Below are 71,282 nucleotides of genomic sequence, written 5' to 3' on the forward strand. Positions count from 1 at the left end.
TAATTCTTTGTATCTTATACACCAGTTGATGTAATTACATGGTATTTGAGTGTCTGTTTCTTCTTGAATGGTGTTCAAAAAAAATTATAATTTTTTTTTATTAATTGCATAAAAAATTTGATAACTAAATAGTTTTAAAAATAATGAAAAAATCAGCTAGGATTGTTTAAATTAAATTAGATAATTTTTTGTTAAATCTAACTAGTGTAAAGTTTATATACATCTTTCTTTTCATCTTTACTGTTGTCATTAAGTATCTTTACCATTTTCATCAATTTTTTAATATAAAAAATTTAAATAATAAATTTTTTATTTAACCAATTCATGAATATGATTTTAGCCATCCCTTTTTAACACAATAATTTAAATTTTTAGAATGAACCTTAATTAACTATGTTTAATAATTTAAATTTTTAGAATGAACCTTAATTAACTATGTTTAACTTTTAAAAGGTTTAAAAAAATGAAATAAAAAATCTACATATATACTATGAATTAAAATTCCTATCTTAGAACTCTCAATTACAAATTTTCCACACTCTCGTCTCTCCTTCACATACATCTCACGGCAATAATCGAAAAGCTCCTTCGATCATCTCAATTTAAATTTCTCATAAATTAAAATTAATTAAATGCATTAATATTTTAGAAAATACTAATTTAACATCTCTATAAATTGAAGCACTTAGCGTTCGTTAAAGAATAATTTGATTTATTTTACCTTCTTAAGTCATTTTAATTTCTTCTTTTAAAAGTTAATTCAAATTCACTATTTTTTTATCATCGTTTCAAATCCAAAGCCTGCTATTTACAATCTTCTGATCATCTAAGATCCTAAAATCATTGTATAAGTTCTCTCGCTCACGAGGTCTTGCCTATGAATAAAAAAAACAGAGCACTTTCTGCAATCAAAATAAAGTATCATAGCAAGCAAACCATCTGGAACTTAAACTTGTTAACATATTTCCTTTCTCCTGAAGTGAAGATATAGTTGAATGAAGCAGTATCTAAACTGTTCTGGTGTTAGTGGCACCATCAAGTAAGCATATGCCAAGATCATCCAAGTTGGGGCAACTTTGGATGCTCAACCCCTTCTCATTAGCCAAATGTAATAGGCATATAAAACACAGATGTGGAGATATGTCACTAATAGTTGCAGCAGCATTGCATTTACTTGGAAAGTTTGTCAATATATGCCTGAAAGATACCATTTCTTTCTGACCCTTTAACAAACCAATGGAGGAATTAAAACTTATCAGTCAACTTAAAAGAACAGGTAAAAAAAGCATTTAATCATCTATGCACATAGAACAGTAAAGCAAAACCATTCAGCATTAACAATGTAAGACTAGCGGAGAAGAAATTTGTCACAACAATGCATGAAGAAAACATACGTATCAAGCATTTTATTTAGTGAGGTAATGATATTGAAAGTTTATAACTAGAATAGGGACATGCAGTTTCAAGCAGATCCTTTTAACAAACGATGAAACCTTAGCATACCTGAAACGGAAGTTGAATAGATTCTTGAATATGGTCCCAGAGTGTTATTTTCAGAGCCTGCACATTGACTTGTTTGGATGTTTTGTCATACTGGACTTCAATTTTATTGATCTGTCATTTGGAAATAAATAATCATACGAATGCTCTAAGGTGGAATAATTTTTGAAAAATCGTTTGTTGAAATTAGAATCAATGAACAAGAATACAAGATCTCATGAAAGATATGATCCTTTCATCTGCATATATGAATTATGATACAATCATATATCCAGAGCAACGATGTAAATTATTCAATAAAAACTGTGAACCCACTTGACGAGGCCGAGAAATAAGTGTGCTAGAGTCACCCATGTCATTATATACATCAGTAACATCATCACAAACACTTCCATCATCCCAGGAAGGGAATGATTCGTTATTATAGCATTGTTCTTCTGAGACATCTGCAAATACATTTGAGTTTTAAACGCAATCAATCACAAATGAAAATGCTCTAAAATGTCTTTTGTATTGACAGCAAAGATATATAGAGAATTATTGATATCACAATAGTATATTTTACCTGGTACCATTCTCGCTCTCCTCCCAATACACTGCAGAAAAAATAGCAAGCATTGGAGAAACAATAATCATTTCTATGGACAGAGATATTTAAAACTATTTTTATATACGTTAATAAAACACCTTTACATAAGGCAAAAGAAATAACTTGACAAGATCCTCTGGTTCGTAGTGCCAGTCCTCTGGAAGTTTTGAAACGCAAGGTGATATATTTTCTGGGAGCAGTAATGATTTGGGATTCTTGGGAGGAGAAAAAATATCAGGTATTATTTTATCCAGAAAACTTGTGAATTCTAAATCAACTTTGACCTGTCTCTTTGTCCTTGGCTGCCTGGTTTTCTGGATCATCAACTCATCCTCGGAAGTACAATAAGTAGAATGAACCTTTGACTTTGAGCCTAGAAATGGATCAGAATTTATTAACACACTGAGCTTCCAAATATAGATACAACTAGCCATTACAATCTCTAGCTGCTTCCTATATCCCACCTTGAATTTTTTTATATTTCCAATGATCAGGACCTGCCCATGATTTTTTCTTTGACCTAAAACCCAGACTCAAAAATAAACATCCATCGACATTGTCAAATATGTCATCCATATCAGGGTCTTGGGAATTAAAAGGTTCTTTTTCCTACAATGAGATATGAGGCCCATCAAACACTTGCTATAACAACACAAATTAATCTTTTAAAATATCTGCCAAGATAAGCATTGGTGTTATTGCTGAAGCATTACAAAACCTCATGGTAACTTGGAAAACTAGGGTCTGCGTCACTAAAGCCCCCTTCAGCAGCAAATGTTTGGGTATCGTGTCCATAACTCCAAGAGGAGCAGTTCTCATATTCTTCTTTTCCATTGACAACTTTACAATCAATAGCTGCATCAAACTCTTCAGCTGATTTCTCGCCAGAAGATTGAAAATCAAAAGGCCTTCTATTATTTTCATCAAATTGATTTACTATCATCCGGAGAGTTGGAGAGATTACATCTTTCGTATGCATATTCAGTATCATCTGTTCAACACAGTCTATACAAGAGTAAAGATAACTAAGTCCCTGGTCCATATTGAATGTTTGCATTTGTTATGTTACACCAGTTTTGCTACTCCATTTAAAAGATCAATATACCTCTGGCGAAAGAAAGATCAATTGTATCTGAAATATCATGATCATTTTGACTGATTATGCACTTCGCGGGCACTTCAAGTGAGTCAAAGAGCACCCTACATTTACCATATACGCCAAGATTATTCATCAAAAGGCCTTTGGCTCCACCTTCATCAAATTTTGCTGATGTCTGGTGATAGAGTGGATCCACTGCAAATGCAACTGAAAAACAAATATATTGTCAGCACAACCTCTATCCCACATGACAAACAAGTGACAAATAGAAAGAGATTTGAGATCACCGTCAAACTTCTTTACATTAAGAACCTCAAAAGATGATTCCAATGTTGACAAAAAAGACAACTGCATGGACAAACACCGCTTAGAACTTAGCAAAATGTATGATTTCAATCCAAAGATCTAGATTATTAACCTTTTTGTCAACTTCCTTCCTGCTTGCCTGTCCATTTCCAGCATTAACACTCCCTAAAGTAGCGTCTGAAGACTATGACACTGTGCATTAGAAACTATTAAAGAATAAAAAGGTTAAAATATACCGCGGTCATTCATAGTTCATACATTCTTAAGATACCAAATTTTCAAGTAGAATTAGATAACTCGTGATACAATTAAGGAGAAAAAACAATCCCCATTTCCCCCATTTGCAAAGCAAAGGACAACCTATATCGTCATAAAAGGGCAAAAAATGTTCATTGATAAGAGGGTACTTATAGTAACCTTCCTCGGTATCTTGGCCTGCTCTATTCATTCCAGCAAGGACTTTATATGCATTGGAATGCACCGAATCCACCCTTAAGGAATATATTCTGACTCCAGCTTCAAGAGTACAGCTTGCCTGCCCAAAAAAAAAAAAAAGAGGAACGTAACAGTGATGTATATACAAGCATCTGCTTTTAGTGTCACAGATGTCTCATTGATGGATTTACACTTGCAAACGTGCATGTTCAAAACATACAAATCAAGTAGCAAGCAGAACATACTATTTGAAAATTAGTCTCCACTGGATTCCCTTCTTCAACCCTAATAATATCGGTGAGGTGATCGATCAAATCCAACTCCCACGTGTTTTTCTGATTGATTTTCTGCACAAAACAAAATAAACTTCATCTCAGAACAAAGCCAATAAATAATAAGGAAAACCAAACAACAGAAAGAGTAGTATGCGATGACGATTTTGATGATTACATTTTCGGAAGCGAGCTTTATGCAGTTGTGGAACAACTCGAGAATCTGGTGCTTGTTGAGACAGGGAATAGACTTGGGAGGGTGCGAGTGGAAGTTGACGGCAAGGGACTTGTGGTGGCGGATGGCGGCGGCGCGGGCTGCACGAGCCTGGGCTCGTTCGAGCTGGTCGTCGTTGGAGCCCACGAAGAAGGCACTCGTGGGAGACTGCATACGAGCGGACATGGGAACCCTCGTTTTGTGGACCATCGTTGGACTTGAGATTAAGGCTTCCGCCATTGAAATGTAGGATTCGTGCAACTGTTTCGTAACAGAAAATAAACTGTCTATTTTCCCTCCATTTACTGCACTTCGAATTCTTAGGGAAATCAAACACTTGCTCACAAAGGAAACCGGTAATCAAAATAGTTTTTCACTATTAAAATCATTATTAGTTAGTGTTTCTGAAGGTAATTTTTTAATTAAATTTATTTATTTGAATTGTTTTCTTTTTTTTCTATTACTAATGTCAAGTGCAATCCCTTTTTATTTTATTTTTATTTGTTATTTTGAAAGATAATGATTGGGTTATTTTTCTATTTAGGAAAATTCTTTCTTCACAGTTTTTTTACACGGTTTGAACTGAATTCATGAAAGTATAGTTTCTCGAGTTACTACAGCCATAATAACTAGCATGAAGAACTTCTATTATTGTGATTATTGTGAAGGTAAGTTTAATTTTTTTTCTCATTGAATCTTCCTCACACTATTTCTAGACCCTGCTTCTTCTTTTATCGTGTGTTGCATTGATATTAGATTATACAATTCAATTTTCTTTTTATTTTAACATTCTGATTGGACAATTCATTATATAAAATCGGATAAAGATATACATTCTATAAATACGGACGCAATGTATATTAGATTATACAATCCAATTTGTAATATAAATTAAATATACATACAGGATATAACAATCCAGAAGTTAAAACTAAATCTATGATTACCTACCAATTGTAGAATTAAATATATAAATTAAATTCATAAATGATATTGTACAATTCATTTTAGCTTCGAATTGTTTAATTTAGTATGTATATTTTTAAATTGGAGAAATTTAGGATTCTTTAATCCAGTACACAAATGAGTACATTTAAAATTTTGAAATTATATAAAATGCTAAAAAACCAATGGAGGTGCAGCGAGAATTTACCTTGAATTTACATAGTTAAAATTCGATCATCTAAGTCTACTACATTACATCTTCTATAAATAATCTATAAATAATGACCAATTTAATTAAGCTAACTTATTAGTGAATTTTAAAAAAAATGGTATAGAGGTGATTAAATGAGTCATTTCACTTAATTTGGTTTTTTAATTTTTTTTTACTTCAACTTATTTTTTCTAATTAAATGAGTGGCTCGCTTAATTTGATTTTGTAAATTTTTTTACTTCAACCTATTTTTTATTTTTTCCAATATAAAAACTGAAACCAAATGTCAAATGGCCGAAATAAATGTGAGAAAAAAATATCATCATATTATTGTGAATATTAATAACCACATGACATATTAATATCCAAAAAGAATCAATACCTATAAATGATAATTATAAATCACGTTAACGTACCTACCAAACACAAATACTAAATCATAATTATAAATAAAATCTAAATAATATAAAAAAAGGAATCCAACATATTCAATTTAAAACTTAAACACTAAATAACTAAATACAATTCAAAATTATCTTAAACTCAAAATATAATCCAAACTTATAAAAATATAAATTACTATCCAACATTCATTAGTGTTTCCTGCCCTTGTCTAACATTAGAGTTAGAGTATTGAACAAAGAAGTTCAAAACGTATTTTTCTCTTAAATCGCTGTATAAGATAAAAAAAAATGTTAACTAATAATAATATAATATTAAGTAATAAATTGTATAAAAAAATAAAAAATAAAATAAAATTAATGGAGATAAGTAAGCGTCCCTTATACTAATTTGTTTGTATACTTAAAATACAATGTATTAAAAACTTATAAAAGAGTATATATAAGATAGGGAAGTCATTCACGAAATAAAAATACTTGACAATGACTATTTTTAACAAGAAAAAAAATATTTTCACATTTAAACAATCACTTCATAATCTGCTTTTTAAAAATAATATAATAATTAAATAACACTATTTTATAATTATAAAGAAATACAGAAAAATGGTAAAATAAATAGTTGTATAAATTTATTGTGGTATAAAATCTCATAGCTCTTTTTACAAGGATTTATTAAGTAAATGAAGATTGTTCAACATCATTGATGTCTTGAAGTTGATATTTAAATAGTTAAAATTAGGTTTAATACCATTTTTTTTAATATAACTAGTAAAAAATCAATTCAGTTTTTAATTTTTATTTTCTTTGTCTTAATTTTTTTAAAATTTTAATTTGTTCTTTTCTATTTTATTGTTCTTGATGTTGTTAAGTATGTGTTGATTGAGTAGATAGAGTTGAATAGATTAGTGGTATGAGAATTACTTTTTTTTATGTACCTAATGAAGTCATTTTTTTTCTCTTTAGATTATTTTTCTTTTCTCTTTTGGTTCATCAATGTTTTAATACTACTCGTAGTTGTAATGGATGAGGATTGTAAAATCAGTGTAATTATTCTTATGGTTGTGGGAGTAGAAGTTCTTACGTTGCAACCAATTGTTATTGTGGAGAGCTTTTAGTATTGAAAAGAGTTATAACTCTTAAGAATGTTGAGAAACAACTTTGGAATTGTCCTTCCCAACTACAAGATTATAGTTATGGATTTTTTTTATTAAACCTATATTTATTTTGTACAACTACTTGATTTGTTTAGTTTTATGGTTTTGTTCAAAAATATAGTGACGATAGAGATGTGTTAGGGTGTAAAGATACATCCAAATTTTGTTAGAAATACGTCTAGATAATACATACATGTTAATTACAATTGTACTTCAAAATAAATTTAGATGTTAATTACAATTGTACTTCAAAATGCATTAAGATAATTAGTTCCTATGAATAACATACTTGTAGTTCAAAATACATCGAGATAATTAATTCCTCTAACTAACATAGATATACTTCAAAATACATGTTAAAACCACAAAAAATACTACGCAATCATAACTTCCAAATAGCACCCTTCCTATTCTATAATTTTAGCCTGGTGTTAGGTCTGACATATGTTGATAGGTGACCTTAGTCCCTTAATTATGTGTCAAAATTTTCAGTCTAAACAGATGTTAATATACATTCACACAACAATCTAATGTATATTTTTACTTGTATGAGAGGAATACTTTTCCAATATTCCAATTGATTTAAATATTTAAGTCTATTAGATATTTTTAATTGAAAAACTTGTTTTTTTACTTTCAAATTACAAATGATAGAACAAGTATAATACAACTAAACCCTAAACCCTAAACCCTAAACCCTAAACCTACGCAATCATAACTTCCAAATAGCACCCTTCCTATTCTATAATTTTAGCCTGGTGTTAGGTCTGACATATGTTGATAGGTGACCTTAGTCCCTTAATTATGTGTCAAAATTTTCAGTCTAAACAGATGTTAATATACATTCACACAACAATCTAATGTATATTTTTACTTGTATGAGAGGAATACTTTTCCAATATTCCAATTGATTTAAATATTTAAGTCTATTAGATATTTTTAATTGAAAAACTTGTTTTTTTACTTTCAAATTACAAATGATAGAACAAGTATAATACAACTACATAAAGCTTTTCAAGTTAAATCCCATTGCCCATATGTTTAGAGAAATAAAGCTTAAGTTTTCAAAGAATATCTATTAAGTGAAAATTAGAAGCTATCCATATATGGATATGATTTTTAGTTTAAATGTGATTTTGAAACGAATATAACATATATCCAAAAACTAGACATACCCTAAATTCTAGTTATTAAAATTATAATAGTAATTTGAACTCAAAAAGTTAGATTTTGATAAAATTATAATTAAAATCTTTATATTAGAATTCTTTTTTTTTTTTGTAAATGTGAGAAGAGACAGTATTCCAATAATCTTATTGATATATGAGATCAACCAATGACATAAGCACACTGGTATAAATAAAATTGAAAATCCAAATAATCATTTAATAAGTTCTACCGCGTCAAGTTGATTTAACACATGTTCCCCCATCCAAATAATAACTAATAAAATACACTCTACCTAATGTTAGAGTATACTTATCAATTAATGTCATATCTTTTATTGTCTTCATTAATAGTAGGATTACTTTTCACATAAGATTCCAAAAATACATTTAACTATTACAATACAAATCCTACATGTTTATATATAAGTTTAGAATTTTTCAAAACATTCCTAATATATGATTATGAATAAAAATATAAATATTAACAATATAAAATCCAAAACAACATTCTAAAGTCTTCTAGAACCTCGTGTACAAGTACAATCATCGCAATTTACAATACAACAAGAAAAGAAAGGGTAAGCTAGTGAAAATAAAGTTTTATAATATACACAATTAAATCAAAAGAGAAAACCAAATTACATGATCAATTATTCAATCTTTTTCAAATCCCAACATAAAACAATCACATAGATCACACATGAATCTACATATCCAGGAAATTCAATTAACAGAATAACAACTGACGCCTTCCAGAAGACTCGTATTAAGTAAGTCCTACCATATATTAACACCTGATCCAAAGATTATTAGCGAAACCAAGAGAAAGGATCAGGGTAAGTTCAATACAACCCAAGTCGTGCATCTCATACGTCACGATGTGCATGAACTCTCTCATTAGCTTCTCATTACCTAATATCTTAGTCTGTGTGACTTAGATAATTAATGAAGCTCAAAGATCTTTGTTACCACATAGGCACTAATACTTAATACACAAACAAATATCAGTTCATACATTATCTATTAATTCAATTTCATATCATTTTCATCATACAATATCATTCAAAACACAATCCACAACATTTAAAATCTTATTTAACATAAACAAATAACACTTAAATACTAAACCATCAAAATCTAATATTTTTATAAGTTTAAACAATATATATATATAAACAAACAATACAATATATAAACAAACAACATCTCTGCAAGAGAAATTGAATATCCCCTCCACATTTAGATCTTTTAACCTAGGGTACTATTGAAAGTTAAAGTTAGTTTCCCTTACCTGTAATTTCTTATTCCGAGGAAATTCCTGTTCAGGTAGGAGAACCATTATAAAATCTAAGGACCTAAAACAAGTTACTCAAACATTATCAAATTTTAGTATGTGGTAAAACAAGTTGAGAGGAACATTTTTTCCAATTGTTCCCATCAAGATTGATGACTAAATCATAGAAAAAAACAAAGAATAAGAGATCTTTAGAGTAAAAATGAACTTACTCTGTTTGAAGATCTGATCGGGTAGAAATATAATCTGACTCATCAGCTACTGCAGGATGTGATCAAATTTTGAAATAGATGAGAGAAAAAAAAAACAAAATAACTTTACGGGTGGTTACACTTTATATACAAATAGTCTCAATAACTTATCAACACATTGCATGTCCATGAATACATCTAATGAGCCTGAAAGTTATTTTGCCTCCACTTACACAATATCAATAATGTTGAGGATTTTCTTTGAACATGCCTCTATGACAGGAATATCTTGTGGGGGTAAAGACATGCTCCAATTTCATCAATTTATCCATCAAGTTCGTGATACAATTACAACAATTCTCCATTAAATTTACAAAACTGCAATTGTCAATTGGTTTTTCCAACTTAAGCAAGCTAATGATGAAGTGAATGAGTACTTTTATAACTAAAAGTGTATTAGATACCACCTTAACTCTTTCGGCCTTTATCTCTTCAGGTGTCAAGTCATTCCCTAAATTATTTTCACTTGAATTACCATCATGGACTTTGCTATTTCTGGACAACTCTCACAAAAAGTGTTGTCAACTTGGTATCAGATGAAGCAAGTTTCAATTATTTCATCTCCTGAAAACATCCTTCACTGAGACAACAATATGCGTCACTCCGCGCGCTCGCCTAATTGTTGTAATATTTGTGAAAGAAATCCTTTTAAGGACAAAACATGCTTCTCATATAGTATCAACCAATTTTGGTACTGATAGTTTTAGTTATTTACAGGCCCTCGGTATTATAAAACCAAAAGTATCTTTAATTTATGCATATTAAACTATAAGTATTCTGAGATTTTATTAAATCAAATTTTAATCTTAAACTAGATTGATTACATAATAAATTAAGAAACTGAAATACATTCTCTAACACCATGCCTGTGAAGAAAGAAAACTCCAAATCATAATAAATAAATGTAACTCTCTCCAAAAAAATAAATATAACTCTCTCAAATATGGATATATGAATATGCACATCCAATAAAAACGTATTTTGAAAAAGAAAAAGTGACTCACATACATAAAAAAAATTGTACATGGTTGGACCATAAACCTTAATGAACTAAAAAAAAATGCAATGAAATTAATAAACTAAACAACTAAAACTTCATATATCATTTTAATCCCATAAAACCCTAAACTAAACATTAAGAACCATAATTAAAGATTCACAAGCATCAACTCACCTAAGTCAATAGAAAAACATCCCAATCTAGGAACCAACAACAATGACAAAAGTGCCACCTATGACATAATCAAATTAACAATAAAACGTTACTAACACTACTACTACTACACCATAAACACGGCCAACCAATCAAAATTACACAGTATAATTCAGAAGCTTAACACTCGAAAAACAAAGTTGTCATAATCATGGAGAAACATAAATATCAATCTACTTAAGGATGAAAACTAAAATGCAACCTCGGGTGCCTTTGCAACAGTAGGTAGATTTTAACAAGCCAAAGAATAGCCATTGTGATCTCAAATTGTGTCAAACGATCAATTAAGACAGGACTAACAAATTGATTAATTAATGTGTACAACAGAAATCTGAATGTCCAAAAGTCTGGACGCAGGATCTCCCAGATGAACCATCGACGCACTTTACACACTTGCATACTTGCATCAACAGCCTTTTATATCATTTCCATGATGCTCTCGTTTTTTCATGCACCGACAATTTGACATTGAGGATTAGTATCAGTCACATTACAAGGATCTTAATTTGATTTTCTAATCAAAAATGCAATAATGCATCCCAATATGCCACCAGCAACAACCTGTACCAAAGAAAACAGTAGTCTCTGATTATTTGAAAAATGTAAAAGCACAATCAGCAAAATAGGACCCTCAAAGCTTTCCACAAGTAATGGCTTGTACAATTAGGTATTAGTGGACCAATAATGTTTAGCACCTATCAAACATAAATATGATGGCGATTGGACTATGAAAGGTAAGCTGGCTATATGGGGTTCGGCCAGATATGGCGTATGGTATTGTATAATATCTGCTCATGGACATAAATACTCCAACAACAACAGATATTACTTGCTAATGAACATTGAAGGAAATTGCGGGCCAGGAAACAGAAGAGTAAAGTTGACATCTATCATAACAAGGAAGCACTGGAACAACCTTAAGCATGGGAAAAAGTTCAACGCACCTGAAGTGGAGTATGACCAAGTGAATCACGCAGCGGTCTGACATTAGACAATGGATGTTCAGGAGGTAGTTCGCATACAATTTGATTAAGCAACTGCAGTACGTCACAGAAGCAGCATATAAAATTTACATTATAGATAAACTAATGGCAAAATGTAGAGCAAGACAATAACACTAGCATCATGTAAAAACCTTACTTCTGCTTGCCGACCAGCATGAAGTCTAACTCCTGACGCATCATACATTACCTACAAAAGTTACCCAAAACTTAATCATCCCACTTGACCGTAGTAAAGACCAAGACCCGCAAAGACACTTATATTTCCAAGCTCAGATAAAAATCATCTCTAACAATTTATAATAACAAAAATAAGGAAGCACGGCAAAATGCTCATACGACTCCCTATCTATTTATTTTAGAGAAAGAATTGTGATGGAAATAACAATCAGCATATTATACAAGAACATGTTACTAACATAAGAACTAATAACATCCTGAGATTAAATCCATCGCATAGTAAATTCCAAACACATACGATGCATTCTTTAATGCTCCACCAATGGAAGCATAACAACAATGAAAGTGGTAAGTAAATCTGCAAGTGGAGTTCTTTTTCAGAACATGTGGAATAATTTGTATTTGGGGCAACACAAGACTCAAAAGGCCGATATTCATACCAAATAAAATCTTTACATGAATGCAATTGTATGTGTTTCTCTTCTACATCCCAATTTCTGTAGGACACAATAAATTTTGTTCCAAATACTGCAACGTATTATGGCTTCTTAAAACATTAAATCATAGTTATTGATTAATTAATAAAACTGAGACTAAACACAAGAAAGCAAAGTACAATATAATAATGTTTAACACAAGAAAGCAAAGTACAATATATATTTCCAGACATGTCAAAACCAAAAAATGAAAAATAATGTTTAACACAAACAAGACAATACAGCATACATACAATACATGCCAAGACCACGGCAACAGCAAAAGCAGATGACCCTGCCCCTTCTTGGAGACCTATAGCAACAACCAGAGCCGACACCGTTGCAGAATGTGACGAAGGCATTCCACCCGAATCAAGCAACCTTTTAGAATCCCATCGCTTTTCCTTATACCTGAGTATCTAACAGAAAAGTTTTGCAAAAATTTGAGCTCATATTTCCAATCTCGTACAGTTCAGCCCAAAGAAAAAATTCAGTTCTAAAGACAAAAAACAACACAGTATAATGCAGCCAAACGTCCAAAAATTTACGAGAGATGGCAGCAAACACGTGCACACAACTTTAACTAGATATGATTCTCATTTCATTTCACGCTAGAAAAACTACCAGCTTAAACACTATTTTCAACTCATGTTCATATGTTTTTTTGTAAGATAAAACTAAATAAACTTCTATCATAAAATAAAATGGATTTATGCATAAATTAAACTCTGTTTTTCCGAAAAGGTTATCTCCCTCAGCTTCTCCAAAAAAACTGATTGAAACTTGTTCATTAAGCTAATTCTAGTACTCGAGAGAGCTTATTACATCTTCTCTAATAAGTACTTACAGAAAAAAAATTCATCCAAACAGTGGTTCAGAATCCAATCCCAACAATACAAAATAAAATATTCGATTTCTCAGAGAAGAAAAAAAATGCCAAGAAAAGCATATATATATGCACACAGAATTAGATTTCTCCACAGATTGATTCATCCCCAAGATTCCAGTATCCAGAGCACAGAGCAAAAGTACGGACCGTACATTAATTCCAAACCCTAAAACTCAAATCTCAACAAATCCTTAAACAAATACATAACACGAAACACGAATTATCGACGAAAACACAAATATTAGCAACACAGGCGTCCAAAGAGCCAGTAACACGCCGGATCCTAAAAACACACACAGCCAAGCGCGCTTTTCTTATCGTATCGCTCTGATCTAACGGACGAGGAAAAGAACAGCGATGAAGCAGATAATTGAGTTTGAACTAACGGCGCGAGAGATAAAGAGAGAAAAAACGTTACGCGGTGGTGGAAGTGTAAGAAACGGAGGGACGCACCAGGTGGTGAAGATCTTGAGGAACTGTGCGAGGGCGAAGGAGAGGAAGGCGGATATGAGAGGAAGATTGGAAGGGAGGGAGGAAGAGGCGGAGGAGGTGGTTGATGCTTGCGTGTTGGCCGCGACATCCGCCATGGTCATCACTTCGTCCATGTACCAAACTCAACAACACCTTCACTTAACTAACGTAACGTTTACCCTCACCCGCACTCCACCTCCCCCTCGCGCGTCTCTGCTGTTTCCTCCCTCACTCAATACAGACAACAAGCCTTTTGAAATTATTATTCTACCTTTTTATATGTCCCACTGCAACTCATTCTATGTCACATTAACAAAATAATTAAATCAAATTGCACATTTTTTATATTCTATGAAAACATTTTTAATTTAATTAGCTTTCCAAGAAAATTTATATGATTTCAAGAGTAATGTGTTACATTCACATACGAAAATTATTATTGTTAAAACTGTAATGTTTAGCGTGACCCTTGATTCTCACTTTTTACTTCCAAAGTCAAAATTCTCACATGCTGAATTTTTAATGAAAAATTATCATTTCATATCCACTTTTGTTTTCTTACATCTACTTTACAATTTTTTTAATAATAAAATATTATATTTAATTAATATTAAAAAACAATTTAAAATAAAATAATAATATTTATTGTTATCAAATGATAGTATAAAATATAATAGGCGTAGTATCATGGTTCATTTTTAATATATATTCTCTTTCTTACTTCAGCTTACACGAAAATATTTTATTTCCAAAGTCTCCAACTAATATTGAATATAAAATATTGAATAATTACTTCACTTGCTTCATTAATCAAGACCATTTCAACCATAATATTGAATACATTTTTTTTATATCCTTAACAAGATATCCAAAACTAAATTAAACAAGTATATCCGTAGTATTTGTTTGCATGTTCTTGAAGTTCATATGCTAATAGTTCCTTTTACACATGTAATGTATAACTCGATATAAAACTAGGTATATCTCTTTTTTTACTTTTATACCTTTCTTAACCTCTGTAAAACATTACCCATTTTTTTTATGCAAACACTTTTGCATAAAATGAAAATAATTCTTTGCAATTTTGGTTTCTTCATTTAATATATGCTTAGAACTTTATTTCGTAAAATTCTAGTGACTCATAAATTTTATACGTTTCTAGTTAGCTAAATTTTGGATTAAGATCACATGAAATATAAAATGTTGAATTAAATATTATACATGAATGTAGTTGAAGTTAATTGAGAACGGCAAAAACGGCTTAAGCAATCAAGTTAAATCAAATGACCTGTTGAGTATGATTTAAATGTAACAAAAATATATACATATATATTAAACACACAATTTTGAAACATTCTTTTTTGGAACAGGTAGTGGCTTTTAAAGAAGTAAAACAGTGGTTTTGAATTCTCCATTTTCTGATTCAGTCTTTTGACAAGTGAAGGATGAACTAATACAAATTAGATTCAAGGAAAATAAGGTCCTTCTCTAGCAATAGAAAAAAAAGCATCGTTTCAAGAATTCTGCATGGCTTGAAGTTATCATAGCTTTCTTCAAGCCTCACCATGATACATTAGATCGGCAATATGAGGAAAACAAAATTGACAGAACCTACACCTATAAGTTAAACTAAGAAAAATTCGGGTATAAAACCCATTGAAGAGTTGCTTTTTGTTCATTCTCAAGCTTCCTGTAGCATTAAATCCAGCCAGCAAAAAGACCAAGCATGCAGGTACTGTAACAGGATTTCATACTTCTCAGTGTCCATATTGTTGGTATAGCAAGGTTTACCATTTTTGGTTTGACTGCATCAAATTCTTGGTGCTGCATTGAGAATCACAAGTATGTCAGTTTGAGTGCCAGATATATATATATATATATATATATATATATATATATAATCAGTACAGTATTGCTAATTGCCCATAGAATTAATAATTCGTTTCCATTCTACCTAAATGATGAATTGATGACATTTCATCATCAACAATTAAAAGTTACATTTATTTGAGAGGGTCAACGAAATGAACTAAATTACGGTGCAAAAGGCAAAAAATGTATGCTTTACTATAAATTTAACTTTAATCTCAGCTGAAACTTAGCTTTAGTACATATGTGAGAAAAATAAGCTCTGGAAATTTCTTCTATGATTATAGTGGATCAAAAGTACCAGGGTAATTGACAATACAAAATACCACTGTTATTATCTATTTGTACGTGAATAAAAGTTGTATCTCCATGCAGGTGGCAATTTCGTGCTCATGAATAAACATCATAAATATAGAACAGCTTGGGAATTGATGAACCAAAGTCAATGAAGTTTAATTTATCTAGTTTATCAATAAAGTTGGGTATCTAAGTTCAAATTCGTCCTTAAACATTATAAATTTCAGCAAAGAGTATTTACCGCCACCCATTGTTGCTTCTGGCAACCGCTCAATTGAGTATCTGTGTTTGGTGATGTACATTATTGGAACACCAGGAATCTGTAATACGAAAATTCAGTTCATGGGTGATCACCAGAATCTAATATAAAACAACGAAGATGAAAACTGAATAATGACTTTACCTTCCGAATTCTCCTCTTCAAATCCCGATCACATGTTGCAACAATGTAGCACTTGTGCTGTTTCCAAGAAAATAGTTTGCATAAATAAAGGGGAACACGGAAATAAGCAGCAAATGTGGGTGTTATCATTACTTTTCTTTGAAATCCTTTTAATAAAATGATTCACTTAAAATGAATATTATATGAATATATGTTGCAAAACCAAAGAATTTGGAGATGAATTCCATTAACATAAAGAATGAAGAGATTAATCCTCAGTGATACCTATTTCTTGGCTATGAATTCAAAATTGACATAAAAACTTGCTACAATTTTTTATAGTTCCAAATTACAACATGGGAGGGGACATTTGTATTCAAAAGTTCTATTCAATTAACATCTCAAGAGTAGCAGTAGTCATTTGTTTACTGATGTAGATGTCCACAAACTGTTAAGAGATTTAAAAATCACAGTCCCACATAATAGGATATCAGTAACACAACAACTTTACAAGGGTTCAGAAATCAACCAAATTTACCATCCTCTTATGAAGGCTCTTGCCTTCATTAGAGTCTTCATTATAGAACAAAAGATGAATGAAAATTTGTACACGGGTTTAGAAATCAACCAAATTTACCATCCTCTTGTGTTGGGCCTTGTCTTCATTATAGAAGAAGAGATGAATGAAAATTTGTTTTCCCATTCCTCAGGATCATAATACAGGAAAAAATAACAGTAAATAGACTATTTCTCATCCAGCTTGGAAAATCATTAATCTTAATAATCAAATTGCTACCAGATGCTTCTGATAGTTTAGCTCATAAAAGTATATCACACCTGAGTAACTCTCTCAACAAGGCAGTCGTCAGCATATGTCCCTTTATGAGTACATAGTATTCTCTGAAAACGAGGATCCTTGGCAATCCTGTTATGCATTAAAGGGATAAATAAATACAATCAGAAGTTAAAACAGGAATAATATAATTCCTTTTCTTTACTAGATTGAGTGACAACTTATATGAGAAATATGACAGAGGCTTGACCTTTCTTAAATTTGTTTGAAAATAAATGTTTTTCCCTTTGTGATTTAAACAATTTGTACTCGAGCTTGAAGAGAATGTGATAATGGATGAAAATTATAAGTGGGATATTTGAATGTTATACAAACAATTTGATTTTTATGCAACCTAAAACTTAATTAACAAAAGCATGTAGTGAAAAAGAAAACTTACAGAAAGCATGGACAAGCTTAGCAAGTAAATATAAATTTGACTTTATATAGGTACCTCACTCAAAGGAGGAGCCAACCCATGCATTGGGTTGGCCCTCGTACAAGTACATATCAAATGTAAGAATATAAATCTATAATAATCAAGACATAACATCCACCTTAGAGCTACGCGATATTTTTGGCCTAGCTTCTCAAGTTCTGCCATGACGCAGTCAGTGATACAAGGAGTACCTGAAAATCCAAAATACCAATAGAACAAAGGTAATAATCATAAATATGGGATGTTTGATTCACATATACAATGCAACATTATAAAGATGAGCTTCTGGCAAAGAATATTACAACAAAATATGTAAAATTCATAGTAACCTAGGCAGTCAGCTAAACTAAAAATTAAATAGATAAATTAAGACAAAGTTATCATCTCCTTCAAACTCACATTTAGCATATAAGCAGTCCATCATCCCTTTCTCCAGATCCAACTACATAAAGAAAGCCAAAAAATTGTATGAGAAAGAGACAAAAACTACAAAAATCCATCACAACTGAAATACTTTTATAATGTAATGGTGTTAACGTTAGATACTGAGCATCATATTCAATAACGCATGTCATCTACATATAGTTGCAAACATATCACATACTACAAATTTGAACTGAGTCTTCCATGGAAAGTTGACTATGTATAACCAGAATTGTCATTTTTTTATTTGAAAGACATAAACAAAAAGATATAAAATTAAGCAAAACAAAGCACACTCACTTTATTCTGTATTGAGAAATTGATGAAGTTGGTATCCACTAAAACCCGGTAAGGAGGTCCCAGGGCAGTATTGTATTGAAAGAAAAGTGCCGAAGAATGACTTGGACTAGATAATACAAATTCAAACCACAAATTAAACCAACAGAGAAAGGGATAGAGCAATAAATTCAGGACCAATTAAAAGGGGGCAAAGAGTGAGAATAGAAGCTTACATGTTTCTGGGTAACTTTTCCTTCACAAGATCCTTCTTTTCTGGATTCAAAACCTCTTCTTTGTAGCTGAATTTGACAGGATTTCAAGCAATAAAAATAGTGCAACAACAAGCACGATAAGGAAGAGAAAGAAAAACCTCACCTTTTTATTGCTTTGGAAGTGACAACCTTCTTCCTAACAGCAAACTTTGGCCCCTTCTTAGCTTTACCCATTATGAGTGCAGAGAAAGGGCTAGATTATGCAAAACCCTGGGCAGAACCATAAATCAATATCAGATATGTACGTTAAACCCACAAATATCAAACCCCCAATTATTCCTTTTTTATTAAATTCTACTAAAACTGAATTTAAATATCAATATCGAGTCTATCGCAAATACAGGGAAAACAATAAGGCAGAGTTAGTTTCAAGGTATTCCAACGAAATTGAATGAATCCACTTCAGAAAGCGGTATTCACAATAAGGATTTTGATGAATCCATGTGCAGTACTGAAATCGAAATCGAAAGAATCTAACTACAAGCAAGAATGACCTAGTTCGGTAAGAAGGAGATGTTTCTAGTTAATGGGTAGGCATCCAATAGAGCAGAGAGGAGAGTACCTGCAGACGTGAGAAAGAAGCGGCGGCGCGTGAGAGACTGAGAGCGCACAGGTTAGCCGTCGAGGGTTCGAATAGAATGGCGGCACAAGGGTCTTGTGGAAGAAGGAAAATTGTTCAGGAAAATAATATGAATAGATTAATAGATTAATGAAAAGGTTTATTACATCAATGAAAATAAATATTAATATTTTTATATTTTTTTATTGAAATATATACCAGTTTTAGCTTTATTTTATAAAAACATTGTGGTGGAACAACAATTGTTTTTTTTTTATGATTGTATAACATAAAATTATCATTTTCAGTCACACGTGATTTTTTTTACAAAATACACATCTGTTGCTTAAATGAATAAAAAAATATTTGAATGAAAGTAAAGTTAATATTAATACAAGATATTGATTTTTCATAAAATAATACAATATAATAACTTACTATACTTAATCATTATTATTTAAAATATATTAATATCCAGATCAGATAATAATATATATGTATCATAAAAAATCATCTAAATCATTCAAGTCATTCAATCAAACCAAACAATTATTAAAGGCAAAAAGATTCATTTATGACTCAATGAATCTTTATCAATATCCAGATTAGCATATATGGGTAAAAGCTAAATTTTATTGGCCTATTTATCTTTGATATTGTTACTCAAATAACAATGAAATTAAAAAATAATTTCATACATAGGATATGTTTCAATGATTTGATGAAAAAATAATGTTTTTATCATTTCCAAACTACATGATGATTCTCAATATATTAACAAGAATTCATCACTTAAGAATCTCATGCAAATCCACAATTATTTTAAATAAACAGTATAAAAAATATTTTAAATGAGTAGTATAATATATTTGAGACATGAATAATAACATATTCTATATAAGGGTTGACAAGACGAAAAAAAAACATTTCATTATCAATGGATAATATTGAGTAAACAAAATTTCACATAAATTTAACACTATTTACTTTTATCATGAGTTTGCATACCTTTTTCAACAAATATTCTTCAAAATCTCAACAAATTTCCAAATTTATAAAACATTGATAATACTATTAATTATATTGAGAAAATATGTTGATAATTATATACAAAAAAATCTAATAAAATTTTCAAATTATTTATTGTATAGAACTTTTAGACTTAATTGAAAATCTATAATATAGATATATGAGAATTTTTTTGTAGAATTTAGTTTTCTAAACCAAATTTAAATTATCTTTTACCTTAACAACTTATTATCCAAATAAATATAAAAATTATCAGTTTTTACTTTTATATTTAAAATATTATCTTTTCATAGAAATAGTTGTACAATCTAAAAGCACACCAATATTATTTTCAAAGTCATCATTAAAATTTCTAAATTTTCTTTTAAATGTTTTATCAGATAATTGGTCCAAGTATTTTTTTTAAATATATACCTCCCGAATTGGAACTTAAAAGTTCATAGGTGATATCCGAGATGATCATTTGTAGCTTTTGAATGTATAGAAATCACAATAAGACGAGGGGAATTCTAATTATTGACAATATCTCGACGATCAAGTCATTTAGTAATATATATTGTATGAAATAATATTTGTCTTACTCACTTTAGGGTTTAGAGTTTAGGCTCATTTTTCTCCTTGAGTAATCATATAACAACTAAAATCAAAATTACTCATTTACCAAAGATAAAAACTATTAAAATTTTCCACAACATCACATTTCTAGTATACTTGCCAAAAAATATTTTATATAACGAAAAAAAAAAAAATCTCTACAATATTAACTTTAATTATAGAAAAAAAATCAAATAATACGAATTCAATTTTTCATCGAAAAAATGTTGAGTCAACTTTCGCTAGATCAGTTATACAATTCAACAATTATATAATAAGACTTCTAACCGATAACATTTATATAGTATAATATACATTCAAAAATTTATAAACAAAAACATTTATTCATCTTAATAAAACTTTCAAAAAATAAGATAAACGTTATGTGAAATCTTTTGTATGAAATTTATATTATAAAAAATCGTTTATCAATTTATAAAATATAAATTATAAATTAATCATTCATTGGTCAATTGGAAACTACTTTTGTATCTGATTGAAAAAACAAATTGTAATTAATATCATTACATTTACATTATCATAAATATAACCATGTTTAAATCTATAAAATTTACTATTTGACAAGTATCCATTTTGATCTTTGTCTTTAATATACGTCAACATAATGTTGACATGATTAAAGAGATGTTAGACCTAAATTAAATATCCATACAAATAATAGACAAATTCAAGTAATATAAATGTGTGTATGTCTTAAGGTAAATGATAATGATCGATTGAAACTTATTAAATTAATTGTTTTTTTATTAACTTGAGCGTTGAGATTAACAGTTAAAGATAAGATCAATAGTAAAATAGACTAGTACAAGTGAGATACTAAATTTATGATGATCACAAAAACCAAGATTGATACTAAAATAGATTAGTACAAGGGAGATACTAAATTCATGATGATCACGGAAGTTAAGAACATAGTCAATGCAAAATCATAAAAAATTATTTATATTTTAAATTTCTCTTGAATTTTTTTATCCAAAATAAATTAAATAAAGCATACATATGAATGTTACTTAAAAAATAATTAAAAACACCAACAAACGTGAACATATAACAACTAAATGCATCTATAAAATTTAATAGTATGCGTGTTTGCTTATGTGGATATACTTTTCACAAGATATGAGATGATATAAGTTATTTGAATCAAAAGTTTTGCAGGAAAGAGAAAGAGAAGATATAAGTATGAATAGTCAATATACTCTCCTCTTAAAATGAAGAGAAACAAAGGAAAAATCATGTTAACATAAAGTTATTATCGAATTTACTCTTATTAAATAAATTTAACTAACAAAAAAATATTTTAATAAAATAAAATAACAATAATTAATAATAAAATAAAATTTTAATCCAAAAATATATACTTATTTATAATAAACAAATTATATAATAATAATTATTATAAATATATTAATACTATTTACATTTAATACAAAAGAATTTTCTAGTTACTATTTTTAAATTTATGAATATTTAAATTATTTATTTCTAGATAACAACTTACAATTTGTACATATATTCAAGTAACTCATATTTTTTCAGAAATTAATTATTGAACTATATCGGACTATGATACTAATAATTTTGATTTATCTAAATTTACATTAAAATACTTAATATTTGATTATTCTATTTTTTAAAGACAAGACTAAATGTGTAATCTTTCATTTTATATATTTTTTTAAAAAAAATACACTTATCACAAATATCATATCACTCACTAAAATTATCACATCACTCATAAACTTCAATAAACTTTCTTTAAATATTCACATACTCCAATCCAAATACCCACCGTTCTTACAATCTTCTTCTCAAATTCCCACATATACACCTCTCAAATTCTCATATTTTAACTCCTCAATCCAAACACACCCTAAACTCTTTAAAATGCATAAAAATAACATATATTTATAACTAGTCACTCAAACAAACAAGTTTATTAACATAAAAGATTAAAAATATACAATTTTTCTCTACCTATAAGTGTTTCTACTTTTAAAAACAAAAAAGTAATTTAATAGGAAGAGTGAACTGTGAATTAATTTGTTATTTATTAGAAATTAAAGTGAACTAAACAGTGAAGAAAGAAATAAAATAATTGAAGAAAGAGGATCTCTTGGCTCCTTCTTCGAAAATTTAAAACGCGGATCTCAAACGGTCTCATAGTTTGAATTTAAACAAATATCCACCGTTAGATCACCAAATCTTTTTCTTTCGCCTTCGCTTCTTCTAACTTTTCTTTTTCTCTCCTTCCCCATTTCCTCATTCTTCAACTTCATCCTCTTTCTCCCTTCTCTCTCCGTCTTTCTCACAAACACAACTCCTCCATTTCTCCAAATCCTCCGCCGAGATCGATCACTTCACGATGCCGTTCCTATCTGAGGCTGCCAGCGCGATTAAGAGCAGGTTCGGTTTCCACGACCACCCTTCCGCTTCGCTTTCGCTGGTTCAGAACACTCCGGATCTTCTGAAATCCGCTGCCAAGGACTCGCTCGCGCAAAGCTCCATAGTTCGAAACCTAAGCGATTGGGACGACGAAAGTGTAGTCGGACAGAGTAGCGCCGCCGTTTCTTCATCTCAGAGCTTTGAATTCTGCGAGGATCCTTCCTTCTGGAAAGATCACAATGTTCAGGTACAACAGCAGTACATTGCTCTATGCAAGTTTAGTAGGTCCAATTCAAAGCTTCCTAGTGTTTCAAGGGTACTGCTGATGAAACGAAATTTTGTGTTTGTTAATTTCAAGATTTATGGCTATAATTGTTTTGTCTCCTCTGTAAGTAATGAAATTGTATAATTACAGTTGTTTGGGGGAGTATTTGTAATTATTAATATTTGAAAATGGTTTTTAATTAGGTTCACGTTTCTCTGTTTTTTATAGTTTGATTTAAGGGAATTGAGTTTGATATGATTTACTTTTGCGAGCTAGGTTATAATTAGAATGCGTCCTCTTAGCAACTCTGAAATATCGGTGCAAGGGCATGGAAAGTGTGTTAGGCAAGAGAGTTGTCAAACAATTACATGGAGTGGACCTCCCGAGTCGCGGTTTACTTTTGATGCGGTTGCTGATGAGAATGTTAGCCAGGTAAACTTTGTTGGATAATTTCTTTCATATTGCGGTTTTTTGTAATTCTTATTGTAATTCTTGTACAAACTTTGCTGTTTGTTTTTATTTTTTTTGGAATTTGGAAGCTTTGGTTTCACACTTCACATGCTTGATATGACAGGAGAATCTCTTTAAAGTAGCTGGTTTGCCAATGGTAGAAAATTGCATGGGAGGCTACAACAGCTGCATGTTTGCTTATGGTCAGGTGAGTCATTGATCAGCTCCTGTTCTTGTTGATCTACCTCATCTTATTTTGAGTCTACTCCAGCATAGTAACGATTGTAAGGATGCATTTGTGTCACATTTGTTACGTGATTTTGTAAAAATATCTAGGTATGTTTTATTCCCAGGCTCATCTGCACATTTTTTATTCCCTTCTCCATTCTTTTATTATTTTACTTTAGTTAATTTAGAATTTAAATAGTATTCCCGGGAACATGAAAAATTAACTAAACGTATTTTTAGACATGCCTAGGAATAATTTTTCAATCATAACATTTCCGTGAATCACATTACCCAGGAATATAAATCATGATTTTAATTTTAACATGAAACAAATGGCCCATAAGGCTTTTGTATCATAAATTGCATGTTTTACCTGGACTTGTTCTTTTTTCTGGAATATGATAATGAAACTCTCGTGTGGTCGCTAAAAATAATTGATTTTGTACAGACTGGAAGTGGGAAGACACACACCATGCTTGGTGACATTGAGGGGGGAACTAGAAGACACAGTGTCAACTGTGGGATGACACCAAGAATTTTTGAGCACTTATTTTCTAGAATTCAAAAGGTATAGTTTATTGTTGAACTAGACACTCAATTATTATTTAAGGAATGTATACCTTAGATTAATGCAATTTCTTGTACATCAGACGAATATCATGTGATTTGCTCTCTAATTAAAATAAGGAAGCCATTTATTTACTATAATATCTTGTATTGTTATGAAGCAACTTTACCAAGTTCATTATATCACTTGATTATTTTCAATCAATGTTCCTACAAGTTGTATTCTTCAGGATTCCAAATGTCATTTTAAAATTATCAATGTTTATCTTGCCGGTTGTATGATACTTGAGGTTTTGACTTGTTCATATTTTAAATTTTAAAATGGACTAGTTAATCTGTATAGCTTAAGATAAATTTAAGCTTCAGCAAAATTATTCATATATTTATATTTGCAAAATTCTAATTTTAGTCTGTTATCTGTTATTTTTGTAATACGCCAGGAAAAAGAGGTTCGAAGAGATGAAAAGTTAAAATTTACTTGCAAATGTTCTTTCTTGGAGATATACAATGAACAGATCCTTGATCTTTTGGAGCCATCATCTAACAATTTGCAGGTAAGGCTAACTATTCAGTCATTGAATGTTTTAGAAACCCCTTCAAATATAAGACCATGACCCTTTTTGTTGGATATCCTTTCTCATTTGTTCTCAAAGTCTCTGATCCTTAGTGAGGATTAATCTTCTAAAGCTGAGAAATAATATACGAATATTGTATGAGCTGCTATTTCTGTGTGTTCCGTAAAAAACATTTAAAATCATACATCTGTGCGACAGATAAGAGAAGACAGTAAGAAAGGAGTTTATGTCGAAAATCTTAAGGAAATAGAAGTTACTTATGCTCGAGAGGTCATTCAACTACTTATTCAGGTATGATTTTGCCTTGATTTTTATTTTTAACATCAATTGTATTGTGTTTTTAATATAAATATTTTGAAGTATTTTTTAGTTTGTGATTGTAATACTCTACTAATTAATTTCATTTTTTGTCATTTGCAATTCCAAATTCAGGAAAAAATGTAGCCTATATGAAGTTATTTTTCACTTTTCTTTTTAGAACTAAGTCAGTCGGCACTGATTGAAAATAACAATGTAATTTAGGGAGCTGCAAACAGAAAGGTAGCGGCCACTAACATGAATCGGGCTAGCAGTCGTTCTCATAGTGTATTTACTTGCATCATTGAGAGTCAGGTGAGTCAAGTCAAATATTGATGTTTTATCACCTATTTTCGTGCAAAAGATGTTGAACTTTTACTATTTTTCCAAGTATATCATGATACAATTTTATTTAACTATTTTTTAGTGGGAATCCCAAGGAGTGACTCACTTTCGGTATGCTCGACTCAATTTAGTTGATTTGGCTGGATCTGAGAGGTACTTGATTCCTAAGAGTTTGTATTTTTGTTTTCATGATTTAGATGATCAAAGAAGCAAGGAGTATTTCACCTCATTTAACAGTCATATATATAATACTTTATATCCATTTTTGATAATAGGCAGAAGAGTTCTGGTGCTGAAGGGGAACGCCTTAAGGAAGCTACTAATATCAACAAATCTCTTTCAACCTTGGGGTTGGTTATCCTCTTGGCAATTGAATTCTCATCTATTACATTAATATGCAATAGTCCTATTAGTTATTTTAGTTGTGGTATTATCCTAAAAATATGACATTCTAGGTGATAATATACTTGCAGGCTTGTGATTATGAACCTAGTTAGCATATCTAATGGGAAGTCGCTCCATGTTCCATACCGTGATTCAAAGCTAACATTTTTACTTCAGGTTGGTGCAAATATTTTCTAAATTCATTTTGCTTAGGTAAATTAGATTTCAGTGTCTGGACATTTGTGGCAACTGATATCAGTCTTATAAAATGAAATAGTTTTGGGGGATATGAATTGGTTTAGAACTACAAAAGTTGTGATCTAATTTGTAAGTATGCAGTAATTATAAAATAATAACTGTTCATTTTTTTTTTATCAGCAAATAATAACTATTCATGAAATAATTGTCACACATAACCTAATTGCTATTTAACAGACGTTGATTTTTTGCAATAGCAACTAGCAAGTTTCCTTGGCAATAAAATTGCACTGGAGAACCCTATTTATTATCAATTAAGGGGCTCTAGTTTCAGCTTTATGTAACCAGAAGCTTATTGTGGAACTGCACTTTAAACATTATAGTATATAAGCACCTCAAATGTGTTAGGGGAATCCAAATGTGAGTTCGAGTCCCAAGTTGAATAGTGATGAGGGAGTTGAGCAACATATAAAGAGCAAAACAAACCTATTGTCTTAAGGTTTTGGGTTGAAGGTGTTAAGTCCTTATATGGGTTTGTATAATTTATAATTATTGCAATTATATCAGTTAATCTGTTACTTAAAATGTTTTGATCGAATGATCCTTGTGATATTTTGGCTGGTAGTATTTGAACCATCAAAGTGAATAGTTTATATTCATGAATTGTTATTTTGTCTGAATTCATTACAATTAAAGAGCTGCAATTATCAATTAAGTCTGATTAGTATTCTTTTTTTTTTTTGCAGGATTCTCTAGGAGGGAATTCAAAAACAATCATAATTGCAAATATAAGCCCCTCCATTTGGTCAGTGAACCTCCTTTGGCTGTACTAAGTATCTGTGCTTGAGGACTTGTTGCTTTTGCATAAGGATTTAGGGAAACCGTCAATGAGAAAGTTAGACTGTTTTTTTTAAGAGTCGTTAGTCTAGTATTGGAGTATATTAACTCCAATAGTCATTAAAGGAATTTTAACCTTACAATAGTTTGATAAATTTTTCTAAAATATATTTATTTATTTTTATCATTCTCTGTTGCCATATTTTTTTATTAACATTTAAGTGACATTTGGTAACATTTTGCAGTTGTTCACTGGAGACATTAAGCACATTGAAGTTTGCACAGCGTGCCAAATTTATTAAGAACAATGTATGTCTTTTCGTACTTTTTGAGCTTATACATTGGTGTGCATATATCTTCTACCTAAAACAACGGACTCACACTTATTACAAAGTATTAATATACATTGTTTTATTCTATCTTATTAATTTAAAAACTTAATGAATAATGCTCCAAAACTCTTAAGAAAGTTAGAGGCTTTCTTTTATCATATCAATATTAGTCAAAAAGGCTGTTTGATTCGCCATTTCAGTTAATTTCTAGGTTTTTTTACTAGCTGAAACTTGTGTGGTTCTATTAAAATGGCAAACAAACTTTGTTCAGCGGTTTATAATGTTTTTGTTAATTTTACTAAAAATACCATATTTTTAAACGTTAGTTTCTAGCTTTCTATATGTATTGTTATTTTGATCTTAATATATTTATTAAGTTCCATTTTTATTTTTATTTTATACGAGACATGAGTTAGTTATCTTATTTTCTTCGTTTACTTATAGGGAATTATTTTTTTTATTTTTACTTTCGTAAAAAGTTCTTATCTATAATATTTTACTAAATAAGATATTGACAATGATAAAAAATAAGCTTATTATTATTTAGATTTAGACACTCTTTTATTATATAATTTATTTTAATTGTTATATTATTTAAAATATTTACTTTACTATTTGAGGATTATACTTCAATATAATAATATTGATAGATATACCATGTGTATTTTTTTTAGCTCTATTTTTACTTTATTTTAAATTTTTGAATTTGAATAAAAATATTGTAAGATATAGTATAAGAGTAATAATAAATATACAATATTATATAAACATGAAGCAAATTGGAATATTAGTAAAACATAAATATTTTAGTTATCAACTTCTAGCTTTGAGCTAGTTTTCTTAAACATAGCCTCAGCTGTTTAAATATGTAGGTGATCTTTGCAGACACTTATAATGATTGCTATATAAATATTTGTATTTTTTTTCTCCAGGCAATTGTAAATGAGGATGCGTCTGGAGATGTCATTGCCATGAGAATTCAAATTCAGCAACTTAAGGTATTATAATTTTGATTTATCCTTACCTCTCTAGTGTTCAACTTACATTTCATGCCATCATCAAATCATTCATAAGAGTGATTATTTAATTGGAGGTTTTATATATAATTACTTAATTGCTTATCAGAAAAGTACAACTGTGACCAAGATTGTACTTTTACTTTTCATCTACTATTTAAAGGGAAGTGTGGAGAAGCTTCCAACAACTTGTATTTCTTCCTTACTATATTAACTGGTTTTTACTGCAATTTATTTTGGGGTTTCAGAAGGAAGTATCCCGTTTACGTGGTGTAGTTGCTGGAGGAGAAATTCAGGATAATGACAATTCATTAGTCAGCTTTCCAGGTTCTCCTGGATCCTTCATGTGGGAGGGTGTGCAAGGATCATTGAGTCCATTAAACTCTGTTAAAAGGATATCCCAGGTTGATATTTTTGTGTGCCTAAGAAATCATTCAGTCTCTCATAACATTATACCGATAAGCATCTTTCTCTTTTTGCAGAAAAAAGACCATGACATTGCCCTTGTTGGGGCCTTTAGAAGGGAAAAGGACAAGGAAATGAAATTACAAGCACTAAGAGATGAAATTCAAGCATCCATGAAGCTGGTATTTTTAAAAGCAGTATATTTCTTATTGATGTGTGTTGAGAGGTCACCTTAATTGTAGTCACCTCTAGTTCGTCTTAGTTACGTCCTCTTTGATGACTGACTGCCTTAATTGCAGCCTCAAAGGGTAGTTTAATCTTATATCAGTTAGAAATATGGCTTACATAGATTTGTCACCTTATGCTTAAATACAAATTCTTAGATGGTATCAGACTTTCCTATATCTATTGTTGGTGGCTTGCATTTTCCACAGGCTGGTATTCATAGGTGTGAGGAGGAGATGGTTGAAAAGCCTTCTTAGTCGTAGTCAGTCACCTGTAGCCTGCCTTAGCTAGTGTTCTATTTGGGATGGGCCTTAATTATAGTCTAAAAGGTGGTGGTTTAGTCTCACATTAATCAAAGATATGATTTAAATGGAGCATATAAGTGGAAAATCCTCACTTTTATTTTACAAACCAGTTTTTTATTAGTTTTCAGTAATTGACTAATGAGGAAAGGAATACATTAGCTTTTGACCTACAAGTAGCAATTTTATGTGAGAAATGCCTATCAATTGTCAGGCTGCCACAGAGCTCCATTCTAGTATTCTTGATTAGGTTTTCGGTATATTTTTAATCTTTTAATTTGTAGTCATTCTGATGTTTTTTGTAATGAATGAAATGGTTGAAATATGGGATGATTCAGGTGAAACAAAGAGAAGATGAGATACAAAGTTTGAAGATGAGAATACGTTTTCGAGAAGCTGGAATTAAAAGGTTAGAAGCGGTTGCTTCTGAGAAGATGTCAGCTGAGACACACTTGTTGAAAGAAAAAGAGGAGCATTTAAAAGAAATTGAGGTCTTGCGAGCGCAGGTTGATCGGAATAATGAAGTAACTAGATTTGCTATGGAAAATTTGCAGCTAAAAGAAGAAATTAGAAGGCATGTTCTATGGATACAGCAAAAGTCCTTTTAGTTCTGAAGCTTTTTTGTTTCTTGTGAATGCAAAAGTAACTCATTTTATTTCATGATTAAAATAAAGTTTGCGAAGTGACATATTTACCTTATAACCAAAAATCAATTATGGAAGTAATTTGAAGCAAGAAGTCGCCTTATTCAAGAAACAAGTCAACTAACCAGTCCGAGTTCACCAACAAAGTAGTGCTAGCTAGACTACCGTGATTGGTGATTTACATGTTTTTCATTGCTAATGCTTATGCATCTTGAATACAGGTTAAAGTCATTCTGTATGGAAGGAGAACGAGAACAGATGAGTGAGCAAATCTTGGCATTGGAAAACAAGGTATGGGTTGCCTTTGTACTTCATAAAATCTTCAGTGAACCTTTCATGTTCATTGTGTTTTTTTCCACTTGTATGTGCAGTTGTTGGAAGCACTAGACTGGAAGTTCATGCATGAACCTGATGTGGTAATGGTTCCGGTTTTAACTGTTACAGTAATAGTTTTTTATTGTGTAGAAGTTATTGCAAACTCCTATCTTGACCCGATCTCCTTGTTTTTTCGAATGTTAGAAAACAAATTCTGATCCAATGATGGAAGATGTACTTAATGATGTCAATCTTGTCTCCAAACTGGTAAGAATGATATAGAATTTCGTGCACCAGTAATCATGTTTGAAGCAGTGAATGTCACAATAGATTACATCAACATAAATGTAAACTAGAATCTGGTTTTGATTGTGTCCTTTTATCAGGGTTTCAATTAGCCGGCAATTTTCAATGACCTGCTGAGATAACATTTTTTCTGTTTACTTATCGTACTTGTAGTTTTATTATGTGCTTGCATTTTAAATTGTGTGCATGTAACTTATTCAAGTGTATTGATGTTTGTCTTCAGGAGTCAAGTCCAAAATCACGTTGGCAGTCTTCGCTAAGGGAGGAAAACGAGTTTCTCCGGATTCAGGTCCAGAAAAATCTTTGTTTATACCCTGTTGTTAACTTGATAATTCATGTCTTTCACATTCTTTCCTGACTTGATATGATTTTATCTACGACAGGCTATTCAAAACCAGGCAGAAATGGATACAATCTGCAAAAAGCTAGAGGTTTGTCTTGAAGAGAAAGAGAAATTAAAAAGGTGTTTACTCTCTCATTTTTGTCATATATAATTATGGCGTGTTTGTGCATTTCTGAATACTATTTGTATATAGTTTGTACCTGAAGTTCATTATCTTCTATTTCCTTATTCCAAGTGTTTCTGCGTAGATGTGTTTCTCTTTGTTGTCCATCATGAACAAAACAGTGCTTGAAATTTTTTCTCTAAACTTTATCTTGCAGACATGTTGATGATTTGACGGAAAAATTAGAACATGAGAAATCCCAAACAGTTAATGAAGGAAAGCAGCAAATGGACCTTCCATCAACAATCGATATGCCTGTAATTAACAACAATGACCAACTGGAATTGAAAGCAATGGTTGATGCTATAGCTGCTGCTAGTCAAAGAGAAGCAGAGGCTCACGAGACAGCAATTATTTTGGCAAAAGAGAACGATGAACTCAAGATGAAGCTTAAAACCTTGATTGAGGATAATAGTAAACTGATTGAATTGTATGAACAAGCTGCTGCAGAGAATATCGATAGAAATGTTCATAAAGGGGAGGCTGTTCATGAAATTGGTTCCCAGATTGACAATGATTGCTTTTCTCTTGAAATAACAAAAGGGGAGACTGAGAAAGGAGTGGTTGACAATCTCCAGAACCAGTTAATGGAATTGAATGAAGAAAATGAAAAGCTGATGAATTTGTATGAAAGAGCCATGCAGGAGAGGGATGATCTAAAAAGGACTCTTTCATGTATTGAACAAGAAAGAGTTGAAACCAAAGGAGACATGGACTCCCCAGAAAAGCTTGTTGAAGTTGATGGTGGGGAAAGAGACCAGAGAGTGGAAATTATTTCACAGGAAGTGCGGGGTGGAAGTGAAAGTGAATATGAACCCACTGCATCTGGGTCTGATATGGACGTTGATTGTGATGCATATGAACAAGAAAAGCTTTTAAAGGATGACAGAGAGACTGATGTACTGATCAACGCTGAGAAGAAGTATGAGGTATCAGATCTCAGTGAGGCAAAGTTATCAGAGGAATTAAGTTGTGCTACAAAGAAGCTAGAAAGAGTGGATGAAAATATCTCAGATGCGGTCAAGACTATAGCTTCACTAGGTTGTGCTGGAAAAGCAACGGTCCAAGTTGATGAGCTCTCTAAAGAAATTGAGGTTACAGAGCATGATATTCACATCAAGCGTGAGCAGTTCGAATCTTTGAAACTTATGGTTTCTGAAGCACATGAAAGAAGAACAATTGTTGATAAAAAGTTCTCTGCGATAAAATATTCATTATCAAACTTTTCCTCGACATTTTCTTACTTTGTGCAACGGGAAACAAGAGCCAGAGCAGTTGTGAAGGACTTGACATCTCATCTTGACCAAAAGAAAGGGAACTTGGCTGATCTTCAAGCTTCCAGACAGGGACTGGAGAATGCTAAAGAGAAGAACCAAGAATCCGAAGTTGAATTGACGAAAAATATTGCGTGCATCAAATTGAAATTGGAGGAAGAGAGTCGCAAGCACGAAGGGGAAAAGGTTCTATTTGCTGTTGAAAACACACAGAATATAGATTCCTCTCTAAAAAATTGGCATCTTAGATGTAAAGCCACTGATTTACTGAAGTTAGAGGAAGAGAAAACAAAATTGCAAGCAGAGATGAAGCTCTCTCAACAGAAACTCGGGGTTATAAGAAAAGAACTGGAAAATCTAAACAAGAAGGGGGCAAATGTAGAGAGCCAGATTGAGGCTGTTCAACTAGAAATAAAGCAATGCATGAAAAATACAAAGGAGAAAGAGCTTGCACTTGAGCGTGTGATGAAAGAGAAAGAGATGCTCTTGGAGTTTAAAGATAATGGTATGTCTGAAATAGAGCAAATGATTATTGAACTCCAGCAACATGTGTTTGAGTATGACCTAAAGGAGGGTGAAATGAAGATTGTCGGAGAAGAATTGCAAATGGATTTGACAAGAGCCGAAGAGTTACAGACCGCTAAGATCATTGCTGCTAACAACAAAAACAATTTTTTTTCTGCCATTTCTTATTCAGACATGTTAGAGAAGTTGGAGGATGAGATGCAAAACCTGCGGACATATGTTCAGGAAACAAAATTGTTGCTGGAAGGCATTTCCTCTCATGCCGCCTAAAACTCTTACTGTGTGTAACTAATTCTCCATCTGCTAATTGTACCATGTTTTGTTTAATTTTCCTTTTGGTTCCTTGAGAACCAAATTGAATTTGTTCAATAACACTTATATTGGATAATGAATATATAGTCTTTTTTCCCAATCTCATCTCCTCCCACTTGAACCGAGTGCATTACTACTAAAAGTCATTTTGAACTACAGATATTCAAAATCTGTTAAGTAATCCAGCTGCATTTGTCGTTGTGTTGTTTTGGTTTTCCAATTGTTTGATAAACAAGTTTGGTCTTGGATTGAACATAATATTTGGTACAATTTCTTTGTGGTCTGAATTGTATTTAAACTAATACATGGATAATGCTAATGTGTATTACAGAAAATGCCAATATATATATGAAATTAAAAATTGAGAGCAAGTGTAATCTTTGTAAATAGTTTCCTCACCTTGTTTGATTTTATTGAAAACATCTGAGAAAGGTTTGTTTTCATTATTGAATTCCACAAAAGTATAAATTTTCGTTCTATTCATAAAATAACTAATAACTAGTTAACAGAATAAAGAAATTTTGCCCACAAACTCCTTAAAGACGGCACAGACCTTTGCACCGACAGGTAAATCTAGAGTATTTCTTATCACTATTAATTTAAAAATAGATTAAACATATTTCTTATCACTATTAATTTAAAAATAGATTAAACATATTTTTCGTCGCTATTCTCGTAAGATAATTAAATGAATTCACTGTTAACTTTTTTTATATATACGTGAGTAATGAGTCGTGTTTACTTCAGCAAGAAGGTTAACGAATTAAAACCAATTCTAACTTTATTTTTTATTTAAAAAATTTAAATATTTAAAAATTGTGATTGACACATTTTCATATATATTTTTATAATATATTTTGTAAATATTTTAAAAAAATTATATAAATATTTTTTATATAAAAAAATAAAATTGATTTTAATTCATAAACGTTATACTATTATATTATTCATGTTGAAAATCCTTTTTACACTCAAATAAAATTAACACAAACTCATTCCAATAATAAAAATAAATTTAGCCCTTTAAAAATTAGGTGTACCATATTTTACTACAAATTAGATATTTTATCAGTTGGAAATTTTTATTTAAAAGTAAAAAGAAAACATAATTTTCATTAGAATTATTGTGCAAATTATTTTTATTAATTATAAATAATTTATTGTATACAACTTTTTTAGTATATTATGTGCATCATTGTAATAAGAATGATATAGGAGAAATTATACGTATCTCTCCGAGGTTCTTACAGTTTTATTCAGTTTCCTTATACTTGTATAGAATAATATTTACATTTTTTAATTTTTAGTAAATCATATTCATTTCCATTATATTTTTAAAAGTGACATTCAGTTTTCTTATTTGTTTAAAAATCTCATATTAACTAAACTTTAATAAAATATTATGAAAGTTAAAACATAAAGTTTTAAACTATTTTTTTATATAAAATATAACTTTACTAAAATATAAGAAACAAGTGCGAGTGTTATTTATTAAAAATATGAAGGATGTAAATATCTATTTAAAATTTATAAGAAATATGTGTCATTTTATTTAAAAAATGATAAACAAACTAATGTTTATTTTTAAAACTAGAGAAAATGCCAGTTTGATGTAATATAAATTCAGGGAAGGTAAGTTTAGTATGTGTAATATTATTAGTCGTTTTTATCAACATTATTTTGAGAATTTGTATTTTAGTTGGTCTTTTTACGCCAAAATCAACCTTGCAATTGTCCGAGAAAAGGGTGGAATCAGGACATAAACATGTATTCCATAAATTTCTATCTTTTTTTATGAGATGTTTGGATTTTTCAAAACTTCATGAACATGCAAAAGAGAAATGTTATTCCCACTCCGATCAAAACATAACTTTACTTGTTCAAATAACAATTAAGGTGAAGCAAAGTCAGGAACAACGAATCCCTTTATGATAAACAAATTCATCTTGCAAGTTCGTTATTACGGATAGTTCCTACAAATGATCGAACTAATGTTGTATACAATACTTGAATTCTCAATATAGATGTTACATAGTTGGTTCTCATCCTTTAGAGACTACGTGTATAATAAGAACACCCATCAACAAAAAGATCATTTTAAGATGATCATCACGTGGCTATTGAGAATTTTCTTTAAACTGAATATTAGAATATTAGAACGGTCCCTTTCTGTTTTCTCATCGGATATAAACTGATATACTAATTAAAATGATGGAATATTCAAGTAGTGTTGCATAGTGAGGTGGGGAGGTATTTTTTCCATTTCGAATGTCTAATATCTTGTCCTACAAAATCTGCAAGCTTTTGGTATTGGTGTGTTTTGCAGCAACATGGACTATTTGGAAATTTAGGAACCAAACTTGTTTTAAGATAAAAATTCAAATGATAAAGTTTCGCCTATTTGCATTCACGTTTATATTTTCTTATATTATGAAATATATTAATCTTTAATCATTTTGATTTCCAACAGCATGACGGAACTTATAGCTAATAACGAGAGCTTTTTTTCAAAAATAGTGTGAAGGGGTCAGTGTTGTTGAAATTGTTGCATATTATTTGTTTATGTAGAAGATAAGAGTGGTGAGCGTGTTGCAGGAAAAAAAATAATGGATTTGAGTAGTTTAGTATGGATATTAGAGCTATTAAATTGGAGCGTGTGAAGTAGGAGGGTGGATAGTATGTTAAGCTTAGAAGTGTGGAGGTTCACTTCAAATGCAGAAAATTATTCATAGGTGCTGGAATGGGTCATTGCAGTATCCATACTAAAATAGACTTGAAGGGTATGGTTTTGTGGAGACAATTATGGAAAGCCAAGCCTATTTTGATTTCAAGACTTGAGAAAAAGGATCAAAAAGAAATGAGACACAATTTTGATGCTGTCAGATTCAAGAACTTGTCGATTAAAAAAGAGCGAAAAGTGGTTTCAATTTCATGTATCTTTGAAAGTGCAGGTTTATGTATGAAAATTGTTTCAGAGCATTTACAAATGCAGAAGTTTATTTAGTAATTCTAAAAAATCTCCACATATTATATATCTTATGGATATAATTATCAGGGAATTGAAATCAGGGACGACAACATACTGCTCCTTTATTTTTGTTTAAATGAATCGGGAATATGTCGTCCAATATAATTTTACATTGAGCTTTTATTTTCAATGAATCGGGAATATGTTTTGATAAGTTTAATATAATTTTACACACAGTTTACCATTGAGTTTAAGGAATATATATATATATATTAATTTTCTAAATCTTTTAAAAATCAAACTGACGATATTGCTAGCTTTATAATAAACAATATTTTAAATGTGATGATATCTCAACAACTTGAGATTGGATATTTGAAAAATTTGTAATTCGATTTCACTTCTTAATAAAGTTAATGTTGTAAATTTGATATTTTCTTAAAAAACATAACAATGAGTATTCACTTTTCTTTCTACCAAGATAATCTCTTTAATTAATTTAGTTTTGTTTTTAAAAAATATAACAATGAGTATTCACTTCTCTTTCTACAAGATATTTTTTCATTTTAGAAGAAACTTTAAATGTGTTACAAAGAAATTGTTTGAGTAATAATTGTTGTAAATAGAATCAATTTTGCAAAAAAAACTGAAAAACAGAGATGAAGATAAAATAGAAAAATAGAGATGAAGAATCCTAATCTTTCAATGCTTCTGTTGGAGGAAATCACGGAAGTAGAGTGAAGCGGAGAATGACTCCAAGTTTGAAAAACTAACGTTACCCTCCCCACCTTGAATCGTGCCGCACGACTTGCTGGATTTTCGGAGGTTGAAGAAGCTGTGCCGTTGGAACCTGGAATCGCGCCACCAATGGCTGCTGGAACGTGGGTAGTGGCCGTTTGGGGCTGTTACCTTTTTCCCTATTTAAACAAGGGTTCCCCTCTTCAGAAAATGCAACTCACACTCTCACAACTTCATCTTCTTCAAATCCTCCGTTCACCATCTTCTTCAAATCCTCCGTTCACCATCTTCTTCCTTCTCCTTTTTCCCCTTTCAATTTCTCTCTCCTCATTATTTTGTTATTATAATAATTCTGGGTTATATTTGGGTATTACTTTTTTAAAGAGAAACTTGCTAGTTCTGATCCTCGGAAATCTCCAGGAAGTTCCTGTTGTATCCTGAGGGACTTACGCAATACACCGCGGATAAGTCCTTACGGACAGTGATTACTCACGCCTCGGGAAACCTTTTTTGTTCGTTTTAAAGCCTATATTACTACAATCGTAAGGACTTATGGCTGAAAATCCGAACAACAACGACAACACCGCTACAGGAACATCAAATGTTGTTTCCGCAACACAAACCATTTTTGCGAAACCATTTCCGGACGTCTCCAAAATTGAAGTCTTCACCGGTCAGAACTTCTGACGTTGGCAAGAACGCGTGTCCACCCTATTGGACATGTATGGAGTTGCTCATGCACTTACAACTGCCAAACCCGACTCAACCACGACTGCAAAACAAGTTGACGACTGGATCCATGCGAATAAGGTATGTCGTCACACTTTACTCAGTGTGTTATCTAACGATCTGTTCGATGTTTATGCTTCTTATAAGAATGCGAAAGACATTTGGGATTCTCTTATCCTCAAATATACTGCCGAAGACATCGTCAGACAAAGGTTTGTAATTGCAAACTACTACCGCTGGGAGATGATCGAAGGCAAAGACATCAAAATCCAAATAAACGAATATCACAAGCTGATTGAAGATATCAAAACTGAAAGCATAACCTTGTCGGATGAATTCGTGTCCGAACTCTTGATCGAAAAGCTGCCACAGTCTTTGATGGATTACAAACAACAACTGAAGCACAGACAGAAACAAATGTCTCTATCAGATCTGATCACCCACATCATCATCGAAGACACAAACAGGAAGGAGTGCGCTGCTGCAAAGGCCAAAGCTTTGTCTGCCAAAGCAAACGTGATAGAAGACAAACCAGCTCCAAAAAGGTACGAGAAAAAATTTGATCACAAAAAGAAACCTAATAACAAATTCTCTCGTCCCAGTGGAACTAACCTCACTTTCAAGAAAAAAAGTAATTGTTTTGTCTGTGGAAAGCCAGGCCATCATGCACCTCAGTGCAGACATAGGGCTAAAAACGACTATCCTCCTAAGGCAAATCTAGCCAAAGGGGAAGATACAATTGTGGCAGTCATTTCACAAGTAAATCTTGTGGCAAATGTGAGCAAATGAGTGGTAGACTCTGGGGCTACCAGACACATCTGTGCAAACAGAAATGTGTTTACCTCCTACACAAGTGTGGGGGATGGAGAAGAACAAGTATATCTCGGTGACTCCAGGACAAATCCTGTCCTAGGAAAAGGAAAAGTTCTTCTGAAGCTCACACCTGGTAAAACTCTAGCTTTGAATGATGTGCTACATGTGCCATCAATTAGAGTTAATTTGGTCTCTGTGGCATTACTAAGCAAAGTTGGGGTTAAAGTGTCATTTGAATCTGACAAGATTGTTATGACAAAAAACAATGTTTTTGTGGGAAAGGGATATTGTGATCAAGGCCTTTTTGTATTAAACATTTATGAGATTATGAATGAATCTAAATCTTCTGCTTATATTGTTGACTCGTATGATATATGGAATGCTAGATTAGGACATGTGAATTCTTCGTATGTTATAAAATTGCAACGACTAGGATTAATCAACATGCATGACAAACAAAGTAGTAAATGTGATGTATGCGTAGAATCTAAAATAATGAAGAAAACATGTCACTATGTAGAACGTCAAACTGAAATTCTTGGTTTAATACATACCGACCTTGCTGATTTAAAACAAACCATGTCTAGAGGTGGTAAAAATTATTTTGTAACTTTTATAGATGATTTTTCTAGATACACCAAAGTGTATTTAATCAAACATAAGGATGAAGCTTTTGACATGTTTTTAACTTATAAAGCGGAAGAAGAAAATCAACTTAATAAGAAAATTAAGAGAATTAGATCAGATAGAGCTGGTGAATATGTTTTATTTAATGACTATTGTGTAAAAGAAGGTATTATTCATGAAGTAACCCTACCATATTCACATGAGTCTAATGGAGTAGTTGAAAGGAAAAATAAGACTCTTAAAGAAATGATGAATGCCATGCTTATTAGTTCTAATGCTCCTGATAATTTATGGGGTGAATCTTTGCTTACTGCGTGTTTTTGCAAAATAGGATACCACATAGGAAAACTGGTAAGACACCCTATGAGTTATGGAAAGGTTATCAACCTAATTTGAAATACCTAAGAGTGTGGGGGTGTTTAGCTAAAGTGATGTTACCTGATCCTAAGAAAAGGAAAATAGGCTCTAAAACATATGATTGTATGTTCTTAGGATATGCAGAACATAGTGCTGCCTATAGGTTTCTAGTTCTTAATAGTGATATAATTGAACGCAACACTATAGTAGAGACGAAAAACGCTGAGTTCTTTGAACACATCTTTCCTCTAAAGAGTAGTGGTACATCTGAACAACCTATAGATAGTGCTAGTGATACCTTGAGTGAGAATGTTAGGAGAAGTAAAAGACAGAGAAAGGAAACATCTTTTGGAGATGATTTTTATACTTATCTAGTTGAGAATGATCCAATAAGTTTTGTAGAAGCTACTAGTGCTCCTGATGTAAACATTGGGATAAGGCCATTAAAACTGAGCTTGATTCAATTAAGAAAAATAATACGTGGACCTTAGTAGATCTGCCTAAAGGAGCAAAACCCATTGGTTGTAAGTGGATCTTTAAGAAGAAGTACCATCCTGATGGATCCATAGAGAAATATAAGGCAAGATTAGTAGCTAAAGGGTTTACTCAAAAACATAACATAGATTACTTTGATACTTTTGCACCTGTTACTAGGATTTCCTCTATCCGTGTATTGCTAGCCTTAGCATCTATCCATAAGTTAGTAATTCACCAAATGGATGTTAAAACAACTTTTCTGAATGGTGAATTAGAAGAGGAAATTTATATGACTCAACCTGAAGGATGTGTAGTTCCAGGTCAAAAGGAAAAAGTATGCAAACTTTTAAAATCTTTGTATGGTTTGAAACAAGCACCAAAACAATGGCATGAAAAACTTGATAATCTTTTACTTTGTGAAGGTTTTTCTAGCAATGATGCTGATAAATGTGTGTATTCTAGATCTGAAAATGGTGAATATGTCATTATATGTTTGTATGTGGATGACATGCTAATTTTTGGTACATGCAATGATATAGTTTTTCAAACAAAATTGTTTCTTGGATCTAAGTTTGAGATGAAAGACATGGGTGAAGCAAGTGTGATTCTAGGAGTTAAAATCATAAGGAAGGGAGATAGTATATTACTATCCCAAGAAAAATACACTGAGAAACTTCTAAAGAAGTTTGGTTACTATGACTTTAAGTCAATGAGTACCCCTTATGATGCTAACTCTAAATTAAAGAAGACCAGAGCAGAATCTATTTCTCAAACTCAGTATGCCCAGATAATTGGGAGCTTATTGCATTTAATGAGCTTTTCTAGACGAGATATTGCTTATGCAGTAGGTAGATTGAGTAGATACACTCAATGTCCTAGTCAAGATCATTGGGAAGCACTTGCGAGACTCATGAAATACTTGAGAGTTACAATGGATTATGCCATTGAATATAGTGGATTTCCCACTGTGCTAGAAGGGTACAATGATGCTAATTGGATCTCTGATTCAGATGAGACAAAATCCACTAGTGGTTATGTATTTACACTTGGGGGTGGTGCAGTTACATGGAGATCAGCCAGGCAAACTATTATTGCAAGATCAACAATGGAATATGAGTTTGTTGCTCTAGAAATGGCTGGTAGTGAAGCTGAGTGGTTGAAAAACTTCTTAGCAAACATTCCTTTAGGAATGAAACCAACCCCATCTGTATCAATGCATTGTGATTGCCAATCGGCAATAGCTATAGCTAAAAATAAAAGCTACAATGGAAAGAATAGACATATACAATTGAGACATAATTTGGTGAAACAGCTGTTAAAGAGTGGAACGATTTCTATTGACTATGTCAAGTCAGAACGGAATCTGGCGGATCCTCTGACAAAACCCCTAGGGAGAAAAATGATTTTAGAAACATCGAGGGGAATGGGACTTAAGCCACTTGCAAACAAACAAGTGATGGAAACCTAACCTTTGTGATTGGAGATCCCATGAATAAGGTTCATATGGGTAAAAACAAGTCACTTGTTAGTTATGCTAGCACTAATATTGATTTTAAATCAATTGTGTCCATTCCTATGGTGTGTGTGAAAGTGCTAGATACTGCATAATCGAGAGGATAAACCTTGTTGTTAAAATTCAGAGATAAAAGAGTTTTAATGATTTACAAAGTTTTAATGATTTTCATATCCCTTATGGGTGGTGTATGATTTGCAGCATACACTTGATGAAATCACCTATATGAGTGTCAAGTGGGGCCGCTTGCATGAGATCTTGGCAAGATCTCTATAGCACTCATGAATACCGGGCACGCGCATGGCCTAGTAGCACAACACAACGATAACAGCAAGTAATGTGGGGATGTATTGTGATTGATAAACCTCTAACACATACTAAGTGCTTGGTTCATATAGCTTGCTATACCAACTACACTATGTGTTACGTTCATCAATCTAAGACTGGTTCATATAGCTTGCTATACCAAATCTGATGCATTACATCTTAGATGAACCCAGAATATTCTTTTCTTTCTTCATCTCTATGTTTTATCTTTTGCAAAGTGTGGGGGATTGTTGTAAACAAAATCAATTTTGCAAAATAAATTGAAAAACAGAGATGAAGATAAAACAGAAAAACAGAGATGAAGAACCCTAATCTTTCGATGCTTCTGTTGGAGGAAATCACGAAGTAGAGTGAAGCGGAGAATGACTCCAAGTTTGAAAAGCTAACGTTACCCTCCCCACCTTGAATCGTGCCGCACGACTTGCTGGATTTTCGGAGGTTAAAGAAGCTATGTCGTTGGAACCTGGAATCGCGCCACCAATGGCTGCTGGAACGTGGGTAGTGGCCGTTTGGGGCTGTTACCTTTTTCCCTATATAAACAAGGGTTTCCCTCTTCAGAAAATGCAACTCACACTCTCACAACTTTCATCTTCTTCAAATCCTCCGTTCACCATCTTCTTCCTTCTCCTTTTTTCCCTTTCAATTTCTCTCTCCTCATTATTTTATTATTATAATAATTCTGGGTTATATTTGGGTATTACTTTTTTAAAGAGAAACTTGCTAGTTCTGATCCTCGGAAATCTCCAGGAAGTTCCTGTTGTATCCTGGGAGACTTACGCAATACACCGCAGATAAGTTCTTACGGACAGTGATTATTCACGCCTCGGGAAACTTTTTTGTTCGTTTTAAAGCCTATATTACTACAATAATTACCTTAAGAAAGCATATATTAACATGGTACTCTTCTCAATGTTAAAATATTTATTTTACTATTCTACCACTAATTTGCAAACTGATTGTTAAATTTATTAAATTTTATAAATTTTCTTTGAGTTTTAATATTTTCTCAAACAAGTGTCATTAAATGCATGTGGAATGAATATATTTTGACTTCCATTTTCTTATTTTGTTTTTTTATATTCTTCTTTTGAAAGTATAAACTCGAAGTAATAAATAGAGTATTAGACTTTTGTCTAGCTTGGCCTGTTATTACTGGATGATTATGTAAGTTCTTTAATTCCCAATTATGCACACAAAGTATAAATGTTGTACACAAAACTTTATCATATATCTATAACTAGACACACAAAATACACAAAATTGAGTCTTATGATTAAGAAAAAGGTTTTTACCATTAAAACAAATGAAAATTATTCAATATTATATGCATACATTTAAGCAAGTGACTAACATTATCGATCTTCAAGTTTAAACCTTAAATCCTAAACCCTAATCTCTAAATCCTAAACCCTAATCTCTAAATCTTAAACTCTAAACTCTAAATCTTGCACATCGCGATCAAATATAATAAGATGAATTTGAATAGTCATTAATTATCGGTTTTCATATTAAAGGATCATCAAATTTTATTGATAAAGTCGAGTAAAATCTTACCGATAAAAAATTCTCCAACACTTAAATTAATAAAAATATAATAATATTAAAATAATGGGTGAGTATTAAGATATGAATGAATAAGAAATACTCTATCTAAATGTATTTATAGGCTTAAACAAGTTATGGAATCTAATTATAATTTTTTTATTATTATTATAGAAACTTTAACGCGGTCATAAATGAATTATCTTTAAAGTTTAACTATCACTTAAAACACCTAAATAATTTTATATAAATTTTTTCAATAATTATGAAAAGTGATTTTTCCATGAATAAACTACTAAAATAAATAAATAAATTGATCCCACAAACTAAGTGCTTATATCTCATTTACCCCTAAACTATTTTTTGCGTTGAATCGGTGAATGACACACCAAGAATTACAATGGCTACATATTGAAGAGAAAAAACAATTTTGTTTTCAGAATAATTGAACGGCAACATGATTTAAAAAAAAAAAAAAAGAAGAAATCGTTGACATGAAAGTGTAAATATCATTTTGCATGTACAAAGGGGTAGCAACCGAATGAGGAAGAAACATTCAAACTATTAGAACAATAAAATATATATATGGCCTTAAGGAAAATTAGTCCCTACAAAAACAAGAAAGATCAAAATCGGTTTTATTTAATGAATAAGTACATCATATTGTTGGGTGAATTTTATATTTTTGTTAGAAATTGAACTAACAAGAAAGAGTTTGTTAATATATATAAATATGCGTGTGTGTGTGTTAACAAAAAGTGTTGTGTTAGCCTGTGAAAAGTTTGGCACTTCCTTGGTTGAAGCTCCACCATCCGTTTCGCTTCGATTCCACCGCACATTTCTCAAACCCTTCCTTTATTCTTAACAATGGAGGAATGATGTCGCACTCTTTTCACTCTCCGCCGCCGCTTGCCATGGCACGCCAGCAGAAGGTCCTGCGCCGCTCCCCGCCGGTCGCGCGACGCCGAGAGCGCGGCCGCGCAGGTGAGGTAGCAGGAAATGCGACGGCGGCGTGCGCCGCCGTGTGCTGCTGCGTGCCGTGCTCGGTGATGGACGTGGTGGTGCTGGCCGCCTACAAGGTCCCCGCCGGCCTGGTGAGAAAGGCCATGCACAAGAGGAAGCGACGCCTGCTGCAGAAGAAGAACAAGAAAACCGAGGCGCTCTTGGATCACGGGCCCGCTGATGTTTCTGGGCCCAGGCCCTGTGCTGAGGAGCACCTATCGAAGGACGTGGCGGAGGACAAGTCGGAGGCCACCACGAAGCTGGAAGAGGAGATGTGGGCCCAGTTCAACGGAACGGGCTTCTGGAGAAGCGATTCTCAGCGACTCGAACAGAGTGCGGAATGCCATTGCCAGGCCCAATGATTTGGACATTTGCTCTCGCAACTGAAACCCTTTTGGAGCGTGACGTGGACGCGCAATGATTTGTGTGTGCATATAAGACAGTGATTAATGAATATATGGGTTTAGCCAAGATTAATTTATTTGTCCTTGTTTTTATTTTGTGATGACATTTAGAAAAGTGTTTTACTAATTTCAGAAGGTAAAATTTGGAATGCTTTAACATTTAGTGCTTGTATTGTAGTTGTACTCGGAACGGGTAAGTAGAAAGTAGCTCCCATTGATGCATGGGTCTTTTTGCTCTGTGTCAGACATTGACATGTAAAATTTTAGGTGAATTCTCACCCGCATTCAAATAGGTAAATCTTGTACAATTTTCTTTTTTCTTACTGGATCTGCCTCTTTTATTCATATTTTCTTTTCTTTCTTTTCATTCTTATAGTACAATTTTTTTTTCTCTTAATTTCTTATTCTAATATTACTTCTGCATGTTATATGTACCTAAACAATGTATAGGTTGTTTTTTTTCCAATAAGGAGTAACTCTTTTTTTAATATTATGTTTTTTCTGAATTTTGTTTTTAATATTTTATTTTAATTTTATCATGGTATCTCTTCCTTTTTTTTCTCAATTTTTCGTAGCTTCGTAGTTTCTCTATGCCTTCTCCAACTTCTATAGCATCAACCACTCCCTCGGTTCTCTTTTTGTATTTAATATTGGAGAACCTATCTCTGTTGTAAATTTTTTTTTTATTTAGAAACAAGTTGAACCAGTTTTCAAGGTTTGGGAAACACAATAGCTTTCATTTTCTGATTCTGATTTTCTGATTGTGATCTCGTAATTGAGAGTTCTGAGTACAGTGCTTGGGAAACACAAGCTCAACTCCTTCTCTTATGGTTGCAATCGTCCCTCTTTGCAGCAATCCAATGAAGACATCTCTATCAATTTAACTCAATAAAATTCACAAACAACTCCTGCTCCTATTTTTCAATTAAGTATGACGCATTCTGAATCCTCTAAAAAATTATCTCTATGATAATTATTCAGGAGGATGGCATTTTCAATGTCGCAGATGGAATGTGGTCGTAATGGTTGTGTTGTGACTTATATTGCTCAACCTTACCATTTCTATTAGCATTCCAATCCTGCACAATTTTACAATTCACATTTCATTCCTTAAGTTTCATTTCTATCTCAGCCACAATCTTCTTTTCAGTTTTATACAAAAACAATGGCTAATCCTCCACCAGAGGCATATGTAATGTAACACAATATGCTTCATTGACTCGGGTGCTTCACATCATATAACTACTGATGCCACCAATCTTGTGGAAGTTGTTCCTACTCAAGGAGATGAACTTTTTCTTCTTCTAGGAAATGGACAAGGTTTGTCAATTCAGTTTTCTGGTTCTGCTTCTTTTCCCTCAAGTACTAATCCATATATCACATTATATCTCAAAAATATTTTATATGTTCCTTCCATAAACAAAAATCTTATAAGTATAAGCAAGTTTGCAAAAAGATAATAGTATATATTTTGAGTTTCACTCATCTGTTTGTTTTGTCTCAGGTTGATAACTCTATCTTACACAAGGGATATCTTGGTCAAGATGGTTTATATCTTGGTCAAGTCTCAGGTTGATCAATCAGCCCAAACCTCCTCACTCTCCTTTGTCCCAACACTCGTCCAACATCAACTCAATGGTTCGCTCGTCACCTTCATCCTCCACTTAATCATTACACAATTTTCTTTTGTATTCATTTTGACACAATAGATTATGTCATCCTTCTGTTACTGTTTCACACAATGTTCTTGAACATTGTAATATTTCTCACAATTTAATAAAAAACCTATTGATGTTTGTATAATATGGAAAATCTAACCAATTATGTCCACAACCTTTTTTAACTACTTGTAATCATCCTCCACAACTAAATTTTTGTGATCTTTGGGGACCCTCACATGTCAACTCTTCCAATGGGGTATAATTATTGTTTCACTTGTTGATGCATACAATAGATATACATGGATTTACTTTCTCAAGCATAAATATGAAACATTACATATGTTCAAACAATTCAAAACACATGTTAAACTACATCTAAATCAGAAAATTAAAGAAGTTCAAATAGATTCGGGGTGAATTTATACTCAGTATTTCAAATCTGTTGGGATTCGCCATCCTCTTATTTTTTTTCATACACACTAATGGAGGTCCATTAAAGTCACCATAACTTCGGTTGAGAAGATCAAAAGAAACATTATTGAATGAAAACATCCAACCTTTGATTCTTCCTTCTTCTCAACCTTGTAAATAATTGTAGAGAGCAGTTTACGAATTTAGTTTGGACCAAGTAGAGTTGAATATTATTTGGGCTATTAATAGTTTAGCTTAAATAACATAACCCTAAAAGAGAGAGTTGACACCAAGATACAGTAAATAACCTAACTTGGGCACCAAGTTAGTGCTAGTTAAGGGCTAGGTGGTGCCACTTGTCACTCTCTCAATGGAAAAGATTTGAAGTTTGGGCTGCAAGCTACATTTGCCACATGTCAACTTAATTTTTAGAATCTTGCTCCACAAGTTAGGGTTAGTGTTAGGGTTTGAGGCTTGCTTTACAAGTTTTCTCTTCTATAAATATGAGTCTCTTATACATAAAATTCATACTTTCATTGAGTAAAAAATTGTTGTTAATTTAGTTTTTGCATTCCTCTTTCAAAGTCAATAATCTCTTGCTTTTACTCTCTTACTGGTTGGCCTAACCTCCTTCCTTGCTCTAACTTTCCTTCACATGCTCACATATTCCTTTGCTATTAATTCAAATCTATTTTGTTGCCTTCCATATCCACTCAAACTTCATTCCAACTGAAGAATCAAGCTTGGAGCATAGGAGAACTCTATCAAGTGATATTCAGAGCTTCGGTTATAGCAAAACAAATAAGTTATTCGATTAATTATCATATACAAGTATTTTAGTTTGTTCGATGTTGTTTCCATCAAACTTTTTTTGTTTCCTTTAATTTTCACCTTTAATTTTTGTTTTCCATTGTTTAATCGATTTTTATTCACATTTAATCGGTTCAAAACAATTTAATTCTTTCATTGAATAAAAAACAACAAAGTCACGTAGGTTCTTCATTTTTTCAGTCTTGACCATAAGTGTTTGATGTTGTTCTTGAGTTTTTGTCACTTTTAATTGGTTAAAACTGTCTAGAATTGCTTCCTTTTCAGTTTATAATTTGTGCATGTTGTGTCTAACGTTATGTTTCTCCTTAATTGTCATTAATCCTGAATTTGAGCTAGTTCATCAAGTGTTTGTAGAAATGCCTAAGTGAATGCACATAAATTGTTTGACGATTTGTCTTGAGTCAAATTTGAATGTATAAGCATAGGTGACATTTTTTTAATCTTTGAGTTTTTGCCCTGCTAATAGACCAATAGTGAGTTTCATTATACATCAATTCAATTCTATCTTGCATTTTGTTAAGTTTCATTACTTTTATTAGGTTTCTTGCTCGTTGTAAGGATTCTATGCATTAATACTGGATTGAAAAGTTTATTCTAACCTAAATAAGTATTCAAATTATCTGAAACATTACGTTTAGAGCGTAAACATGTGTAATGACCTCGTGTTAATAAGGCACGTCAAAAAACAAAATAGAAAAAAAGTGATAAATCATAAAAGTCAGGACGTTGTGCACTAAACTTGTTATTGCTTTTGTAAGTCGTTGCTTTCCTTCTTTAGTTTAATTGTAGACCTTCCTTTGGCCTATAGGTTTTCATTTTTGCATTTCACACACACAAAATAGTACGTTCCAAAATTGTTTTGGAGATTAGTTGAAGGAACATTTGTAAAGACTATCTGTGATAAACTCTGGCTAGGAAAAACTTGATACTTAAGCCGTCCTAATAACTCACCTCTTTTTTTCTTGGGAGTGAACATAGAGACATACTTACCTATGAACCTTTGATTACTTTCCACCAAAGAAAAGATTTGTGAAAATCCTTTATTACTCTTGTTGAACTATAAAGTTTTGTGAACATCTTTTGAAGTTTTTAAGTCAATAATGAGTAATCATATGCATACATATTCTGAGACTAATAATTTTAGGAACAAAAGGGGTATAAAGCTTAAGAGAGAGTTACAAGATACTAGAAAGGAAATTTATAATCCTAAAAATATGTTTGCTCAATTTTTGGAAAATCAAAATGAATATAGGAGCAGACATGGGGAATGGTATCATAAAAACAAAGAATCTTATAGGAAATTATATTCTCCAACTGAAGAGGTCTTCCATAGCCACCATAATATGGATAACTATCGTAACTCATCTTATCCTAGGAAGGACTTTGAGAGGGAGGCTTACCCCTTCAAGTCAAGATATGGGTGGTCCAAGGAAAGGGAAAAAGAAAAAGCACATGAGGCATTCCACACTGTAGAAGAACAACCATTAGAGTCTCCTAAAAATAAAATAAAAGCAAAAGAATAGAGCAAGACTTCTACCTCAATTGAACAAAGAAATATTCACTGTTTAGGTAGATGACATGATGAATTTAGCTCTTCTTCTACTTCTTATGAAGAAGAAGAGCCTAGACCTAGTTCTTCTCAAGTTGTTTCCACTTACTATTGCTCTGATACTGGCCATAGAGATAATAATTTTCAAATAAATCGTCAAACTTTTAGAAGTTTATCTCTCTTAGGTAATAGATCATATTATAACTTTAATAACACTAGGATAGTTAAAATGTTGAAACTCTACTTAAATGCCCATGTTTTGATTTATAATCTTTCTTGGATAAAAAAATATAGGGATCTAGTTGTGGATCACCAAGTGAAATTCAAACTCTCTATTGGACATTATGCTAAAAGTATTTTAAATATCATTGTGCTCTTAGAAGTTTGTGATATTTTATTAGAAGGACTAGGGAAATTTGATCATAACATTGTTTCCCATGGTTGTTATAATAAAAACACTTTCACCCAAAAAGGAAATAAGTTTGTGGTTAGTTTTTCAGTACCTTCACGAATAGGGGAAAATGAACTACAAACACAACTGAAAAATAAAAGATCTTTGTCTAGAGTTGAATTTAGAGAAAAACCTTGTGAAACATTGCTTGAAACAAAACAACTAAATAAAACTATTAAACAACTTCATAAGGTAGAAAAAATAATCAATAAAGATAAATATAAAAGTATCCATTGGATCAGATATGTTTATCTATCATCAGGTAAGAGGTGCATTAACCTTAAAAGGGAGGTCATGCTTTACATTTTTATTTTTTCTTATAGACAAATATCACTTGTTTTACTGCTTGATTGTTTTACAAGATGATATTTGACCCTGGAGGAAAATCTACATAAATGCAAAAATAAAGGTGACAACCCTAGAGCATAACGAAGATCTCATGACAGATCTTTTCTAAGAGTGAGGATCCATCTAAGCCATCACACAACTTCGACTGAGAAGATCAGAGAAGATAGAACATTATTGAAGGAAAACATCCAACCTTTGAGTCTTCATTCTTCCAAGTCTTGTAAATAATTGTACATAGTAGTTTATAAATTTATTTTAGGCCTTGTATTGTGGACAAAGTAAAGTAGAATATTATTTATGCATTGTATTTGGGTTTGTATTTGGCCATGAATAGTTTAGGTTAAATAACCTAGAGAGAGAGAGAGAATTGGCACCAAGACGAGTTAAATAACCTAACTTGGAAACCAAGTTACTGCTAGCTTAAGGCTAGGCGGCACCATCTTCCATGTACCACTTTTCACTCTCTCAATCGAGAGGATTTGAAGCTTGAGTTGCAAGCTACCTTTGCCACATGTCGACTTATGAGTGGAGAAGATTTTTAGAAGCTTGCTCCACAAGTTAGGGTTAGGGTTAGGTTTTGAAACTTGCTTTGCAAGCTTCCTCTTCTAAAGCTTGGATTAGGGTTAGGAGTCTCTTGTACATAAAATTCAGATTTTCATTGAGTAAAGAATATTATTTTTGTTTCATATATATATAGTTATAATTATTTTGTTGAAGTTTAAATATGAATTAGAGTTTTATAATTATGTAAAAGTTATTCATGATTTATTTGTAAATATCTTTTCGACGTTTGTTGATAATGAATTTGAGTGATGTGTTTATTAAGGTAACGATGATGTAAATAAGGGTTATTGCTTGAGAAAAAACTTACAATGCGTAAGATAATCACATTTCAGAAAGAGATTTATTTAGTCCCATATTTTATTGAAAAAGACTTGTCCAACACGGTATGAGTGAGAATGTCTCATAAATCTACTACCTCGAAGTTTTGAGTTGGAGGTATGTTCTCTCATGTTATTCGTTCATGACTCAGTGGTAAAAATCTTTTCAATATTTCTATCTCTCAAAATTCCCAACACATTTTTTTATTGTATATGTAAATTTCGATCAACTTTTTAAAATACTTTAGTTGATATTAAAAAATACTTGGGTTTGGACCAATTAAGGAATAAAGATTGAGTCATTTGGTGACTAAATCATTAATCCTACATATGTATCATAATTTTTTGAGAAGTGTTATGGAATTAATGCATAAATTCACTAGATACAAAAATTATTCACCAAAAATATCACACACAATGAAACGATAAATAGAAATAAGGAACAAGAAAGCGAGAACTAAACACATAAGAATTAGCATGGTTTAATTATAGTGTTAATAAAATTTAATATACATATACCAACAAAAATACTATGAACATGTTCTTCTTCCTCACTCGAGTACAAAAAGGACTTTATAAATTAAAACTTAATCGTTACTTTCTCAATATAGTGAATGCTATCCTCAATGTAATCAATATTACGATTCTCAAACATCATGTTTTACATAAAATATCTATTTATACAATATGTAGATAACAAATTTTACAATAATTACATTGTGTATACCTCAACAAAATTCGTGATACATGTGTTTCACACTTAATTTAAGTAGAAACACATTAGACATGCTATTGAGTGTTAGATGCAATTGACTATGCAATATGCAAGATGATCTTCCACATATGGGAATTCAAAATATTTCACCAAAAGGATAAACAAAACATCATTCCCTAGATAAGTAGACAAGATATTCTTCATTATTAAAAAGAAAGGCATAATTATCTTTAAAATATTAGAGTTTTTGTTTACTCATTTGTATAACCTAATTCATTTTGCTTTTTGTGAAAAGGAAATTAAATTACTTTTCAACCTATCAACATAAAATATAAAATGATTCTAACTGTAATCTACTAATAAAAAAAAATATGCATATATTTTTTTGAGAAAAAAAAATATATTAAAAAGTGAAGCTAATATTTAGAAGAAAAAAACAATATTAACTAATATAACCCACTTTGGAAGAAAGTACTAACATTTCAATAAAACATATTCTACATAAATTAGATTGCCTTCCAACATAATATATATATATATATATATATATATAAAATATGATTTTTAATGAAGAACTTTTTAAAATTTAGTTTCAACTCATTTAAATAATTGAGTCCAATTAAAAGTTTGGGTTTATTTATTTAATTTAACAAAGTATCACGGAGTAATTAACTAGCCAAATATGAATAATCACAAATAATTTGAGTCGTTTATACAACCGGTGACAAATTTTGAATCTTTCTTTAGTTTCTTAATACGATGGAAAATACGTTCTCTAAATTAAATATTATTAAGAGATTTATTTGATTGAATTATACCAATTAGTTGAAACTTTATTTGTTCAACACTATTTTATCATTAATCCAAAAATTATTAAAATTCATAAAAACATAAATGATTGAATTACAAATACTCTTAAATTTTGTAAGTTTATTTGAAATAAAAAATAATTATAAAAGAAAAATACATATTAGTTTGGGTGAACTTGCATTTTAAGATGTTAATAGTATGTTTGAGTTATTTTTAGTCCTTTTGGCAGGAATATAAGATCCTTATTAAAAAATATACATTTAACACATAAAAGTACTCTCTAAAGAGTTATTTAAATATGTGTAGAACTCGTTTTCTTGTTAATTAGAGGGATAATTACCTCAACTAACAACTTTTATGGTTAAAAATGTGTTTATCACATATGTCATCTCTTCAACATATTTGAAAATATCTTAGTTTTCTTATCTAACATTGTATAATTTTAAAAAACAAGTTGCTCAGTCCACAAAGAAGTTTTCTCTTCTCCAAATCCATTTTCTATAAGAATATTTGACGCTCACCGTGGAATCATGGTAAAACTTTTCCCCAAGACCACCATAAGAACTAGACGTACCTTATCAACAAAAGTCCTTCACAAAACAACATGACTACCCAGCTCGAGACTATCCTCCGAAGCAACGAGGAAAACATACAAAAGACAATGGAGAAAGTCCTCGAACAAATGCATGACAAGTTGGAAAGGGATATAGCATCCCTGAAAGAGTAGCACATGGTGGAAGCTGAACAAAATCGAGCTGACATACAAGCTTTACAAGATCAATTGGTGGCAAAACAACGACAATGAACTGACAAAAATCCTACTGAGTATACAACAAAGTTCCAACAATTATTGCTTGAACCATCTATTCGCCAAGAACACACCTCTCCTTACACAGATACTTCAAGATCATCTTGAAGGGAGACTCGTTATACTCCAACTCCAATATCATTGTGGAGGGAAACTCGGGGACCCGAGCAAATACCAAGGCGTACCCAATCCTCCTCTCAATGAAACAATGAAAGCCAATTTAGATGGTTTCCACCCCTTTACTTCTGAGGTCATGAGAGCTTAACTACCTTGAAAATGGAAATGGTCGAGGTTGAAAAATATATAATGGGACTTCATACCCTAAGGCTCACATCAAAGCATACATAACCTAGGCGAACCTATTCTCAGGGAGCATGGTCGTACATTGCAAACTTTTTCCAATCACGTTGATGGGGTTTGCAAACCAATAGTTGCAATGTCGGCTTCATTGCACAATGTGGTGCAAGGGGAAGAAGAAGGCTTGCGACAATACATGACAGGATTTGAAAAAGCAACATTAAACATTCCCGACCTCCATCCGACTGTAGCCATGCAAGCCCTATTGATAGGACTTTGTTTAGGGAAGTTCTTAGACACCCTTTACGTGGATCCTTCTTCCAACATGGATGAAATTTGTAGCCGAGTTGCTTGATACATCAACATTGAGGAGAGTGTTGATGCAAGAAGAAAAATGATGAAAATCTTGGTAGTTGCCACTTCGGAACAATATCCCAAAAGAAAACGAACTGAGAGATTTGAAAATTATACTCCTTTAAATACAAGTTGTGATCTGATCTTGTGCGAAGCGTAGAACCTCGGGTTGGTGCAACTTTCGTCTCCGACAACTAGTCATCCATCAATTGACTCAACCAAGAAGTGCAATTATCATTAAAACATGGACCACACTACGGAAGAATGCTTCAAGGTACGAGATATAATCAAAGGACTTATTCGATCAGGTGCTCTTGGCCACTTCGTACAATAGGCATAACCCGATTTTGGAGGACACTCCCCAAACATCTACGAGAGAAACACCTTTCTGATTGACACAAGGTGCATACTCTATAAATCCCTTTGAATGTAGATGAAGAAATACTTTTTTTTCTTACCTCGATTTTTTATCCCTAAGGTAGATTTTTTCTGATTAAGATTTTAATGAAGCTTATTCTTTTGAAATAAAAGTTCCTTTTTACACATAATTGTTTACAATGATACTTGTTGTAAGTTATTATTCGATTTCAAACGAACATCGGGAAACTTCATCAAACTTGAACCAAACGTCACAATTTAAGTTCAAACAAACATCGAGAAACTTTATCAAACTTGAACCAAATAATCAAGTCACAATCTGAGTTCAAACTAACATTGAGAAACTTTATCAAACTTAAATCAAACGGTCAAGTCACAATCAAAATTCAAATGAACATCGGAAAACTTTGTCAAACTTGAACCAAACGGTCAAGTCACAATCTCAATTCAAACGAACTTCAAGAAACTTTATCAAACTTAAACCAAATCATCAAGTAATATTGTATTATTGGAAATAATTAACAAACATTACTCGAAATCGAAATCAAGGGTTAACTTATGCTAAATCCAAATGGGTTCAAACTGAGCTCATTCATCCTTCAAATTGATTTACCTATAAATCTTCTCGGATTACGAATTGAAGGAGACTTATATACATACCCCCAATTACAACCAGATACATTTAGACCAATAACCACTCATTTAATATAATATTTAAGACACATAAATCATACTATAACTCGTTCTATATTATTTAAGAATCGAGATCAATGACACTTCAAATACATCTTTTACTCTTAATTCACCTAAACATCTCTTAAGAATAAAATCATGAGAGAGTTTTCAACTCCAAAATAAATAATCATTTAAATAAAGTGATTGAACACAACTAGTTTGAAGTTGAAACAGAATTATTTTATCTTTTATTTTTTTAGGAGAGGTTTTTTTTTTCAGTGATGGTAACATGTTTGAATTATTAATGATGAATACCGTGTTCAATTTGGGGCAAAAGTCATACTTGTTCCATTAAATAATTAATTTACAACATCAGATGAGAACGGAGGGCGAAATTATTTATACCTTTAATTTGGCTATGAAAATCTGGACTGAGTAAACATATATTATAAGTTCATTTGTCTAATAATATGATTAATTATCATTAATTGAAGTTAGAAGAAAGCACTTACTATGATTTGGTTATAAGGTTTGATTATTGTAAGTGTGTTCTTAACATTGGGGTTGAAAGCAGCAGAAGTTTGGTTGGTGTAATTGCGCGTGGGTACGTGGTAGGGACTAAGCACTTCCTTTTAATTTAATTTGAATCAATGCAAATTTCTGTCACTTGTTTCTGTCTCAGAGTCTGACGCCTTTAATTCAGTTAAGATTTTTTTTTTTTTTATCTTTGAAAAGTATGTAGTATTTTAGAATAAAGTCAAAATGAATTAATATATATTAATATAATGAAAATTTGAATGGAAAGTATGTATGTATGTATATGTATGTATGCATGTATGATGATGAAGCGTGAGAAAAGAGAGTGACGCGTAAGGGAAAAGACTCGTCAAAGAGATTCGTTGGGAATGCCACGTGTCGGAAGAACAAAGAGTGGTGGACGAAGACCGAGCGAGCTATGGTAAGATTAGCTGACTGCGTGGTTGGTTGGTTGGTTTCTTCCAAAAAGTAAAACATAAAGGAATGGGTAAGCCCCTTTGCCTGCACCCACACACTCACTTCACACCGCACCACACCGCACCGTAGAAAACTTCTCTCTCCCTTTCACTCTTTCACTCTCGCTAGGGTTTTCTTCCAATCGCATCTCCAATCTCATCGCGCAATTCTCCATGGAGGTAACACCGTTTCGATTATTCCGCTCTCTGCTCTCAATTTTTCTCCTTTCTTTATTTTATTTTACTTTTCCCACGCCTTTTCCTTTTCCCTTTCGTTTAGGGAATCTATCTCTTCCCAGACTCTTGATTTGATCTGATTCCTTCTGAGTGTTTGTTTGATTTGTTTCGCTGTGTTCCGAATCTTGTAGCGTGGCGGCGTGTGTTGCTGATTCGATTGGAATTTTATTTCCACCGTTGTTGTTTATTTGTGTCGATTTCAGTGGGTGGTTGTTTTGTAGGGTGCTGGGATGGAGGGGAATGATATCAATGATGACGGTAATAAGTCTGAGGCGCATTTGACTTCCGCCGCTGCTTTTGTTGAGGGTGGAATTCAGGATGCTTGTGATGATGCTTGTAGCATATGCCTCGAAGCCTTCTGTGACAGTGATCCTTCCACGGTATGGTGTTAGTTTAATTGTTGTGGTCGTGATTAGTGTTGTGTGTTTGTAAACCCTACTGATCGAGCTATTTGTGTACCCTTCTTGCAGGTTACCAGTTGCAAGCATGAGTTTCATCTTCAGTGCATTCTCGAATGGTATTGTTATTTGGTTTCGTTAATTAACTGTTTTTGAGTCAATCCTGGGGATTTTGTCATGGGGTTGGGCATTACTGTGGTGGTAATGATGGGTGTTTCACATATTATTATTATTATTATTTCTGTGTATCGCCACTGTCGTAGATGCTGCTATGTTTCTTGATCAGTGATGTGGGTTCCTAAAGTAAGGAATTTATATGGCTGTATTTTCTGCTGATGTACTTGAAAGAAGGGGCTCCTTAATAGAGTATTTGTGAATGCATTTTTTTTTGTGTGAAGAAAAACATGCTTTTAAAATAAGCTGTCTTTATCAGCTGGAAGAGAAAGTATCATGAATTTAACGTATAGGATTGAAGTTATTGTTATTTATCTGAAGTTTCAAGGACTATTCAGTTGTTAATCGTATATCGTTATTTATCTGAAGTTTCAAGGACTATTCAGTTGTTAATCGTATATCGTTCCCTTTTCCGTATAAATTTGCTCATATACTAGGTCAATTCATTGCTGTCCAAGTGAACTTTTTCCGGTGAACTGAGGAAATATTTTGGACGGCTTCCAGTCTGTGTTTGATGAGTTACTGTTGACTATTGATACCCTGATTTTTGAATTCTGTAGATATGGACATTTATAGCATTCTCCTGTTGTGGCTCACAAATATGTTATGCACCTATTTTCATATTTCTTCCTTGTCTTGTGGTTACTCTTTAATTAATGAACTTATCCTGGAGAAAAAGAAATGTTGGTATCAAGGGAAAAAAATTGGCTAATTTTGTGCCCGCAGCCACAATCAAATGTCCAAATCGCTTAACAATCTCTGTATTGAATTCTAACTCTAATCTTTTAGGTGTCAAAGAAGCTCCCAGTGCCCCATGTGTTGGCAACCTATCAGTCTCAAAGATCCAACAAGGTTTGTAGTTTTTGCAATGTTCTTTATTCTTGTTTATTTATTAAGCTGCTTCTGTCATTATTTGTTTTCTAGATTTACTTACTTGTTTCTTTGCTTTTGTATTTACAGCCAAGAATTACTTGAGGCAGTGGAAAGAGAGCGAAACTTTAGGATCAATCCACCTAGAAATGCCACAATATTTCATCATCCAACACTGGGGGATTTTGAGTTACAACATGTTTGTAGTCTACTTATGCTAGTTTGGAAGTCTACTTATGCTAGTTTGGAAGTCTACTTATGCTAGTTTGGAAGTCTTTTGAACTGTTATCATGCATTATGTGATTTTTGGTTATCATGCAGTTGCCAGTTGGAGCTAGTGATGCTGATCTTGAAGAGCGTATAATCCAACACTTGGCTGCTGCAGCAGCAATGGGAAGAGCACGCCACATTGCTAGAAGGGAAGGTCAGAGAAACAGGTCATCAGCTCAAGGTCGCCCACACTTTTTAGTTTTTTCGACTCATCCTAATTCACCTCCCATGGCTCCTACTTCTTCCTCTCCATCTCAGAGGGGAGATGATGAACCAACTCCTACAATTGCTGTTTCCAATCTGTCTCCAACTCCTGCAACGGGAGACCAATCATCACAAGTGACTTTAGTTGCTCCTGTTCAAGCAGACCAGGTTTCTGCTCTTGGTACAGATCATCAGGGATCATCTTACAGCAATAGGTCATTTTCATTTTCGGTTTTGAATTTCTAGATTATTTTGAATTGTTTATAAATTCATACTCGCCTTGTATTCTACATTTAGAAGTTCTCAACTGTTATGTCTGAAAATTCATACAGGAGATCTCCTAATCAGTCATCTCCAAGTAGTCAAGACAGAGCAGGGCCATCAGAATTCCAGTCATTTTCAGAGTCTCTGAAATCGAAACTGAATGCTGTGTCAACAAGGTTGTGGACTATTGTATGTTGCATGTGGGTGTGCTAAAGTACAATGCTTTCCAATTGTAATTTCTATTTTTTCTCGTTTTTCAGATACAAGGAGTCAATTTCCAAGAGTACAAAAGGGTGGAAGGAGAGATGGTTTTCTCGTAACAATGCTATGTCTGATATTGGATCTGATGTTAGGCGAGAAGTTAATGCAGGAATTGCAACTGTGTCGCGCATGATGGAACGTCTGGAGACCAGAGACAGTATTAGAAGCAATAGTAATTCAGCTCCAAGTAATTTAGAGGATGGTTCAGTTCAAGCACCTAATGATCAACCTTTAGCTGGCACTGAAGGGGGCAGTCTTTTGGGAGACAATAACACAAAAGCTTCTTGTGCTGCAGGTTCTAGTTCGAATTAAGCATATAGAAAGAATGGCAAGAACTTTGAGATTTGTTTTCTCTAAAAGGTAACATTTTAATTATTCTAAAATTTGTTATTTAATGTCAAGTAGTGAAGATACATGTGTAGTGAAGATACTACATGTTCTGATCGAACATTATCAGAACTATTTTTTTAGTAATGTAATTACAGTTCCACACATTCTTCAAAGATTTTACTTGTATTTTCTTGTTGGCCTTCTCTATTTTTAATCATCGTCTGCATTCTTTCCTATACAAAAATGTGTTGTCTTTAACCTCATGAGATTTTGCTCTTGAATAAAATACCCACTTATTAAGCTTTCAGAAGGAAGCTAGATATGAATTCTTTATGTTTAATGATGCATGACAGATATTTTGTTAATCCATTTTTGTGGAATTAAATTCCTCTCTCACTCGTTAGTCCTAATTATACAGTAACATTGTTGCATGCGCTGGTTGTTAAGATAGTCGTGCTGATGGATGTTTCTATGAATATCAGGTAGAAATAGGATTTGCCCATTGGGGATGTGAAATTCCATGGATGTGATGCATTGCCCATTGGCTTGCGCAGGCCAGGCAAGTGATAATCCATTGGCATGCAGAAGAAGACCTACAATTGTGATATTGGAAATAAAGAACTTGAAAAGGCTGCAGTGGTCTCTTTTGTTTGAAACTTAGGAACCTATATATGATTGTATATTCACATTGTAAACTTATTTATAGATATTTCTCAGATAATCTTTGCATAAAGTTCTGTGTCTTCTACTTCTAGAGATAGATGTCTCGATCCCAAACTTAACTATAATTGGGTGCATTAAGTCATTCTCTGAAATTTCTGTTTGATTGTGAAAGACGATCAGTAGAGTACACTTTACACCATTGTTGTCAAAATTGCTATCATTCAAGTAGGATAGCCGAGTTAATGAAAACAAATCTTAGAAGGGGTGTTTCTTCCTGCACATAAAATTCTTGGAAGGTGTTCCAGAATTTTACGAAGTGCTCAATGTTAAATTGTCATAGGCTTAAATTGTTAGGCTGCAATCTTTCTTTGTTTGGTCGGTTTTTTGAGAACCGTGTTGCAAAAACCCACAAATTCTCATCCAAATATCTACCATCTTTTCATTCACATTCGCTAATACAAATTCTCAAAGCCACTGTTTTGAAGTTCTGTTTTGTTCTTCTGCTTTTTGCCTTTCACTACCCCCCTCTGTCTTTCTTTCAATTGTCTGTTTGTGCCTCTAAGCTTCTCACTCCTTGTGTTTTGGAAGTTCTTTTATGGTTATTTTATAATGTTTAACTACTGATACCTGTATAAATTTTATATTGGTAATTAATCAGAAATAAATATGTTTATGTCTTTTAAAAATTTTATTGCTTAAAGTAAAAATAAGAAAGAAACAGGAAATCATAAATTGAAACTAGTTTATATATAAATTAAAAAAATTAGAAAGTTTTTACAATGTAGTTAATTTTAATTTATCAAAAATATATTTTATTTAAAAAAAAATTAAAATAGACCCTAAATAAACAAATTTATATTATAATTTATAAGAAAATATTGAACGCACACGTAGTGCACAGACTATTTTCTTTTACATCTTATTAGTATTTGTAGGAGTTGTAATATATTGATAAGTACATGATAAGTACGCATTATTTTGGCCCCCATTCATTTAAGGTATGTCTTTACAATTTTAATTAATTTTCAATGATGAAAAATGTCCTTTTATTGCTTCATCCAATTGTGTCCCAGACTCGTACTCTTTTCTATATCCAATTTATATTTATGAGTTGTATTGTCTGCAACGGAAGCAACACGGGCATCTAGTTTTACCTCATGTTTTGTTTACTCTTTTAATCAAATATAGGATTTGCATAAGATAAAGGGAGGAGATTACTTTGGAAGAAAAATTGGTAGAAAGAAAAGAAGGAAAAGGGAATGAAAATAGAAGTTATTTGTATGAAGAAAAAAAAAAGGTCTGTAACTAATTTTATTGTATAATAAAATAAATTTAGCTGTATATTAAAATATTTATAAAATTTAATTTTAAATAATTTAATATAAAAAATAAAGTTTTGAAAAAATATATTAAAGTTAAAATAATTTTACAATAAAAATTATTATAATTTTTAATATATAAAAAAGTTATATTTAAAATAATAATATACTAAAAAATTATTTTACTTTATATTAAAATTTTAGATAATTTATTTGTTTATTATTTTAATATTCATTTTAATTATTTATTTATAAAATATAAACTTTCATTGCATTTCCTTACAATTTTACATAAATTTTTTGTTGTTTTATTCTTGATTTTTGTATTTTTTTTTCACTACATATATACCTTTCTGTCTTTTGAAATAAACAAGGAATAAAAATGAAAAATATAGATATAATAACAACAAAACATAAGAATACGAATTTATGCACGAATTAAAATTTAGAATTTAAAAACTTATCTGAGAAAGTTTTTAACTTGTAAAAAAGTTTATTTTACTTTTTTTTCTCACTTGTAAAAAGGGAAGTGATACTTTTACCTCAGTAAAAAAACCACTTAATATATTAATATTTTTTAATTTAAAGTACAAATATATATCATTATATTACTTAAAAAATAGGTTGATAAGTGTATGTATTTTATTTTGGATAGTTTCAAAGTTTCATCTTTGTTTTAGAAATATTGTCAAATTGACTATTCCACAAAATTAAGGGAAGTAAAAAAGAAAAAGATATTTAGTTTTTTTTTTCTAATAGAACCTAAGGGTATTTGGGTTACAAGATCTATGTAGGATGTTGGGGTACCTGACGTTTGCTCTGGAAAACGCTAGGCAAACTCACTATTTTGGCTTCTTGAACTACTTAGATTTGTTTCACGTAGTCCACAACATGTATGAGTCAGATATGGAGTAGGTTAGTCCGCTTGTCTGCATAATAATAAAAAACCTTGTTTTTTTTATATCTCATCAATTTTAAAAATCGAATTCGAAAAGTTAAAATAGTTGTTATGAAAAAAATTATTCTAGATTTTTTTTTTCTTATGAATTTTTATGTTATGTAAATTAAATTTTGAAATTGATGAAGTGTGAAAAGAAATTTGATAAGGTGTAAGAAGAAATACCTTAATAAAAAATACAAAATTGTCTCTTCCAGCTTTTGGTTATTATTTATCTCCAATCACCATGTGCTCTCTACCTACCCCAAAAACTTTCTCAATTCATAATGTGGTAGAAATATTGGGAGAATGTAAAATCATTGAAAAAAATTATTAATATGAAAATAAATTAAAGAAGATAAAAGTGATCCTCACAAATTGAATATTGTCACGTCAATACTAACACAATGGAGTTTGCAAAGAAGATCACAAGTGATTTATATATATATATATATATATATATATAATAAATATATTAATATTTTTATCTTTTATAAAATTTTATTTTATACGTATATTGTCCTCTATATAAGATAAACCAATAAAATCAACTTGAAGGATGCAACGTAATCAATATAGTCATCCTGATATTTGGACTAATGCATTCGTCCTATTCTCTCTTTCCTTCCTCTTCTTCTTTTTCTTATTGTATAAATAATATAAATATTAATAGACTGAAATTTAGAAGATAAGTGACCCAAGTTTTAAAACTTGTTAGAGGTTATAAAACATTTAGTGACTATTGGTAGTTGGTAAGTCTTTAGAACTTATATTATATTATAGTCTCTTCACAATTTATAATTTAGGTCTGAGTAACATTAGTATTTCTGTTGGCCACCATACTAACTGTACTACCGGATTGTCGAGAAGATCGACATAACCAACATGGATAGAAGAATTCGTTGAAGTCCTTTGGGTCTATAAGTGCACCTTGCACTCAGCTACAGGAGAAACTCCCTATAACCTCACCTACGACACAAATTCCATGTTACCAGTAGAAGTCGGAGAGTCGACAATCTGATGAGAGCTTGACAACCTCAAACTGAACGATGAATGCCTGAAAACCGAGTTGGATTTACTTCAGTTGTTGCGCAACAAGGAAAACATATGAGAAGAAGCTTGCAAGCAAAGGGCGTCCAGGAGGTATAACTCAAAGACCAAACCACAAGCATTCCAAGAAGGTGACCTCATATGGAGAATGAAAGGAGAAGATTGCAAGATTTCAGAAGAAGGTAAGTTCAGTGTGAATTGGGAAGGACCATTTAAAATTAAGGAAAGTCTCCACAATGGAGCCAATTGCTTGTAGTAGTTGGATGGACGAGAAGTGCCTAAGACTTGGAATGCAAGCCACTTGAAAATGTATATTGGATGATATGTATTGCAAGTGTATTCTTTCCTACTGTCGGTTTTTTTCCTGAAAAAGGGTTTTGGCTGAAGTAGGTTTTAATGAGGTATCACATGAATGAAAAAAAACTTGTTGGCTATATAGTTGAATTGTCATCAACAACAATGTTAAAGGAACCTCTCGTCCAAGGAAGAATTTACATGAGTGAATCCCAGCCGAGAGCACGTTAAAAAAACCTCTCGGGCAAGGAAGAATTCACATAAGTGAATTTCTGCCGAGAGCGCGTTAAAGAAACCTCTCGTCTAAGGAAGAATTCACATAAGTGAATCCCTGCCAAGAGCGCGTTAAAGAAACCTCTCGGCCAAGGAATAATTCACATAAGTGAATCATTGCCGAGAACACGTTAAAGAAACCTTTCGACCAAGGAATAATTCACATAAGTGAATCCCGACTGAGAGTGCGTTAAAGAAAACCTCTCGGCCAAGGAAGAATTCACATAAGTAAATCCCTACTGAGAGTGCGTTAAAGAAACCTCTTGGCCAAGCAAGAATTCACCCAAGTGAATCTTTGTCGAAAGCGCGTTAAAGAAACCTCTCGGCTAAGGTAGAATTCACTTAAGTGAATCCCTGTCGAGAGCACATTAAAGAAACCTCTCGGTTAAGATATAATTCACTTAAGCGAAATCGTGCCGAGAGCTCGTTAAAGAAAACCTCTTGACTAAGGTAGAATTCACTTAAATGAAATCCTGCCAAGAAAGCGTAAAAGAAGCTTCTCAACCAAGAAAAATTCACATGGTCAAGAGCCGAATAAACGAAAAAAACGAAAAGCAAGAAAAGTAAGAAAGAAACAGTTCCACGAAAAGTTAAGTTAAATTCATTAAAAGGCTGACAGGCCGTCAATTTACACAAAATGGGGCACACGTTAACGAGAGACTAAATACGTGTGCCTAGTCAAAAACAAAGAACGAAAAACCTAAGAGTCTATATTTATCCTCTCGGCATCGGGAGTCCCTAGCGGAGCTGACACGACATCTCAGCCACTCGAAATCTGATCAATTGGCACAAGTTGGCCTTGGTAGAAGTCCTTGTCGACATCAAAATTTCCCTCATCCAAGGGAATATTGTAGAAAAAGGTCGCTTGCTAAAGAGCCTTTTGGAAGTCGAGTTCGTGTTGGTCTAGAACGTTGTTTTCAACAACATCCAAGTCCTTCAACAACTTTTCTACCTTTTCCTCGGATCAGTAGTTCGAGAGGGTCATATCCGAAAGGCTCTCCTTAAGCCCTCAGATCTCCTTGTCCGCCTTTGCAGCTAACTCTTTTCTCGCCCTCTCGGCATTGGCATGTAAGTTCTTCCAATTATTCATCTCGGCCTCAAGGTTTTGGTTCTTAGCCAAGAGATCATTGTTTCCATCCAAGGTCAATTGGAGGTTGGCAACCGGCTCCTCCAACAGAGAATGCAGACTATCCAACTCGGTCGCGTTCTTATCTCTCTTCATCAAGTCAGAGGCCATGCGTTTGCCGAGAATAAGGGTACGCGAGCACAACTCCACAATGGCATCATGAACTTGAGAGGGACGAGTTGACAAGTAGGCGTCCTGCTCGTAAGGATTGAGGGTAATTGTCACCCTCTCGGTAACTCGATCGCGCTCCCCGTGGCGCCAAGAAGAATGACCATGATCCTTCCCATGTTCTTCCTTTTTCTTTTTTGGATTGACAGGAGGACGGGTGTTATCCGGTGCTAACACCACAGTTATGGAAATGGTCGTTTCTGCGACAGGTGTGGAGAATCCAACACCTATCTCGGCCCGCTCGGTCCTTTAAGCTTACCTCTTTAAGCGAAGCTCTCGGAAATAATCCTTATTTCCACCTGCCGGTGTCATTCTTGCCATTATACTTGCACATGACAAAAAGATTAAGTCAACGTCAGAATAAAGATATGCTAAGATGAGTAAAATAACATATCGTCACCATCAACAATTTTATCAGGGGACAAGTAGGCACGAACGAGAGGTCGGGTTGGGATGTTGCAGGGAAGTTGGTCCAAATTTGACAACACTTCTAAGTCGTCATCGGTCATCAGGGACCTCAGCCACAAATGGAAACATGTCAGATCCTTTGTCCAATAAAAAGGAAATATGGGAGTCTCACCATCAAAGAAAAATTGTCGGCATTCCTCCTCAATCACGACTTTGAAGAAACTTCCCTTGAAGTTCTTATAAGATATGGTAAAAGGAGCAAGGATGCTATTTTTCGACTGACCGACTAAGGATACCCAACTTATTCAGTCTCCCAGCCTCGTACCTAAAAAATGCAAAAAAGACCTAGGGGTTCCCTTAAGATTTAGCATCTCACAGAGCAATCGAAAGCCTGGAGCGCAGCCCAGCTATTCAGATGCAGCTGAGTAGAAACGACATTGAAGATGCGCAACACTTCCATGGTGAACTCATCAAAAGGAAAGAGATAATGAATGTCCGAGCTCAAACAAGAATAAAAATAGAAAAATCTTTGGGCTCTCTCCCCCTACCCAGACAAACAATTTCGTACTCTCTACACCTACATAACGCTAATGAAACATTCAACACACCCTCCAAAATGATATCCACACTCTCGATAAAGGCTTGGAGCATGAATACTTTTGTATACTTAGAAAAAACCTCTCGAACCTTATTATCCACCCACACGTAGTAGGCCTCTCGGGTTTCCTCCCCCTCATAGGCACTCAGATTAGAAGAAGACGATATTGCAGGCTTTAAGTTATCCCCACTAATAGGACCGACAATCAGAGAAGAATTCTCAGAGCTCTCGTTATCACTAGACCTAACATCTACATACATTGCCTTCCCCTACTCGAACCCCCAGAAGACGAAAATAAAGTGGTGACAGAAAGGGAAGACATGGTTATCTCAAAACACTCTTTAAGGCATACACAAATTATGGGGAAATATTCACTTGGCTCTCGGATACTCAGAGAAAATTCACGGTTCACGGGTGAAGAATGGAACCCACTGCCACCCCTATTTATAGGTGGAGGAGAAGGTGAATACGATCCGTCACACTTGATCGACATTGTTGGATCAATACAACATCAACGATTCATATCAACGTTCTGACACCATGTCACATCCACTCACCTCGAATGCACCAATGAACTCCCCTACTTGACTTCAAGGATACATGAGAAAATCACGTGGCGTCAAGTCACATGGAAGTGCCAACCACACAAGGTAGCGACTACCCGTCTTATCGGCAACATAAGACCCTACGTATAGTTCCTATACAAGGGCCTAGGGGGCATATGACCTAGGATGAATATTGATAAGTGTCTAATTTCAGTAATATTTCATATTAAAATATAGGCACTTATGAGGATTTATTGTTAATTTACATATACAATAATCCCTAATTTATGAATTTATACCTTCTTACATTTTTTATGATCTTTATTTAAATAAGAGTATTTTATTCCCAAATTTGGTGTTAATTGCAGATTTCTAAGGAAGATTGGAGATTTGGATTAAAGATGAAAGATTTGAGCTAAAAAGATAAAGATAGAAGGTCCCAGAATGGAAAAAGATGCAAAGAAAGATTGGGCCTTTTTTATGTTTTATCATTTAGCCCATTAGCTCGACACAATAAACAACCTAAACCTAGAAAACTAGGATAAATAGAGGGCTAGAGGCTCAACCTTAGTGTGCCAGATTGAGAGAAAAACACCATAGAGTGAATTGTAACCCAATTAGGAGAAGGGAAGGTGATAGAAGTATGCGTGGCTAATTCTACCCTTTGGGATTAGGAGTAATCTGCTCAAACTCTTATGTATTGAGGTGATATTTTATATATTAATATTCAGTTCTTGATTGATTATTGATATTGTTGTTTTACTTTTAATTTTCCGTGACAAATTGAGAATCTTAAATCTGACCGGGAGGTATTTTTAGGGTTCAGACCTAAACAACAATACTTAACATATTTGAGTGCTAGGAATAGACTTGAAATGTTAATTGCTATTAAACGTCTGAGCTTCGTTATAAGTTGTTCTTATAATTATGCGAGGGATCGATAGTTAGGGAACATTCTTAAGGATTTTATATGCGAGGAATCGATATAAATGATTTTTATACAGGCATCAATTTCAATTAAAGAACTTAATATTGACATGTTAATCAAAATACATGAGAGTGAAAGATATGAAACCTAATCCCTATTTTTCCAATTGAAACAATTAAGTCTTTGTCTGTTTTCTTATTGATCATTGCCAACACAACCACTTTCAATACACTTTTAATTGTTTTGTTCTATATTTAGCGATTATTATTCCTTGTGGGATCGATATCCGTCCTTAGGGACAATTATTACTTCTGAAAAACGCGGTGCACTTGCCGTAAAAAGTCATCAAATATCTAGGGTAAAGATAAGACAATTTTTCTTTTACAGACTCTACGTTAACACTCAAAACGCTCCACTCGAGCCTGGGAGGCAAATGTACTACCAGATTTCCGAGAAGACTGACATGATCGAATAGCCGAGAAGGTCGAATAACTCCCCTAATCCGAATGCAACCCATAAATCTACAATTAAATGTGATTAAGCCTACTTAATGGTAAACCATGATTAAGACATAATTGGGTATTCTTTTGGACCCACGTGTAAGACCACAATAATTGAGGCCCATACAAAAAGTATAAATATTAGAGGGGATCCAATACCAAAGGCAATTTTTCACTCTCAACTCACTTGCATATTGTACTTGGACTGACTTGATCGTCAGAGTGTCTTCGCATGTACCTCCCATTCGACTTGGAGAGGAACCAATTGGAGATCACCACACTTGAAGGTCAATAAGACTGAAAGATGAAAATAGAAAGAGTTATTCTGATAGGATCCCGACCTTATAAGAACAATAACCTTTTATCTTTTCCCAAATATCGAACTTTTCATGTAATTTCATAAATCTTAACTGAAAAAATTATAAGAAATAAATACAATTAATCATTTTCATAGAATTTATTATACGATGATATTCAATTAAACGATATTATAAAAAATTCTTTATATAACGATTGTTTTAGAGATTTTTCATGTTGAAGTGACTAAAGATAATGATGAATATTTTAACGTAATCTTAATTTGATATATCTATAATTTGTAACATGATCTTCATTTCTCTTTTGGACATAATTTAGAACATAGTGGCACCGACAGTTTCGGATAAAATGTGAGAATTGAGATAGTGTGTTGTAACTGTGGCTGATGCAAACCACACAACAAAAGATGGTATTTGATTTTTATAAAAGAGAAACCACCACTTTTTTTTATTTAGATTTATAAAAAAATTACTATGAATATGAGTTGATGTGGAGACAGAAGAGAGATGAAATATGTTGAAGAAATTTAGACATGGATAAAAGTGTGACATTAGTGGGAAAAATAAGCATATATGGGAATGATTAGGTAAGAGAAGGAAGTGGAAAACACTTTCATCTTCTTTAGCTTTTTCCTAAATATCAACACATACCAAAACTCAACAAGTACTTTTTTTTCTCCCTCGTATAATTTTCCAACAACACTGTTTAATGTCAATGTTCCAGCTGCCTAATGGACCCCACTCTTATGGTGTCCGATTTTTCCCTTTTCAACCAATATAGACTCGCCACGTGTCTACACGCTTCCCAATGCAACCGACACATTCACTTGCCGCCAACTTCCCAATTCCAATTTCACTCCCTTGGGATTAAAGAGCAAAGGAATCGTACAGTTGGTGCTCCCAGTGAAGTGGTGGTTGGGTTTCTCTCCACCGCAATCTGGCCATGGGTAGCGGCATCTACGGCGCTTCCGACCTCCGCATTTTGTGCACCGTCGTCTTAATGGTGTATGGTTTGCCTCAGGCATTAACGTTGCGAGAGTCTTCTCCGTCGTCACCGACGGCTCAGATTAATTCGAACTCAATCTTAGTTGCTCTTCTGGACTCGCAGTACACGGAACTGGCGGAGCTTGTGGAAAAAGCAATGCTGTTGGAGAAACTAGAAGAGACGGTGGCTACACACAACATAACAATTTTCGCTCCGACCAACCAAGCTTTGGACCGGAACCTCGACGCTGATTTCAAGCGCTTCCTTCTCCAACCCGCGAACCTTCACTCCCTCCAAACGCTTCTCCTCTCTCACATCATCCCCACGCAAATCGGATCCCAAACCCTAATCCGCCACGTCACCACTCTCTCCAACCACCAAATCCGTCTCTCCGCAAACCTCACCGCCGTCGACCAGGCCCGCGTTACACACCCGGATGTCCTCACCCGACCCGACGGCGTCATACACGCCATCGACCGCCTCCTCCTCCCTCGCTCCGTCGAGCACGACTTCAACCGCCGCCGCACCCTTCGCTCCATCTCCGCCGTCAAACCCGAGGGAGCCCCGGAGGTCGACCCGAGAACCCATCGTCTCAAAAAACCTCCTCCGCCTGCGAAGCCTGGCTCCTCTCCGGCTCTTTCGATATACGATGCCTTGTCTCCGGGACCATCCCTTGCTCCGGCGCCGGCGCCGGGGCCTGGTGGACCGCACCACCATTTCAATGGCGAGAAACAGGTGAAGGATTTCATCCACACACTTCTCCACTACGGTGGATACAACGAGATGGCAGACATTCTCGTGAATCTAACGTCGTTAGCCGTTGAAATGGGTCATTTAGTGTCTGAGGGTTACATTCTCACCGTTTTGGCTCCGAACGACGAAGCCGTGGCGAAGTTAACGACGGAACAGTTGAGTGAACCGGGTGCGCCGGAGCGGATAATGTACTATCACATAATACCGGAGTACCAGACGGAAGAGAGCATGTACAATGCGGTTCGAAGGTTCGGGAAGGTTCGTTACGATACTCTACGGTTGCCGCATAAGGTGGTTGCACAGGAGGCTGATGGGTCCGTTAAATTCGGGCGCGGGGACGGGTCGGCGTATTTGTTCGACCCGGACATATACACGGATGGTCGGATCTCGGTTCAGGGGATTGATGGGGTTTTGTTTCCGATTGATGAGGAGGAGGAGGCGGAGCGGGTTAAACCCGCTACCCGGTCGGGTCAACCCGCTGCAAAAGTTGTCATGCACAGGAGAGGTACGGTCTACTGTTGCCTTTGTTGCTTTTTCTTGTGCTTTTCTCCTTATTAGGAAAAAGGGTAGAGGTGATAGCGATGTCTTTGGCTGGCTGAATTTCATTATTTTTCCTTTTTCTTTTTAAAGGGTTTTCTTTTATTAAGTGCCTTGCTTTTGGTTAACTCTGTTTTTGATTGGCTCACGTCGTTGTTTTTGCTAGCTTTTGCTGTATAATTGAATTCGACAACCCTGTTGAAATTATGACTTGGGTTTAGTTTTGGCCTTGTGCGTTCTAGGTGGGGCTGGAAGAGTTGAAATGTGTTCAGTATGAGGTTGGTTTCTTTTGGGGTAGAAAACAAAATGAAGACATGTCTGTCTAGGATATTTTCAATTGGGCATTTGGTGTCGGGTTAGTGATTATATGTTTGGTTCCAGCCAATATGATTTAATTCACTTTATATGTCACTTAGAATCACGGTTTAATTCCAGCTAATATGCTTTTAGGTA

General features: G+C 32.8%; 7 protein-coding genes and 1 pseudogene across 11 annotated transcripts in view; 4 read left to right on the plus strand and 4 right to left on the minus strand.

The window, feature by feature from the left end:
- Positions 1-807: 807 nt before the first annotated feature.
- Positions 808-4,744, minus strand: LOC137835569 (condensin complex subunit 2). 2 transcript variants are annotated; one of them, XM_068644132.2, is made up of 13 exons: positions 4,380-4,744; positions 4,175-4,276; positions 3,912-4,029; positions 3,607-3,671; positions 3,476-3,536; positions 3,195-3,395; positions 2,808-3,094; positions 2,554-2,698; positions 2,188-2,462; positions 2,066-2,096; positions 1,816-1,946; positions 1,504-1,614; positions 808-1,223 (listed from the first exon to the last, which is right to left on the minus strand). In XM_068644132.2, the coding sequence occupies exons 1-13, from the start codon at positions 4,653-4,655 to the stop codon at positions 1,008-1,010; spliced, it is 2,019 nt and encodes a 672-aa protein (XP_068500233.1). In that variant the 5' UTR covers positions 4,656-4,744; the 3' UTR covers positions 808-1,007. The 2 variants fall into 2 exon arrangements, with proteins under 2 accessions (XP_068500233.1, XP_090158266.1); XM_090302140.1 differs by lacking the exons at positions 3,476-3,536; positions 3,607-3,671; positions 3,912-4,029; positions 4,175-4,276; positions 4,380-4,744 and having other exon boundaries at positions 2,808-3,080; positions 3,195-3,375.
- Positions 4,745-8,992: 4,248 nt separating this feature from the next.
- LOC150027605 (uncharacterized) lies at positions 8,993-10,544 on the minus strand (annotated as a pseudogene).
- Positions 10,545-11,146: 602 nt separating this feature from the next.
- On the minus strand, positions 11,147-14,374 carry LOC137835570 (uncharacterized). Of its 3 annotated transcripts, none has more exons than XM_068644134.2 (5): positions 14,056-14,374; positions 12,968-13,124; positions 12,197-12,247; positions 12,001-12,093; positions 11,147-11,617 (listed from the first exon to the last, which is right to left on the minus strand). In XM_068644134.2, exons 1-5 carry the CDS (start codon positions 14,205-14,207, stop codon positions 11,558-11,560), a joined length of 513 nt encoding a protein of 170 aa, XP_068500235.1. In that variant the 5' UTR covers positions 14,208-14,374; the 3' UTR covers positions 11,147-11,557. The 3 variants fall into 3 exon arrangements, with proteins under 3 accessions (XP_068500235.1, XP_090158135.1, XP_090158136.1); XM_090302009.1 differs by having other exon boundaries at positions 12,968-13,132; positions 14,056-14,342; XM_090302010.1 differs by having other exon boundaries at positions 12,968-13,132; positions 14,021-14,317.
- A 1,073-nt stretch (positions 14,375-15,447) lies between these two features.
- On the minus strand, positions 15,448-19,577 carry LOC137835571 (PIN domain-like family protein). The gene is made up of 10 exons (XM_068644136.2): positions 19,429-19,577; positions 18,970-19,076; positions 18,828-18,893; positions 18,616-18,721; positions 18,292-18,334; positions 18,011-18,083; positions 17,459-17,546; positions 16,643-16,699; positions 16,481-16,559; positions 15,448-15,897 (listed from the first exon to the last, which is right to left on the minus strand). Exons 2-10 carry the CDS (start codon positions 19,038-19,040, stop codon positions 15,884-15,886), a joined length of 597 nt encoding a protein of 198 aa, XP_068500237.1. The 5' UTR covers positions 19,041-19,076; positions 19,429-19,577; the 3' UTR covers positions 15,448-15,883.
- A 3,693-nt stretch (positions 19,578-23,270) lies between these two features.
- On the plus strand, positions 23,271-33,862 carry LOC137835572 (P-loop containing nucleoside triphosphate hydrolases superfamily protein). Its single transcript, XM_068644137.2, has 22 exons — positions 23,271-23,701; positions 23,996-24,151; positions 24,294-24,377; positions 24,846-24,965; positions 25,405-25,518; positions 25,738-25,830; positions 26,062-26,151; positions 26,264-26,334; positions 26,457-26,531; positions 26,655-26,742; positions 27,510-27,568; positions 27,846-27,909; positions 28,865-28,930; positions 29,197-29,352; positions 29,431-29,535; positions 30,219-30,454; positions 30,746-30,815; positions 30,896-30,940; positions 31,044-31,106; positions 31,369-31,434; positions 31,529-31,608; positions 31,809-33,862. Exons 1-22 carry the CDS (start codon positions 23,435-23,437, stop codon positions 33,718-33,720), a joined length of 4,080 nt encoding a protein of 1,359 aa, XP_068500238.2. The 5' UTR covers positions 23,271-23,434; the 3' UTR covers positions 33,721-33,862.
- Positions 33,863-44,475: 10,613 nt separating this feature from the next.
- On the plus strand, positions 44,476-45,604 carry LOC137835573 (uncharacterized). The gene has a single exon (XM_068644138.2). The coding sequence runs from the start codon at positions 44,729-44,731 to the stop codon at positions 45,215-45,217; it is 489 nt and encodes a 162-aa protein (XP_068500239.1). The 5' UTR covers positions 44,476-44,728; the 3' UTR covers positions 45,218-45,604.
- A 10,673-nt stretch (positions 45,605-56,277) lies between these two features.
- RHF2A (RING-H2 group F2A) lies at positions 56,278-60,161 on the plus strand. Of its 2 annotated transcripts, none has more exons than XM_068644139.2 (9): positions 56,278-56,600; positions 56,879-57,037; positions 57,128-57,174; positions 58,019-58,081; positions 58,190-58,298; positions 58,421-58,788; positions 58,906-59,013; positions 59,098-59,458; positions 59,911-60,161. In XM_068644139.2, the coding sequence occupies exons 1-8, from the start codon at positions 56,595-56,597 to the stop codon at positions 59,408-59,410; spliced, it is 1,173 nt and encodes a 390-aa protein (XP_068500240.1). In that variant the 5' UTR covers positions 56,278-56,594; the 3' UTR covers positions 59,411-59,458; positions 59,911-60,161. The 2 variants fall into 2 exon arrangements, with proteins under 2 accessions (XP_068500240.1, XP_068500241.1); XM_068644140.2 differs by having other exon boundaries at positions 56,461-56,600; positions 56,861-57,037.
- Positions 60,162-69,093: 8,932 nt separating this feature from the next.
- LOC137835575 (fasciclin-like arabinogalactan protein 15) overlaps positions 69,094-71,282 on the plus strand; it is a 3,848-nt gene continuing 1,659 nt past the window's right edge. The window contains exon 1 of the mRNA XM_068644141.2: positions 69,094-70,797. Within this exon, the coding sequence (XP_068500242.1) occupies positions 69,498-70,797 (1,300 nt within the window). The 5' untranslated portion in view covers positions 69,094-69,497. The remainder of the gene's footprint in view (positions 70,798-71,282) is intronic.

Source organism: Phaseolus vulgaris, chromosome 5 (assembly GCF_051622355.1).
Source record: "Phaseolus vulgaris cultivar YP4 chromosome 5, ASM5162235v1, whole genome shotgun sequence".
Taxonomy (NCBI): domain Eukaryota; kingdom Viridiplantae; phylum Streptophyta; class Magnoliopsida; order Fabales; family Fabaceae; genus Phaseolus; species Phaseolus vulgaris.

Excerpts from the sequence above, each read along its gene's own strand:
- LOC137835569 (XM_068644132.2), bottom strand. The coding sequence starts at position 4,655 with ATGGCGGAAGCCTTAATCTCAAGTCCAACGATGGTCCACAAAACGAGG. Across the intron at positions 3,537-3,606 it reads GGAAGGAAGTTGACAAAAAG|TTGTCTTTTTTGTCAACATT; the intron begins GTTAATAATCTA and ends TTGTCCATGCAG. Across the intron at positions 2,463-2,553 it reads GAAATATAAAAAAATTCAAG|GCTCAAAGTCAAAGGTTCAT; the intron begins GTGGGATATAGG and ends ATCCATTTCTAG.
- LOC137835570 (XM_090302010.1), bottom strand. The coding sequence starts at position 14,182 with ATGTCGCGGCCAACACGCAAGCATCAACCACCTCCTCCGCCTCTTCCT. Across the intron at positions 12,094-12,196 it reads ATGCTGGTCGGCAAGCAGAA|TTGCTTAATCAAATTGTATG; the intron begins GTAAGGTTTTTA and ends GACGTACTGCAG. Across the intron at positions 11,618-12,000 it reads TTGGTCATACTCCACTTCAG|GTTGTTGCTGGTGGCATATT; the intron begins GTGCGTTGAACT and ends TCTTTGGTACAG.
- LOC137835571 (XM_068644136.2), bottom strand. The coding sequence starts at position 19,040 with ATGGGTAAAGCTAAGAAGGGGCCAAAGTTTGCTGTTAGGAAGAAGGTT. Across the intron at positions 18,894-18,969 it reads ACTTCCAAAGCAATAAAAAG|CTACAAAGAAGAGGTTTTGA; the intron begins GTGAGGTTTTTC and ends TGTCAAATTCAG. Across the intron at positions 17,547-18,010 it reads AAATATCGCGTAGCTCTAAG|GATTGCCAAGGATCCTCGTT; the intron begins GTGGATGTTATG and ends AATGCATAACAG.
- LOC137835572 (XM_068644137.2), top strand. The coding sequence starts at position 23,435 with ATGCCGTTCCTATCTGAGGCTGCCAGCGCGATTAAGAGCAGGTTCGGT. Across the intron at positions 25,519-25,737 it reads CATCATCTAACAATTTGCAG|ATAAGAGAAGACAGTAAGAA; the intron begins GTAAGGCTAACT and ends TCTGTGCGACAG. Across the intron at positions 30,816-30,895 it reads TCTTGGCATTGGAAAACAAG|TTGTTGGAAGCACTAGACTG; the intron begins GTATGGGTTGCC and ends TTGTATGTGCAG.
- LOC137835573 (XM_068644138.2), top strand. The coding sequence starts at position 44,729 with ATGATGTCGCACTCTTTTCACTCTCCGCCGCCGCTTGCCATGGCACGC.
- RHF2A (XM_068644139.2), top strand. Across the intron at positions 57,038-57,127 it reads GTGACAGTGATCCTTCCACG|GTTACCAGTTGCAAGCATGA; the intron begins GTATGGTGTTAG and ends CCCTTCTTGCAG. Across the intron at positions 58,789-58,905 it reads GGATCATCTTACAGCAATAG|GAGATCTCCTAATCAGTCAT; the intron begins GTCATTTTCATT and ends AAATTCATACAG.